Source organism: Lygodium microphyllum, chromosome 18 (assembly GCF_053477565.2).
Source record: "Lygodium microphyllum isolate KBCC chromosome 18, Lygodium_microphyllum_v1.1.10, whole genome shotgun sequence".
NCBI lineage: Eukaryota > Viridiplantae > Streptophyta > Polypodiopsida > Schizaeales > Lygodiaceae > Lygodium > Lygodium microphyllum.
This window is the reverse complement of record NC_141152.1, coordinates 107,063,719-107,135,807: the sequence shown is the minus strand read 5'-3', so window position 1 is coordinate 107,135,807 and position 72,089 is coordinate 107,063,719. Positions and strand designations below refer to the sequence as shown.

The 72,089-nt window shown below is 39.9% G+C and overlaps 2 protein-coding genes across 2 annotated transcripts; one reads left to right on the top strand and one right to left on the bottom strand.

Annotated features, from left to right (window-relative positions):
• The first annotated feature begins 10,699 nt into the window (after positions 1-10,699).
• Positions 10,700-14,143, top strand: LOC148021238 (membrane protein PM19L-like). The gene is made up of 4 exons (XM_087698113.1): positions 10,700-10,969; positions 11,749-11,923; positions 12,883-12,931; positions 13,028-14,143. Exons 1-4 carry the CDS (start codon positions 10,846-10,848, stop codon positions 13,121-13,123), a joined length of 444 nt encoding a protein of 147 aa, XP_087554239.1. The 5' UTR covers positions 10,700-10,845; the 3' UTR covers positions 13,124-14,143.
• Positions 14,144-48,977: 34,834 nt separating this feature from the next.
• Positions 48,978-71,604, bottom strand: LOC148021237 (SNARE-like superfamily protein). Its single transcript, XM_087699074.1, has 4 exons — positions 71,278-71,604; positions 49,701-49,815; positions 49,497-49,618; positions 48,978-49,358 (listed from the first exon to the last, which is right to left on the bottom strand). The coding sequence occupies exons 1-4, from the start codon at positions 71,457-71,459 to the stop codon at positions 49,307-49,309; spliced, it is 471 nt and encodes a 156-aa protein (XP_087555200.1). The 5' UTR covers positions 71,460-71,604; the 3' UTR covers positions 48,978-49,306.
• Positions 71,605-72,089: the final 485 nt, after the last annotated feature.

Sequence of the window (72,089 nt, the reverse complement as noted above, 5' to 3'; positions counted from 1 at the left end):
ACTCGCTCTGGACATTGTGTACTTCGGTCCAGTCTATGCATAAGTGATTCTTTTCAAGATTTTTGGGCTGATCACAATTGATCACGAACATGGATTATGGTAAACAACTATCTCTATTTTCTTGATAATTTATAAAATAAAATTATTCAATAGAATGAAAAATGAGTTTTTGTGTTTGTCTTATTGATGCATAATTGAATAAGATAAAAAATATATTTTTGTACTTATATGTGTATATGTATATAAAGAAAGTGAGGGGCTTGCCATGAAGTCTTGAATTACCTTGAAAGGATTTTATTTTTCTAAGTCTTGAATTACTTTTAAGATTCATTAAGTTGTTGTATACATTCATGAAGTGAATTTGAGAGGTAGGACTCATGATGCTTGTGCTATTTTTTTCAACCTATTGTTGCCTGTAAAGATTGTTGTTGCACCTAGTAGTTCTTCAAGCATTTTTATGAAGGAGAGTGTGGTGCTTAGTGAAGAAGAAGCAATAACATGTTAAGAATAGTGCAGAACCATGAGGTTTTTCCAAAGAATTGGGTATTTGTGTGATCCTTCTTAGGTGCATATGAGATTCGAACTAGTTGTTTGGTATGGAGTGGATTCCTTGTAGCTTGATGTTCTTCACAGAATAAGCACTATAAGATATCACAAAACCTTTTAAAATTTGTTGTTATACTAGTGTTATGGTTCTTTACTATAATTGATCCTTCAAAAAATGTCTCATATTTTTGTGATTATTGCTAAGCAGATTCAGACAGGTTAGAGGGTACACTGCCACCTCCTACACCAGTGATGGCTGGGGTGGAAAGAGTTCCAGTGCTGTATATGGACCTACATATCATATGATTTTTACTATGAGGAGCATGCCATATGTTGGTGTGATTGTTGTCGAGGCACATATTAGAGTCCATGATGAGAGTTCCATTCACATCAGATGTAGTACGATATTTATCATCGAGCGCCAGCACCTGAGGAGTGACATGAACCTATGGTACGTGACTGCTCTTTCTTACTTTCATTATTAGTTTTTGTAATGAGCACTGACTTATATATGTGATGTGAACTACATTATATATGTAGGGACCCTCACTTGACGAGGAGGATGACTACAGTATTGGTGGGGCACATGTCCCCCCCTTGCACACGGCATGGACAGGCCATTGGTCATAGTTGTAGTTTGAGGTTTCTCGATGACCTCTGGCCCCTAGTCTGGAGGTTGAGACGAGCGGAGATCATCCATTGCCTACTCGTTTCCATACTCTAGTACATATGTACGATCGCAGAGGATACAAAGGATGGCAAAGGGGATCACTTCCATCAGATGGAGAGGTTTTCAGCTTCTGGGGCAATCGGTACATGATTGCTCCATCCACTATCAATGGAGCAGGATGAGGCCTATTTATTGCATAGGATTTACATGTGCCCCCTCATTCAGAGGTCACTCTTATGTCTTTTCGTGGACCTATATATGGATGGGGACCATGGCATCAGCTTGCTCGCTACATTCAGAGCGTGAGTACTTATGGGCTATGTCTCAATGCAGCCTCTCTTTCTGAGAGAGGTATCACACATGCAGAGGGGCAAAGACTCTATTGATGAGAGACCTTACTCTCAAGGAAACATAGCAGGTTTGATCAATAACAACCGAGGAAGAAGCACAAGAATCAATTGCACATTTTTAGAGATTGAAAATAGTCATGAACCAAGACATATGAGTAGAGATGTACCAAGGTAGATAGTTGTGAATGCTATTACATCATTGCGTGCTGGTGATGAATTGTTAGTTAACTATGGTTGGCATAAGCCTCCATGAGCACCCTTTATAGATGAGGATTAGGAGCTCTAGTGTATATAGATAATATATTTTTTTGGAACCTTGTACTACAATTTTGGGCTTTTGTACTCAGTCTCATAATGTTGTAATATTTTTGGGAAATCTTTGAAAGCTTTGTAAATGTGCATTAAAGTGTGGTTCTAATTATTCTTAAATTTGCAGCCATTGAATTGTGTGTGCTTGCGTGTGTGTGTCTCTCTCCTTTTATGGCCAAAGCATGTCATTGATATATGTCTTCTTTGCCTTCACATATACAGCATCCAGATCATGACATTGATGATGTCATAAATCAACCTTCACATGGCACATCACGTATGCCAATAGAGTGCATGAGGATCCTACATAGGAGTGATCCTAACATGTATGCAAGACTAAAACAACAATATTCCAAGGAGTTTGATCTATGCGATGGCATCTTTGGCGATGACAACGACATGGCTGATTTTGTTGAGGATTGGTATCAAAATGATGGTGTGAATGATATTCCCAACAATGAGAAATATCTTCGAGAAGAAGCTCTAAAGCGTATCTATACAGGAAGCCAATTGACACATCTAAGTGCAAGCTTACTTATTCTCAATCTTCCAAATCGATTTGGATGGAGTAATGTATTTGCTTTGAAGGTATTGAAGTATGTGACATACTTTTTTTTAAAATCAAATTCCATTTCATTGTTGTGTGATTATGGCTTTTATTATTTCGTATGCTTGATAGCTTGTGTAATTGACTTACAAGCTACTCTCTGAGAAGTTTCTACCTTCAAGCAATGCCCTCCTTGCATCGCACGATGCATTTAAAAAGTGATAGATAGTCTTGGACTTGACTATAAATCTATACATGCATGCCCCAATGACTGTATCTTGTATAGAGGTCAATATAAGGATGATGTGACGTGCCCAAAATGTTGAACGTCTCGTTATAAAGAAGGCGAAGGTAAGGTTCCTAGAAGGATATTAAGGCATTTTCCCTTGGCTCCACGCATAAAACATATGTTTCAAAGTTTGAAACTAGCTAAGCTTATGTCTTGGGGAGTAGAGCATAAGAGCAAAGATGGAGTAATGCGAATTCCATCTGATAGTCCTGCATTTGAGCAAATTGATTTACGTGGCCAGATTTTGCAAAAGAACCACACAATATTAAGATGGGCATAGGATTGGATGGTGTGAATCCGTTCTCCATGAGATCAAGTAAATGGTCTACTTGACCAGTGGTATTTATTAACTATAATCTGCCCCCCTATCTTAGTATTAAGAAGGAGCATTTAATGCTCTCCCTCTTAATTCTGAAAAAATGTCAAGTTAAAGACCTTAATGTTTATTTGGCTCCTCTCATTGATGATCTTCAAGGTCTATGGAGAGGGATTGATGTCGTGGATATGTCCAAAAGAAATGGTTAAAGACAATTTGTTGTTCACAAAATTGTAACATGGACTATCGACGACTTTCTAGGGTATGGTTTTTGCTCAAGTACGCAATTCAACATATAAACATTGTCTCGTGTGTTTTTATGATGTTTGTCAACGGTTGTTCTTTTTTTTTGTGCAGGGATATCTACCAAGGGTTATAAAGCTTGTCCTATGTGCAGCGATTGGTTGAGATTGACATATAACAAAAGTGTCAACAAAAATATCTATCTTTTGAATTTTTGCCTGCAAATCATCATTTACGAAGCAGGGGACAAGCCAGGCATTTTAATGGAAAGGTGGAGAATGGGAGATGTCCCATGCGGATGACACCAATGGATTGGTATCAAAAGTGGATTGCTAGACCCGCTATCGATTCCGAGTCGGAAATCATAAGTAGTGATGACGTCCAGGTGCAAGCTAGAGGAAAACATTCTTTGGCGTTAAGTCCCTCGATATTGTATGCTTTAGAATATTGGAAGGATTTGAAGATTTGTCATCTTCTTGATCCTATCCATATAATCAAGAACATTGGTCATTCCTTATGGCAACACCTCGTTGGTTTGAAAGACACAATTGCAACAAGAAATGACTTAATGAACCAAAACTCGAAGCCCAATCTATGGCCACAATTTGATGAAACTATAGGAGTCGAGAAAACTTATGAGCCTGCCCCATGGGTGCTCACATAGGAAGAGATGCAAACTCTCAACCAATGAATTCAATCTATTCATATGCCTCCATGGTATGGTGCGTCTTGTCGAAACATGCTCACAGTAGATGACTGGAGCTTTGTCTGGCCTAAAAACACATGATTTGCATAAATTTTTGAAGGTAAATCTCTCTAGATCTTCGAAAGTAATTTTGAATACCTTCCTTGTTTCGTTCATTGAGCTTATCATGGATTCATATGTGCAGTATATCCTACCCCTTGTTATTGATGGATGCACTACAAGAGGCATTCGAGATATCATTTACCCTCTTGGGTCACTTACAAGGTATTCATTTGCTCGTTAATTTGCAGTACAAAAACATTCAAAAACATCTATAATATATATTTTTTCCTATACAGATGGATTACATATAAAGAAATTGACAAAGCGTCCATTCCACAAAAGAAACACGAATGCATAGAGCTTCTCTCTTTGATGGAGAAGGAGCTTCCAACGTCCTTTTTTGATATCCAGGTTCATGTTTTGATTCATGTAGTGGACGAGATAGAGATCGCCGATGTTGTGAGCACTCGATGGATGTTTTGGGTCCAGAGATTTATGGGAGTTTTAAAAAATTATGTATGCCAAAGGGTGAAACCAGAGGGTTCCATGGCCGAGGGATGGGCGCTCGAGAAATGCATGTATTACGTCTCTGAATACCTAGAGCCAACTGATGAGGAGGCTCCACATGCATGGACAATTGAGTCTTCTTCTACCATGTCAGATGGGGTATTGTCTGGTCAAGGAGTCCCTTTCCGCCTCAAGGTCCAAGACAAATTGGATATATCTACTTTCATAGGCTACAATAGTGAATGCATGCAACCGTTCGTTGATGAGTACGATGTAGAACTTGCAAGAAAATGAGTTGGAGACATAGAAAGAGGAGATCAAAATATCAAGTCATGGTAAATAAAGACGAGGATGTGCCTTCTTTCATGGATTGGATATACACCCGTATGCAACGGATGATTAGAAATCATGAGCCTATCTCAGATGAATAGAGAGAGTTTATGATTGGGTGTGAAAGACATGAAATATTTTTTAAAAAAAGTTTCGAGAACTGTGGACTAAACAAGTGGATTTTATATTAGTTACTTTTTTATGGTTTATTTGTTAATTCAGGGTCGCACGTATACAAACATGTGGGCTTATGGACAACATCTAAGGGTGAAGAATATTGACGACTTACGTCTCACTCAAGATTCTTGTGTTGTTGCCTCTTTCAAGCAAGTATCACATGCAAGTTTAAGAGACACAAATCTTATCGATAGTGAACTTGGCTACGTGGGAACCATAATAGGCATTTATGAAGTATCATATCGTATCTTCAAGCAGGTAAATAAAACACTCTCTTGAATTGTGTAATCGTGACATCTAGACTCTTAAATTTATACATAATTCTAAAGGTTTAATTCACGTGTTTTAATAGGTGGTTTTGAAGGTGGATTGGTTTCGAGCAGAGTACAAAGGTAGTAATGCCACAATGAGACAAGAGCCATCTGGATTTTGGTCCCGTCGATTCCTCCAAGTTAATACGGGATTCAAAGGAGCCATATATTTTGCTAGCTCATGTTGAACGGGCGTTCTTCTACAAGAATGTAGATGCTCATCCATCGTGGCAAACTGTGCATGTCCAGCCTAGAGGTCGACGGTTGTTTGATAGTGTTGACATAGTGGATGATGATCGGGATGAATCGATTTCACCTTCCAATCAAAATGCACCAACATTGGACAGTCATAGAGTTCTTCTTTTCGATCACGATGACCTTGTTGACATTCAGAATGACAACAATCTGCACTCTGACACTACAGAAACCGAAGAGGAGGAAACAATGGACGCTGAGCTTGCGGTGGAAATGAACATCAATACAGGTTTAACAATGGAGGAGATTGAAGAAGTCAACAAGGATAATGAAGATGAGATTCTATTGACGCTCAATCTCGAAGATGACGACGATGATTACTAGCATTAGCCAAAAAACCTACGAATCAACCAGTTTCGAGGGATGCTTATTATTTTCAACACTTGGTAATGTATCCAGCTCTTAATATTTCATTATGTGGTCATGATTTTTTTCCCCCATTGTATTCTTACTAACAAGGGAGGGTGGGCGGGGAGTCTCGTGGTGATAGCCGCATATGGCTAGTGTTGGGATTCAATTCCCCTCAGACTCTCTCATATGGGATAAGCTTAATGCCCATATCCATTTCTTTCTCTTTTTATCATGTACTACAGCCATGATTGCCCACATAGAGCACTTGATGGTGGCTAGGGAGATATGGCTGGAGTTGGGGACCAAATGTACAGGTGGATGACCGTCATGAAGAGGGTTTCGTTGGAGGTCCAGATGCGGACTTTGAGTGTGAAAAAGTCATCTTCAATGCGGGAGCATGTCAACAAGTTGAGGTAGCTCCAAATGCAAGTGCAGAATGTGGGGAAGGTGATCACTTCTGAAGACACTGCAATAACATTGATGTCCTAGTTACCGCCACTGTTCGGTGCATTTTATTCTGCCTTGATTGCTTCAGGAAATGGACGACCATGACTCCTTCGATGGATGGTGTTGCCCATTTGCAACCTATGCGTGGGTAGATTCTCATTGGAGATAGCTCTTCGGTGCCTATTGCTGGATGAGGCGACATGCCATAGGAGGCCATACCCCACCACTTCAGCATCTCTATGCTAGATAGGTCCATTCGGGACATCTTAGGATGACCACACTTCATGAATAGTTCCACATTGCACTTGAAGTGCATCAAGATTTTATCTAGTTTGTATACCATTTTGTACCTACCTACTCACTTAGTTTACCATAGCACTAGATAGTCGCTTTATTGGACTTGGAAAACTTTCTAGACATTCTATATGTAATTTTTTTTGGTCTCATAGGCCAACTTGGCCTTTTGTAGACATTAATATAACTTTCTTTCTTCTTTCTTTCTTTCTCTCTCACACACACACATTCATATCAAAGCTTCTCACCGTGCACGATCGCGTCGATGGCCCATAAGAGTAGACATCGCCCCGCAAAGCCACTTATGGATCCATGCTGTCCCATGCTCTGTCTCCAATACGCTGATGACATATTTCTTGTTATCCTTGTGTTAATCACTGCATTGAAAAACAAGACCTATTAGTAGTTTTAAATAAACACAATTTATCATTTTTATATTAATTAATACTCATGCTCACGGAATGTGGACACATGGCATATAGGAGTAGCATAGCTCTCCCATCCGACGTCAACAGGCAATGCCTGTTCCTGAGTAGTCAATGGAACCATCAATGGATGTAGTTTAATTCTAGAGGTATGCACATATTACTTGCATAAATCATGAACACACTACTCTCATGTTGTAGTATAAAATTTAAGAGGGATTCAATCTAGGCTAGGAGCTTTCTCATTCTTCATGTGAGACATAGTGAAAGAGAGTTCCTCCTTTGGAAAGGGTTTCTCTATTAGAAGAGAAAGCCCATTACTAGAGGAAAAGCCTTTGGGGTACCTAAAATTCAATCAATGAGATGGTCCCTATCAATACCATCCTAAGGGACCCTCCATAAAATAGCATATGGGTAGTCATGAACAAAAGAATTGAGTTTCATACCATCCCTTACCATTATCTCATCATGATTATTAATGGCAATAATGAGATAATTATATTTTTTATCCCTAAGTAGTTCTCCACACATTACACCCCAACCTTTATGTTGAACTTGTGTTGTTGTAATCAACTTCACAATATTTTGATGTAATCCTCAAAGTCTACAAGGTGGAAAGTAGAGTACCATCCCCAAAAAGAGAGAAAAAGAGAGTATTGAATATGAGCATGTAGATATATAGAGAAGTTCTGTCCCCAAATGAGCATTACCTCTCTTGTATTTTCTGCTAAACTTGTTTGTCTACCTATGTACAATATGACAATTAGTGATATGGTCTACCATAAATGAAGAAGTATTACTCCATGTATTTCTTCTCAAAGATAAAATAGATATTTAGCTTGAAGGGAGGAGGGGACCTAATTAAGTATATTTGTCCAAACATAATTAAAAGTGGGAGGTGTTTTGAATCTTCTACATCACCCAATACACCCAATGAGAGTTTAGAGGACAACTAGTTGCCTCTACTACAAGCATAGATTCTATCAAGTCTACCCCCCACCATGTGTGATCTTGATGATTATTATGACATGTGATAGCCACGGTGCAATTCCTAGAGAATATGAGATTATCTAGAAAACGAGCCCTCAATTTAAGATATTTCCATTATAACTTCTCTAATTCAAGCAAGCCACTTCCATTAGACCTTTCATGGCTATCCTTAGTTATATTCTAGTTTCCAATTAAGATAGTTTCTTTTTTCTGTATGGATCCTACCATCCATTTCCAAAATATAGCTTTATGACAAGAGTAGTTAGTAGCATAGATAGAGAGTACATCAAACTCCTCATTAGTATACTTCTCTTTGATAGCCAAAATGTTAGTGAACCCCCCGAGCTTATTGCTCATCTAATATGCTTATGTGATACTAACTTGATGCTAACATATAAATAAGTGTTTGGTCCTTGCTTGGAATTACTTTCTAAGCTATGTTGCTCACTTATTTATCTGCTCAAATATATGCCTATGGCTACTTGATGCTTCTCAGGCACTTTGGATGCTACATTGGTATTTAATGTATAAAGCACTTAATTGTATTTTTATTGTATACAGTTCGGAGAGCAAAGGTTGCTGTTTGTACGATCCTCGTACTCGAAATATTTATGTAAATGGAGATGCCATTTTCGCTGAAAATGCTGCTTGTTCTCATGATCAGTTCGAGATGCCAGCCACCTATGAGTCTAGTGATGTCTTTGAGGGTCTTTTGCCACTTGTATTGGGATCCGAGCCTGCTGTAAATGCAGAAAGAGATGTATTACAACAAGCTGTTATTGCTCCACGTGCCCTAGATTAGCCCCCTTGGTAGATCATGTTTTGCCTCTAGTAGTGGACTAAGTAGTTGAGTAAGAAAGGGATGCTATAAATGCAACAAAATAGTCCTGAGACGGTTGTTACTAACTAGCAAGAAGGCTATTGGCACTAAATGAGTTTTTAAACTCAAGCGCAAGGCTGGTGGTTCAATTGATAGGTACTATGCACTTGATCTTGAAAACTCTACCTTTCTCATCACTATGCTTGCAAAAGAGATTGACTTGATATATTGAGAAACCTTCCCTTTTTGCATTAAAATAGCTCCAATAGCATTTGTCCCCATTGCAAGATTCACATAAAAGCATTTCTTCAAATTTGGAGTTTGAAATTGATCCAAGTTTCCCAATACCTCTTTCACCCACGGAAACACCTCACACTCCATCCACACAAATACCCAGGTTTGAAATCAATTTCAAATGTTGATGCCTCTTCCTCATCCATTTCATCTAAAACGAAATTTAGCTTTTATTTTCTTCCTTCTCTTCCCTTTCATCTGGCAAAGCAAACAAAAAATAGACGAGAGTAACGAAGGCAATAGCCCAAAGGACATCGAAGAGTAAAACCAGAGGGGGTGATTGGTCTAATCGAGAGTAGTCTCTACACCTTTTGCTTATCATGCTTACCTAGTGGATCTTCGTCACTTAGGGTAGCTCCCTTCATCGCTCTCCCTTCGATTAATAAAAAGCACGCAATGTGAAGAGAAACCCTAGACTCCCTTCGATTAATGAAAAGTGTGCACTGTGAAGAGAAACCTCGGGTTTGCGCTTATGTCAAAATAACACTTCGTCGCTTAAGCGATGAATTGCAATTTGCCAATGTCGCTCAGGTTGTTGCTTACGGGCGTTGTTTAAGCGACAACCTTCCTCGTGTAAGCGAGGGTAGCATTTAAAAATTCAAATGCCATAGCTGAAAGGACGGTTTTATCGCTTAAGCGACGAGCTGCATCATCACTTAAGTGATGGCCGATTTTTTTACTCCCTCCCTATGCATGGTCGTGGCTAGTAGTGATAAGTGACTAGTTCCCATCTACTAGAAGCACAAGAATAAAGGGTATATGTGTGCAATTGGCACCCATAGTTTACAATGATTCCTATTTTATTGTCATGATCTTTGGATACAGGGTAAAAAGTTGTTTTTGGAGCTTCAATCATGTCATTTGCCTTTGTGTATAACCAATTAGAAGATATTTGAGTGATTAGGCAAATGCTCACATACACAAGGGTAGATCATGACACAAAAAGTTTTTGACATTTTAAAGGTGAGAGAAGGGGCTATTTTCCCTTGCTTTTCTCTATAGTGTTTAGCATTATGAACTTTTGCTTAGGAGACACCATATACCTAGCTAGGTACAGTTGGGGGAAGGGGGGTGCTGCCCCCCTATTGCCAACCAACCGCACTTGGCTAGGTATGCAGTGCCTCCCTTGCTAGGTATACCATCCCTCCCTTGCAAAACCTTATGATATTAGTTATAATTCATAATGTGGGATTAGAGTGGGAATTCGTCTAAAACTTCGTGTGCGAGGTCTGGATAGCATAGACTCGAGGTGACAATGCATTGGGTCGTAATATTTGAGGTGGCAATACACTATTGGACTACAATATTTGAGGTTTATATGATAACAAATTAGCCAAATACCTTTGGAGGGTGCGAGGCGCGACCGAAGCCTCCGCTCTACAGATCGGAAGGGGTATCAACATGCCGGGAACCCATTAACGAATCGAATCAGAAACTCTCTCTCTCTCTCTCTCTCTCTCTCTCTGTGCGTCTGTGTCTGTGTAGCAGACTGCATTGCTGATCTCGTGGACGTGTTTGTGAACTGTTTCCGTCTCCTGGCAAGACGATACGACAAGGAAGACCCCAATTTTACAAGAAGGAGAAAGCAGTGGAGAGAGAGAGAGAGAGAGAGAGAGAGAGAGAGAGATGGCCTTCAGTACCCGCTACGTCACCCTTCCTCTCGTCATCTTGAATCTGATGCTCTACATGATCGTGCTGGGCATCGCAGGATGGGCCGTCCGGATGGCCATCGACACCGATTTCTCGACAGGTGCTTGCCACGTCTTCATGAGAGAGAGACAGAGTGTGTGTGTGTATGTTTTTTTTAAAATAATTTTAAAAAAAAGGTATTCATGTCTTTTAGAGTCTAGACTCGAATGGATTTATCAATTAGTTGAATGTCGGGACTTACATCAATGCTTCTAGTCAAGGGGTGCCCAAACCCTTGAGCCGCGACTCTTACAAGTGGTCTAAGTACAATGTCCAACTTGGTGGTCGGCCAAGTGGAGCAATATTCACTTTTATACAAGGTGCCGCACTGCTGCTCAGAGAACGGAACCCATGACCTTGGGTTTATGACACCATTTCACTACCACTTGAGCTAGCAGTTCTTGGCAACATTTATGTCTTTTAGGCACCTGTCTCACCACAATTTTTAGTTACAATCTAATTTGGGTGTCACACACACACACACACACACACACACAATGTAGAGTTTTGGGTGTCACGCATACTATTTGTGTGTGTAAAATGCCATTGTACCATTTAGGATTCACCTTGTTTTATTCCATTCGAGTTTACGCAATTTCTTTCCTTCCCTTTTTTCTACATGTGTCAACATTCAAAATTCTTGCAAAGTGCTCAAGCAATTTAACAAGTGTTTGCCACCAAATAGCCTATGTAATCCTTCTCAATTATTGTGGACATATGCATAACAAGTGATTCCGCATTTTGAAAATCCATGACTAAAATTACAATTGATTAGACATTGCTAACAAAGTGTTATTTTGTGCTCTATAGGCCTAACTTTTCCTTATTGTAACTTTGAAGTGTCAAACAGTGGTGCAAGCTTCTACTTCATTATATTTTCCCTAATAGCTGGAGCAGCAGGCATGGGTGCCATGATCAGTGGCCTTCACCATTTGCATGCTTGGTCCTTGGAAAGTTTTAGTGCAAGTTTTGCAATAGCAGTTGTTGCTCTAGTTCTATCACTTGAAGCCCTTGGGTTTGTTTCATTTACCCTTCAAATGTCAAATCTTATAAATCAACTCTCTATGGTTATCTTAACTCATGAAATCAAGATTTTGCATGGTGGATAGTCAAGCTTATTGCTAGTATAGCCATTTTCAATGAACCTCTTTTTATGAGCACATTCCACTTTTTGAATAGTAAACAAAATGTTAGCTAATATTTACTTGTCATGATCTCTATAGTTTTGGGGCCCTCTAAAATATGATGTATCACCTATGTGCACACTCAAAATAGGAGGCATTATTGGAAAGCTTGTGATGACTATAGAGTTTAGTAAACTTGAATATATTTTGTTAGACATTCCACAATGTTACTTGTCTGTATGTTAGAACTCAATCTCATCTACCATGGGTAAATGCTTAGACTCTATATTTGTGACATTTGAGCACCTCTAATATCTTGGAGTTCATTTGTTCGATACTCATGCTCACTTTTAAGGGCAAAAAGATTGACATGTTCGAGGTCCCTTAGAGGAGCAAGAGAGAAAGGAACCTTAGGTAGTGAAACATACATATCTAACAAAGAAAGTAACAAGGCCTTGAGAGTTTTCCAGCCTCTAGTAATGTATGCCTTTTATATCTCAGTTTCCCAAAAAGAGATGTACTTTTTTTTAGCAACTTCAAACTTCTTTGATAGAACCTTGTAAGATTACGTTATGCTGGAACCCTACAATATCACATTTTTTTACTTTTGCTTAGGGCATGGTCATTGTTGGTGTTGTATATATTATATATTACTATGTGAATGGATATATTTCGCAAACAAGGATTTGTATCTTGCCTTGGACCTTATTGTTATCTCTAAGATTATCTGATAAAAATCCAATATATATAATGTATATATTTAAAAATGTATAATATCCAAATATTTGTTGTGTAATGAGGTTATGAAAATGCTTGTGTATGATATCCTAACATGACTATACTTATGCAGTCTTGCATCCAAAGAGATTAACAGTGGCTTATTTAGGAGTGACACGATGGTATACTCATTCGACCAACAAATGCTCTATGATCTAGCATGAATCTTGTTAGGTTCTCATTCCTCTCTGGAGCTAACCATGTCAACTTGCTTGCAGAAAACTTTGGAAGCTATTGTCATCATTGTTGGTAGCACACAATTGTTCTATGTTATCTCTCTTCAAGTAGGGCGAGTACTTGGAGAATATGCATAAGATGGGAAAATAATTTCTATGGATAACTTTTTCCCAACAAATCATTGTATGTTATCCATCTTCAAGTAGGGTAAATAGGTATGAAATTCTAGTTAATTTGCAATCCCCACCTCACATTGTGAAAAAAAAAACAATAACAAAATTCTCCCATGTATTCATTAACTACATTCACATTATTAGGTAGAAAATGCACTTGAGCTGACTAGCAAGTTGTGTATGCTCTTTAGAAAGGCCTATTAAAAACACAAATAGTTACCAAAATCATGCTCATTTCTCTAGCTTACATAATATATTATTACTTAACTAGTTTAATTTCACTTAAGCTATTGCTCTTGTTTCCATTGAATTAGCCTTCGAAAGCCAAGTCTAAGAGGAGGATATAGATTAAGATCCTTAAATAGAGTAGTTTGTTAAAATGATAGGAACACATGATATATCCACATCATTTATCTATGGATTGTTCAACAATAAGCTTCAATATAAGCACATCTGTTGTGTTTTCAACTCAAGAATTACATTTTTAATACTCTTTTATGATGGTAAGGGGCAAGTGTCAATATATATCTAATTTTTTTTTGTTTCACAAGGAACATTTTTTGCACATAGTAGAAAAAACATTTCTTGAAATTCTTAACTTTAAAATGTTTCATGAGATATGCCAAAGTAGCAAAGATGAGGCTGCTTTAGGTGATTTTTCAACACATTGTACAATATTGAAGCAACGTTCAAGTCTTGTGTTATGAATGGATTATCATCTTCAGATTTTTGGGTACCCATTCAAACAAGAAGTTTTATCGATCACTTAGAAGAAATGAGATGTTACTTTATAGCATTAAGGGAAAAAATACGATTTGTTCAAGACTTAGTTGCAAGCATAGCCTCTCAATGTGAGATAAATTAAGGGAATTCCTTACTCCTATGCTAAGGTACACACATAATTTCTCATTACGAGATATACACAAGGAAGTCACTTTACTTAGACTTTATTGTAAATTATTGAAGTGAGAAAAGATTCTAAAAATAAATTAAGTGTAAGATTACTATGTGCTAACTTTCCTACATTGTCTAAAACTGTCATCTTATTATTTTCTAGTTAATAAATTAAGTGTAAGATTACTATGTGCTAACTTTCCTAAAAAGATTCTAAAAATAAATTAAGTGAGAAAAGATTCTAAAAATAAATTAAGTGTAAGATTACTATGTGCTAACTTTCCTACATTGTCTAAAACTGTCATCTTATTATTTTCAAGTTAATCCAACCAACAAAAAAGATCAATCAAAACTATATTTATGAAACCATCTCTGGTGAATCTAGATATCCTTTACAAGATGAAATGCCATGTGGAGACCTATTGTATGTGGAGGTGTGCCTCTTTTACAAGAAATTTTAACTTTTTGTAGCAACCTAAGATAAGCCACAACTAATCTTAATTTCTTAAATCCTAGAATTTATTACGACCTTAAAATTAAGTACTTTACTTGATGTAGCATATGAACACTTCCTCTAGGATATTTAAAATATTGTAAATTCTACAATATATTGGTGCTGATTATGTCTTAGGTATGGAGCTTCCTTTTACTCCCCAGGATCTTTAGATATTTTTTTAAATGAGTTAGCTATTTTAAGTGGTTAAAATGCATATTTTTAGTAACTTTTGATATGAGTTGGTTAGTTTTAGTGGTCAAAATTCCTAATTTTAGAGTGATTTCTAATATTTTATCAATCTTGAACTTCCAAAGCAAAAGATGTCATCATAGGCGTATAGTCTCGAGATATTAAGGATTAAATACCAAAAGATTTATATATAAACTTTATTTCATTGTTATCAATAATCACCATTAAAACCTAGACATGACTTGTAATCTCTTCACATAGTAATATATGATTATACTAAAAGAAATTGTAAACTTTTCAAGAATCAATCAAGGAAAAAGAAGACCTAGAATTCAAATAAAATATAGCCAATGGAATAGACACAGAAGCATTACTATGTGAACTTATTCAAGTTTCCCCTTTCTTTTTCCACAAAGAAAAAGAAAACTCAATTGACAAAACTTTAAAAATGATCCATAATGTAAGATACAAAGTTGAGCTTCCTCTATTAGCCACTCAAGTCAAATTAAGCTAAATAAGTATCTTTAAGCCAAATTTAGCACTCAAATAATTGTAACCTATAGTTAGTATTTTTGCAAGTCTTGAGTAAGCTTATTTTGGTAGTTGAAACCTTCCTAATGTAGACTAGGCTTTTAAGTTCCAAAATAGCAATAATCCCCCAAGTTGCAAATGTTGACTCAATTTTAAGTTTCTAAAATTATCTTGCACCATATGAATTTGCACTCCCTTTGAGGACACAAAATAAAAAAATATATATTTTCTTCTTTTTCATTTTTCTCTTTGCTTCTTCTTGTAATTGGGAATCTCTTCCCCTTTAAAAACATTATAGATTGCTCATGTGATCCCCACTTTTTAATACAAAAAGTGATATTGCCTTTGAAACTCTTTAGCACATATCCTAATTTTTGAGTTGATGTATTTAAACTTCCTATTATGGATTTTGTAATTCTTACCTACTTGAAGTTAATACTAGATGTTTTGAAAAAAGAGGTATTCGACTACATTACATCTTCTTATTATTTTTCCATGGCATTCACAAGGTGTCCTTCTCATTCCATGAACTCTTGCATCATCTATAACAAAAGTCTGGACGAAACTTGGGAGAGCTCAAAACCTTTGTTGTAAAAATGATTGGGTCACCATGGTGCCATCTTGCAAGGGCTCTCGCAAGGTTTAGAAAAACAAAATGAGAGGATGCAAAATATCATTGGAAGGGATGTATTGTTGCTTTCAAGGTTACATCTCAAACATGATTTGCTTAAGTTCAACATGTTTACATGGCTTGATATGTACTTGCCTCCAACTAAATATGTTTCTTTGTAAAAACACTATAAGTTTTGAGTTACTTGTTCTTGCTCATGCTTTCTAACTTGAGCTGCAAGTCATCCAAATGAAGAAAGAATGAAGGTCATAGTTGCTCCCAAGTGGACATTATAAGATGTTAGAGACACTCTAGAGTTTTTAACAAGACAACACAAGTTCTAGATATAAGTTTAAGTTTAGTGTTATAGTCCATTGGAAAAAGATTTGAATGCTCTTTACCTTGTAAAAGTTGTATGCATTTCACTGTTGTAATTTCTAAACAAGCAATGAAAAAATAGTTGAGAATTTATTCCTCCTCATTGGCATTGTTGTGGAGAAAAATTTAACCATAATTTTTTGCACTTTGGAATATGGCTTCATAAATAGAAAAATATTTGAATAAAATTTCTAAAAGAATTTCATTAAATGATATAAGTTACAAAATTGTCAATATGTATGTATAAAAGTACCAAATGATAATTTACACTCGGGATGAGTTATTGGTATCAATACACAAAATGGTATGATAGATTATGTAGTGAAGCAGTAATAAAGTATCAAAATATACTACTTTTCATTTCTTTTACTCTTCAATATCTCCTTTTTGGGCCTTGTTTGGAGGAAATTTGTACATGCAATACTCTAAACTAACTATAACAATCTTTATATCAAGTTATATTGACTAAGAATTTTACTACGTCTCGTTTAATAAGTTTCCCAAAGTTATGTTTCTCTAAGTCATGAAAAAGCAAGTATAACTCAAAAGTAAGCACAATATCTAGTTTCATAGTATGTACAATAATATTTAAAGTATTTTATTTTTAAATACAAAACTTATTAAGAACAATTGCATTATTTTTCTAAAATACTACATGATAAGTTTTAAATACAAAACTTATTAAGAACAATTGCATTATTTTTCTAAAATACTACATGATATGAAGGATTTGTAGAAATTTTAGAGCTCTTTTGATAGTTCAAAAAAAATATCCACATATTTTTTAATTAAAAAATGAATTCATAAAAAAATAAAAATGATAATGAAACACAATATAATAGTGTCGTATTATCAGGAACCCCCCTCCCCCAATATCACATTATGTTGTCATTGTGATATTTTTGATTTTTTTCTCTTAAAAATACATAAATATTTTTTTCAAAAATGAGAAAAGAGCTAAAAAATTTCTACAAAACCCCCAAATCATATGGTATTTATTAAGTTATTTTTGATAATTTTTACATTTTTATAAATACTCTAAATATTATTACATTTATTATCTATTCTAGGTGACCCACTTATGACCCATATTTGCATTTTTAGCCTTACAATTGTTAGAGCTTGAGCACTTGGCAAGACCTCTTGTGCAAGTAAATTTAACAGATTGTATTCATATATGAATTGAAAGCTCCCTTATGGATAACAGAACATTTACAAGAAGATGAAGATCATTTGCCCTTAAGAGATTTGGAATTTCCAAATTTTGGAAGAGAAAAAAGTGATTATGTACAACTTAAAGATATCAAAGGACATCACAAATGTATTATATAAACTTGAAGGTATTGAAAACCAAAAGGTAATATTAGATTAAGTGAAACTAAAAGTCATGTCTACATTTTACATCTACAATTTTGTTCCATCGCCATTTTGTTTGATTCGAGATAGTAGATGATCAAGGAGCGATAGTGCTTCCAAGGACAATGCTCTTGCACATTACTTGTCCACAATTGACAAAAATGATTTCCTTGTGTTCCACAGCTTCTCCAAAGAGGTAGCTTGGTCTATATAATCATTAAAAATAATGCTTATAAGCATCAAATCCATCTATGCAAAAAAAAGTAGTGTTAGTTGGTGTAACTATTACCATTGCACTACGTCTCTCTAAATGGGAAAGCTTGAAACAACTTAGTCTTTGTCAAAGCAGCCTGGTGAATGAACTCATGTGATAGGGGGTCCAAGCTAGAACATGGAAGAACACATAGTACAAACATTGTCACCTTTGATGGAAGCAAACTTGTGCCCTCGACCACACTGGCCACACTCCTGGCATTGGGCCACACAAATTGTCCATAGTGTTTTTGGAACCTTTGTCTCCCTAACAATGAGCTCTTTACCTATTTGTGATGAGGTACATTGACGAGTATTATCCTTGCTCTATGTGATTGTAACAAACTCAGGCATGTGACTATCATCATCCTGAATAATTGAGCGATGCACTTGCTCTGAACTCTTCTTGTGAATGCTACACAATCTCACCTTTGTCTCTTGTATCTCAAGGAAGCCCACACCCATTTCCTGCATTGAAACATGGGCCAAATCCACCAAATTCTTCCAAAGGTAAAAGAAACATGTTGAGCATAAAATTTGTTTTCTATGACTTGTACCCTCATGCCAATTCTAGGCCTATTCCATTTCAGGTACACATGTCTAAAGCCAGAAGGGGGCAACTCAAAGCCAATGTAACTAGTAGTTTCTTCACTTGCTTGAAGGTCTTTATGTTTTGAAATGCAGCATGCAAGCTATTGTGTATAGGTAAGTATTTGAAGAGGTCAAAGACACTTCTATATCCTATAGAAGAATAAAGATCAATCTTGCCTCTCTTCTCCAATTCCCCTTGTGAGAGCATGGGCTACCACTTAAAGTCACCATGTAGAATTGATATAAATCTTGGTCAAGAAGATATCTATCTTCCCCTCCAAGAATAGTTGAAGGTTCAAGTTTCACATAGACCTAATTTAAACCCAATGGTGTTAAAGGGAAAAAATGTGGTTTAAGGTTAAATTTCTCTCTTAGAGTCTAGAGCTTCAATGGCACCACTCTATCTTGGCAAAGCAACACTAGTTTCTAGCCATTGGAAGGTCCAAAGATTGTGGTCTCTTGAGCCATTTTCTTTCTTCCCACAACACAATCAACAAAGGGCCAAGATACCACAATACCCACAAAAGCTTACACATTTGATGTTATTTAAGACACGATTTTCCCATTCATGATTCAAAGATTTAGTTTCTTTTTGAAATGATTGCCATGATAATTGGCAGAGCATACAGTTCTTGTTCTACATTCTGTGTTATTAAAAACATGATTCATTACCAAGCCGCAAGAATCTGGCAACGAAAGCAAACATGATCCTGATCATCATTTCTTTGATCCCTATTTTATTATCCTCTGATTTTTTTTTTTTGCAGCCACAATGCTGTTGAGGATCAACAATTCATTTAATATCTGTATCTTGTGTTGTTCGAACAAAAGAAGATAGATTTTAAGGGCATTGTACTATTAAATTAGTTTCCTCTCTAACTCTCTCTCTCTCTTTGTAAAGACCTTTCTACCCAATTATGATTCATTGCAACGAGATAGAAAATCCTTATAACGACCTTGGTTACATAAAGAGAAACCGAACATGCAAATCGAGCCCATAAGGACAATGCGTATGGTTCTTGTAACTACATGCTCAAGGGGTTCCTCTCCACTTATAGTCTTATAGGTGCCACCTTGATAGACCCTCTCTCTGTCTCTCTCTCTCTCTCTCTCTCTCTCTCTCTCTCTCTCTCTCTCTCTCTCTCTCTCTCTCTCTCTCTCTCTCTGTGCAAAAAAAGAACTTTAAAAACATATTTCTTTCTTTCTCCCCCTCCTCCTCCTCCTCCTTCTCCCTCCTCTCTCGTGGTGGACTACGAACTCCTGTCATAGCATCTCCATCCTCCACCGTGTTCCTTCTATGGGCAGGGTGTTCACCCTCAAGACTATGTGCCACGGGGCAGGAGGAGTTGGGATTGACGGTTGAGGGGGGCCGTGGATCGTGGCGAGGATCTGGACCCCTACTTTTGTCCCAGGGTAAACCCTACCCCCGAAAGTAAACTCGGTCCAGAATGTAAACCCGAACCGACTAAAGTAAACCCGGGCGAGCAGCATGCGGACGATTTTGCGGGAAGGGGGGGTCACGTCCGGAGTACCACGGGCACGTGTGGAAGCCGTCATCGACGCAGGGCCCATCCACATTGGCGGCACACATGGCGATCATAGATTTGAGGGGGGGAGGGGGAGTCAGGCGGTCAAGGGCGTTCGGGTCGCCCGACTGGACTATGTGCCTTGCATGCATCGCCCTGGTTTACTTTCATGCGTTTTTTTTAAAAACGCTGCCCACCTTCACCATCGTCGTCTCAGGAACCCACCTTCGCCATTGCCATCGCCATCGCCATCGCCATCGTGCCATCGTGCCATCGTGCATCGTGCATCGTGCCAAAACTTGCATTTTTCATTGTGCCATCCGAACCTCGGACTGCTGCCCACCTTCGCCATCCGAACTTGCATGTGCCATCGGGCCATCGCTTTTGTATGACTGCGGGTCCAAAGAAGAAGGAGAAGAAGAAAACGGGCAGAAGAATCGCGGGCTGACTAGGTTGCCATCGTGTGGGCTGCTGATTGGGCTGCTGAATGGATCGGCCTGCATTGACGAGTGATTGTGCAGCCTCAGTAGTGAAGAGAGAAGAGGTGCATAGCTGAAGCCAACCCTCAACCGCCATCCTCGAGCGCATCGAAGGTATCTCATGCACGTGCTTGGTTTTTTTTGCATATGATCTAATGCACATAGTCCTGTTTGCATATGATCGATATGATGATGATGATAATCATCTAATGCATCATCATTAGATGCATACCAACTACTCATCCCATAAAACATGGTATCCCTCCTCACTTTGATGAAACACCAATGACATGTTTCTAATAGCGATTTCCTTTTTGCTTAGTCTATTATTTGATAAATATGTATTTCTTAATCTTTAATTCAAGATTTAATCTCAACTCATCATGCACATGAATATATGCAATAAAGATGCTCCTTGCTCTTGACCTCCTCCTAGTACCATAGCCTCAAGCAAAAGGTCTCTTGACTCTAGGAATGCAAGCTACTCTCTTGTCTTGATCTTTAGCTTGTGAGAGGAGAATTTTAGCTGATCGATGGCTACTCATGTCTCATGTGCCATGTATATGTCTAGCTTCCCATCTCTCTTAAGTGAACCATGTGCTATGAATCTTAGAAAATGGTCCATGTAATGTGACATCTTTGAGGCAATGGGTGATTGTTGGCATGTAATCCACATATACCATATGTATAGTTGGTAGCAATCATGTCTTAGTATTAGGTTTTTCTTAGCATCTATAGGACTATAGCCAAAACAAGGGTCCAAATAGGTGCTCTAGACATCATGGATGGTTTGAACGGTGTATCAAATAGGTGCTCTAGCCTTCCAGAGATTTGGACTATTTCATAATAACAACCCTAATGGGATTGGCACGCTACTTGAAACCAATGTGGCAATGAGGTTGGGCTTTACGTCATTGGACTAGAGCCAATTGGTTTTTTGACTCTTTTGACTAAGTTGTTGCTCTCCTTGTGTTAGATTCCTCCCTTGTTCTACCAGTTGGAAGGTTAACCCTTGTATATCATGTTTGTGTTTTAGTTGGGATAGTGATTCAATGTTGGATAGCCCTATGGTGCTCATATCATGAGTGGCTTTAGGCTCTTGCTAGGCCACTTGGGCCTTTTGCACCCACTTCTTAATGAGATGATGGATTTGCTACTACTAAATTTTTGCTTGGGATAGTTAAAGTACATATGAGTTATGCCACATTTAGGGTTCATTGACTTACTTGACTATCCTTGCATGGTTCTACTTTCTATAGGCATCTAGAGGACACATTCCCTCATTGCCCATAGTTCTAGCATTCAGTAGGGTCTTTAGGCTAAGCTAGAGCCCTTCCTCTTTCTTGCCCTAGCATCATGATGGGAGCGGGTTTGTAGTCTATGAGGACTATGTTATCTTTCTTGTTTGAGGACTTGTATGCTCTTTCTCTTCCATTTTCTCTTCCACATAGTGGACTAGCACATTGCTTGTAAGATTGATGATATTAGAGGGTGGTTGTGGGATATGTAGAGGATTGATTTTTGCCCATTGTGTAGCAATATTTTGCTCTATGGGAGCTAGCAAGGCCAACTATGGAGGTCTAGGGTAGTACAATGCCCTATTAGGCAATTGGTATGTATTTGCAATGTATCGATTTGGGTATGGTAAGTGCCACTGGATGTTTTGGAAATAGGGTTGTTGCTAATTTAGGGCTTTAGTGAGCTTGGCTATCTTTGGCACTACTTCATGAAGGTGGCAAGAAATACTTAGGTGATGCTAATCCTTAAGTCACTTCTAGTGGATGCCATGTCTTTCCCTACCCTATCTCTTTTGGTGTGGTTTCTCTCGCACTATAAGTCATCAATATGCATGGCCTCATCTAGGATTGCATTAAGTTTGTTTCCATACAAGGTGGAATTACTCGCCATGGCTAATAGATCAACTTGTCATGTATGCCCTTCACGAGGGCTTTAGCGAGGGCCTTAGGATTAGGTCACTTTGTGGTTGGAATTCGTTTGCTCTGGACCTTAGAGACATTGTCTCTCATGTTATCTAGCTCTTGATGTGATATGTTCATGAGCCATACCATGAGGTTATCCCAACTTCTTTAGATTGCATGATGAACATGTCCTTGAGGGGCCCTGAGAAGTGGGGCATCTTAGTTACATCTAGCCTCATGAACCATGTTCTTCCCTTATTTCCTAAGCATAGTCCAAAGGCTTACACCCTCTTCATGTTTGATATGAGATTGTTGGCCTCATAGATGTGCTCAAATTTCTCTATAAAGCTATAAAATTTATCCATGCTCTAAACTTCTCTATTTACTTAGCAATTAAGGGAACCTTGCTTGGTATGACACCTAGACCTACAAGCAACATGTTGGCTATCTAGGTCTTGACCTAGAGGGCATTAGTGTCACCAAGCAACTTTCTTTGCACTATATTGGCAAGAATTAGTGTGAGAGTTAGTCATTAGATGCCTTATAAGCCAAGCATTTATATCATTACATGTCCTATAATCCATGTATTTAATAGTAGCCTCATGTAAGCTATGCATTCAAAAGTAGCCTCATGATGTTATTTGTCTCTCATTGGATGTTCTCCTTCTCGTGTTGGGCTTCTAGAGTCAAGTCCGTGATCTTTTTTAAGGTCTACTGGCTCTATGCTACTAGCATCTTGTATTATTGTTTCTTCTATCATGGGGTTCATCTTATCATTAATGTAGGATATGTCTATTAGCTCACAAGTATCCTTTCCTATAGTGGCTCAAAACCTACCTCTAGTGTTTTGCTAAAGTCTTTTGGCATGTCCTTTAGTGATTGTTCCTTCTCCATCATGGAGGTCTAGTTCCCTACTGTAGTGACATGGTGGTAGACAAAGTGTCTCTAGCATATTCTCTTGTCTAATTGCACAGGTGCCTGGCCAACTTGGCCTATAACGATTTGAATTGTCATTATTTGTTGTTATTACCAATTATGTGTGAGGTTCTTTTTAAGCTTACAAGGTTCAACCTTTATTGGTCTTTGGGTTTTCATGTCCTCATGTGCAGCGGGTTCCTTTTATAGCATCATGGGTCTTCCCTTAGATGTCTATTGTGGTTGTAGGGTCTTCTAGTTCAGTCATCACAACAACTAAAATTTGGAACCTAACTATGATCTCATGCTCAAATAGGCTTTCTTCTTAATGAAAACAAGTGAACACACACACACACACACACACACACACACACACACACACACACACACACACACACACACACACACACACACACACACACACACACACACACACACACACACACACACACACACACACACACACACACACACACACACACACACACACACACACACACACACACACACACACACACACACACACACACACACACACACACACACACACACACACACACACACACACACACACACACACACACACACACACACACACACACACACACACACACACACACACACACACACACACACACACACTCCTACAATGATTACTCTCTTTCACGGCCCCTAGTTTTACACTCAAGTTTTGATTCTCTGCTCAAAACTTTTGTTTACACTGCATTTATTGTTTCGAGTGTACTCAAATATATCTCACTTGAGTGCTTTAGTCTATTTGGGTTGACTCAGACACAAGCTTAAGAATTGAGTTGAGGGATTCACTTTGAGGTCAAGTGGTGCTTAAACTCAACTATGGAGTTATTAGGTTGAGGGTTTACTCCAAGGCTTAAACAATGGGTCCAGTCTTGAGGGTTGGCTTGGGAATGGCTAAGTGTGCAGCTTGGTTCTCTCAAGTCCAAGTCTACTCAATGGATTCTAAGTTTATCAAGTGGAATCCTACATTGGTTGGTTGAGCTTAGAGCTTAAGAGGGACTTGAGAGCCTCTGCTTGATTGTTTGGTGTGAAGGGTCTTAATAGACTCAAGTTCTCTTTACTTGAGAAAGAACTTTTTGCTTAGTCAAGGGATTGAGCATAGAAGGTTCTCACTTTGGGTAACAGTATTGGTCAAGTAATAGTTTCTCTTGGGCAATTGAGTGCTCGGAGGGTGTTCTAGTCAAGTCCTACAAACTTAAAATGGTGGGTCAAGCTATGTGTGGGGTCTTGAGTCAAGAGCTCTCTTGAGTGCTCTCTGTGTGAATGGTACATAGTACAGTTGATTGATTCCCCAAGTGTAATTAGTCAGATTGGGTAACTCAATTTGATTAGTTGAGTGGATCTCAAGTCATGGTGTAAAACACTTCTAAATTGGCACGAATCTTAGGATATAGCTCAAATCTTGAGCAATCAATGGATCAATTGGTCAAGGCTTGGCTATTAAGTCCAGCTTGAGTAATCCTATCAAATCCTCAAGTAGTTGAGATTCAAGAAGATAGTCTTAAGGGGTTGGCTTTAGTCTCTTGAGAGGTCCATTGTGATCAACTAGTCGAGTCATGTTTGTAGACTTTAGCTATTGAGGGCTTGGGTGATTTTAAGTATTAGTGCCTTGACTAGTCAAGGATCAAGTGCTATAGGGAATCCTAAAGAAGCAAGCCTTGGCTTGATATCCTTGGCCTGATAGCACCGCCTCAATGTCCATCATTAGCGGAGTTTGGGTCTTGTCTACATTGGCTTGATAGCCTCGCGAAGTTGGGATCTTTCTATGTTGTGGTGTTACTTACATTGGGGTGTTGCCCACATTGGCTTCCTTTTTAATGTTGTGATGATGTAACCTACATTGGGGTGTTGTGAAGCTTGATAATTTGGTTGTTCACTTTGGATGAGTTGTGCAATGGTTTGAAATTCATTTTCTACATCATGGGCATAAGAGGTAACAATAGTCAAGTGAAGAAGGTTTAAGATCATTGAGCTTTGCTTGGATGCTAGATTTAGCCAATCACACATAGCATCAAGGTGAAACTGAGAAGGAATGTTTCTTTACATTTTTCTTGAAATTTGTGCCAAGTGGTAGGATAGTCAAAGCTATGACAAAGAATGTTTTACCAAAGTGAAGCTTTAAGTAATTATCCTTTTGGGAAAAGATTCTTTGTCAAAATGATCATCTTATTGGCTCAACCAAGCTAAAATAAAATTTTCATTCTTTTCTTAGTTAAATAAAAAACTTGATTAAGACTTATGGCTAATTTTCTAGCCCTTCTTGGCTTGTTGTGCATCAAAGATGTTTCAAAGGATGCAAGCAATGTGGGTGTTCTTGGATTGTGATACTTGATTTTGATGCTTTTGGTCTTGAAGTACTTTGATAACTTCCAATGGATTGTGTTGGAGAAGTTCGATGTGGTGTTGGAGTAAGATCTTAGGAAGGAGAGATTTCATGTTGATATTTCTAATGATGTTATCCATAATTCAAGATCTTGAAATTTTAGAATTAATTGTGAAAAATCCTTTGTAATAGGAACATACCCTCAAAAAATACTATTTTTGAAATCAATAACTAGGTTGCTAGCCAAAGTGCTCCAAAATCTTAAATATATTTTTAGTATCACTTTCTAGAGTTCCACTAGCCTCTGTATACGTATAGCTTGAAATTGATGACTTAACTAAACATAAAAATCACTAACACTTGCTTGCATTCGGAATCATCTAGAATTATCCTATGTGGGCCAATTCTATGTGTCTAACTAGATGGAGCTTCATAGGGAACCATATGGCAAAACATTTGTTATGTTTAACTTCTCCCTCAAGGCACTTCTTTGGAGATGTTTAAAGTTTTTGGATCCAACGCACAAAATTGCAAACTTCCTACAAATTAGCTCCACGTGTAACACATTAAATGAACAAGCACAAAATTCAATTCTTGATACATATACCAAGAGTGCATTATTTATCGACAATTGCAACTATTAAGATATGACATATACATAAAACACGCCAACAAGTCAATATCTAGAGTTTGACAATGAAGTATCTCAAAACAATCTTGCTTGAGCAAAGTCTCAAACTTTGACCATTTATGTTCAAAAATCCCTTCCTTTATAAAGACTTATTCCATCTAGTAAGAAATTATAAGTGGTGTTTTGATTGCAAACATGATAAACACAAGTTGCTTATTTGTAGCCTACATCCTCTTAAACATTTTCTCAACTTGCGAACAACGTCAAAGAATTACTTTATCTTTCTTCCTTATAATATTGATGATCTGCCTATAATGTGAGCCTATGCTTTGGAGCATTTGTTTCCAAGATGCCAATTGAGGTTCCACCTCCTCTTATTGCATCCTTTTTCCATCATCTAGCTTGCCAATGCTCAACAAGATGTTCGCTTTCCTATAGGAACATGAACAACTTTGAGTGTATACATGAGTCACTTGACCATTCTTACAAAAACAATACCACTAGAAAATGTTTTGAAACTTTCTTTTGCACAAATAGTAATTTCAAATTTCATCTTTCTATTGAAGGTAACTTGAAACTTGTCTTGCACTGTAAGTAATTTGAAACATGAGAATTTTGTAACCTCTTAAAGGTTGTATAAAACATTTATCAACCTTTCTTTTAAATGTGACTAAATGCAGATTTTTATTTTGGTTTTGTTCGTTGTTCAATAATGTGAGATGCACACGTAGTGGAAAGTGAATTTGATACCTTCGTACACATTGTTTATTATTTGAAAATTGAGTGTGATCCGCTTCTTTCACATTGCTTTACATTCAACATGTTCTTGGTCTCTAGTATAAATGGTAGTTTGAGCAACCTAATAGGGTATCCAATCCTCATTTGCAACATGGTTTTTCAAATGTGCATTGATTGCTTGGCAGGTTGTTTGTATGGCTCCGCGCACGAGGAGTTAGACCTCACCACGTGCGCAGTCCTCCATGGGTACTTTGACCATGTGTGAATAAGAGGGTATGTTTCCTTGTTTCTTTTGGAATATGGATTGCATGTAGCAGTTTCTCTAGATTGTTTCCATGACAAGCATTTCAATTTGTGTTCTTTTCAGGTTTCATCATCTTGCCATCGGGGGCGTAGAGATTCTCACGGGGACATTGCATCCAAGACACATGACAATGTTGACCTCTCCAGCCCCTCGGTAAGAGTATGCTTATTGAGCAGATACTATGAAAGTGCAATTTTCATTTTTTATAGAATTTTCATGGTGTAAGATAGAAGTGGCACTCACTACACATGTGTGGGTATGTAGGGTCGTGCACCCTATGTGGACATTGCTCTACCTGACGACACTATAGCCCACCAGTGCCATGTGGATATCTTGTGCCCAAAGCGCCGCATCAACATTGTGAGGAGGGCACGGATGGTTGAGCATCAGAGAGTTGAGCATGGCATTGAGTGCGACATTCCCCATAGGAAGACAGGTCACCCGATTGATACATCGCATGCCCGCACCATTGTCAGTGCGTGGCAACAGAAGATAGAGGCATGATTTGGCGATCTAGAGAGGAAGCTAGAGCTGGCCAAGAGAAAGTATGAGAGAGCCCAGTATGCTCGAGCCTAGCAGTTGTGGGACCTATTGGAGGAGACAGAGCGCACCATGACACATGAGGAGTACGTTCAGGCATTTGTGAGAAGAGCATTGGTCAAATACGATTCGAAGAGAGAGCATCGCATCCAACGCACAAAAAGGAGTATTGCCGAGGGGTATGGAGCACATGTAAGTATCTAATCTCTTTCTCTTCCATGAGTATTGTGATTTTTAAAAAAATCTTATATGGATTGTCTCACATGGATTGTCTCTTTTTTCTCGCATGAATAGTGTCTAGTCTCTTTTTTCTTGCATGAATAGTGTAATGTTTTGTTGAAACCCTGGATATAACCTCTTCTCATATATATAACCTCTTTCTCACACACAGGAGAGGGCACAGGTTGAGACTGAGGAGGTGACTCATGGTGAGGGTAATGCCATCAGTCCTCATCGTGAGTTGCAAATGGTGGAATATCACCCTGAGATAGATTTGGTGGCTTACCCGAGGATGGGTCCCCCCGCGCTATTGAGGATGTTGGATCGCAGGTTAGTGGTGAAATGTGTTGCTTATTCTTTCAAAATGGTCTAATGCTTTTTGGCATCATGTTGCATTTTATTGGTTGCATTGTGTTATGAAAATATAACACATGGCATTGCAGGGTGAGGGGAAGTGGTACACAACATGCCTCTTGTCACCGCGACCCTCCCCTATCACTGTCTCTTCCCCTCTCGAGCCGACGAGCCCCCCCCCCCCAATTGTGTCTTCACGATCGGGGGTAATACCATTGATGTGATCATGGATGGATCCCCCGCAAAGACAAGGGGGCAAAAGAGCACCACTTCAAGGTGTGTACCTAGTAGGTGTGTTGCTTATAATGGCATAAGTTTGTTGTTTTGTAATCAGTTTTGGTTTTTTTGCATTTCAGGTTGGATCGTGGTGTGTGCACTGAATTTGTAGCTTGTGTGTTGAAGCTTCGCGGGGACATTGACAATCACTTGATAGCTGCATTGGTGAGTGCAGAAGAGGCGAGTACCAGGACCATGAATTTATTTGCCATGTAAGTAAGGGTTTAGGCATACTGTAATGTTTTTTGCTTTAGGCTTTGAAAGTTTATATTACTAAATGATGTTTCCTTTCATAGTTGGATGGAGTACATGCTTCCAAGAGAGCACGTTTTCGATGTTTGCTTCGTTGATTCTCTTTGGTATCCATATCTAAACATGATTGAGGAAAAGGACGAGGATGTGGCATTACATAACTACTTTGATGGCATTGACCCTACGCAAGCAATATTTATCTTCCTGCCAGTGGTCTTGAGGTACACATTGATGCTATGCATTCTACTTTTACATGGTCTAATTGCATCCATGGATCATGTGATTGAAATACTTTCGTGTTTCTTAAGGGTTGCAATGTGCTTTTATGTTCACATGACTCAATTAGCTACGTATGAGCTTAGGGATTGCATATTGCACTTGCTTGTGCATGGCTCAGTTAGTTTCATAAGTATTTAGGGTTTGCAATGTTAAAATATGTCTCAATTGTAGAGGGCATTGGAGCCTATATGTGGTTCATAATCCAGTGTCAAAAGAGTGGATCGACTACCCAACGATCGAGGTGCCATCATGTACCTTGACTCGTTGGAATGCAGGGATGCCATGGAGTGTCTGCAAATCGTGAAGAGGTACCTTCAACCCTATACACATCAGCATAGCATACATTATTGTCATGGATGAATATTTTCTCTAATATGTCTGCGTGACAGGGCCATCACTGCCTTGTCAAAGTGATGTCTAGACCTAGAGTGTTTCAAGACATTATCTGCCATTGATGAGATGAAGCTGATCCATATAAAGGTCTTGCAACTAGAGCGTGGCATAAAACTCATTTGCATAAAGCTCACTAATATTTTCTGTTGCTTTACTTTTCGCTAACCCATCGTCTTATGGTTTCATTTGCAGGCCCCCCGTCAAACAAATGCGATTGATTGTGGGTTTTATGTGATGGCATACATGAAGGCCTTTATTGACGGTGGTGTGGTGGGGAAGCCAACGAGGAACTGGGTATGCATAACTTTAATTTTTATAGATATTTTTGTTTGGATTTATAGCTTGCCTTGCTTAGTTGCATTAGCCTTTGTTCATTGCAATTAAGGAGGACATGGTTCGATAGTACGTATGTGGCCAAGATCAGAGAGGACCTTCACAAGTGGTCTCTTGACGTGCTAGCAAAGTGATGTCTATTGTGATGGAAAATTATGCTAGGTTTGACATTGCCCACCCTGCCATTGCCTCCCCCTTGTGGCCTGGACTTGCAGTAAAAATGTGTATATGTGGAACATCCAGATAAAAATGAATTATTTGGTTTTTGATAGTAAGAAAGTTGAGGAACTCTCCAGATTGAAAGTACTTATCACTTGAATTACATCAAAATCCCTAGGATTTGCTATACATTACCATCATAACTCAAACATGCCACGTGATAGCTCACATTGAGAGGACTATTATGAGAAAATGCCATGTTTTGAAGGTATTTTTTGTGAATATCGAAGAGCGTCAAATATATATTTTAAACAATCATGGATCATTGGTCAAATATAAATTTGCAATTAATTTTAGTGTTAAGTAGTAACTAGTAATAATAGTGTATTGATTTTAGTGTGATTTGGTAGCAATAGTGTAGTTACGTTAGGTTGTAATTTGTATTAATTCAATAATTACTAGTTTTTGGTAATAATTTAGCAATAGTGATTTAATAGATTTTCAATATAAAGTATTGGAATAAGATTGGAACAAGACAATGGTTCATAAGGACTATGTTATCCTCTTGATCATATGTTATGTAAGGACCTGTACATTCCTCCTCATCATACAATTCATCCATAAAATGCATGAGTGTTGCTAGGGTAAGTATTATAGAGGCAAGAGGCTTAGGTGTGCTTGACATATTGATTTCAACCCTTAGAGTCGTTGCTCCTTGAATGGGCAGCAATGCTATTTGTTGTTGCCTTGGGTAAGGAAGACTACGGTTTTGTGGTTGTGCATTAACGCTAGCACATAGGGTGGGATAAAGAAAGAAGTTGGACAAAACACTATATCTTGCCTTTAATGTCCACAATTGGTGCATGAGTCACTTCATAAGGAGCCAATGATTCTAACTACTAGGGTGCACAATTTTGGATGTGATGTAAGCACACACATATATCAAGTGCGAACTGATAATAAACCCTTCATGATAAAGAATTATATGCAATGATATGTATGTGGATTACTTGAACTAGGGTGGGTACCATCCCAAATGTGGTAGAGCCATAATTACCACGTAATTAAAATCATGAGTGTGTCAAGCACAAAGTTGGTTCCTAAATGCAAAAATCATACTTGTTAGCATGGATTGCCAATGAAAAGGGTTCAGTGTTGTTATTAAGGAAGGGCTTAATGACCCCCAAAAATCGATTTGAGTTAAACACAAGTTAAAAAACTTAATATTGTGCTATGAAATATAAATACAAGTGTAGTTAACATGCAATGTTGATTCTTTATGGGTAAGAAAAAAAATGTAGTTAGGGTTGCAAAATCAGCAATAACAAGAACTAAAAATTACCAAAACCCAAAAGGAGTTAAAATAATTTGTTGATTCAAGTATGGGTTAATAGCATAAAAATATGGTTGAGTTTAACCAAATAACTTTACTTTTTTTTAAAACATGATTAAAATTATTGTTGGAAAACATAATGAATTAAGTTGAAGTGCTCAACATAACCCATGGTTAAGGTAATTCTAAAAACATTAATTTGTTAAATTTTTAACAAACAAAGAAGAAGCAAAAAGAAGAAGAGGGTCATGGATGGAGCTAATGAAAATAAATGATTAAATAATTAAAATGAAAGTTGTGAAAACAACCCAAAAACAAGCTAATTTAAATACAATATTTATCATGTGAGGCCCTAAAAGAACTAAGGCCATGCTTAATATTACATCATGCAGCATATTATTATAGTAAAGAATATTCAAGCAATCCAATAGTGAATCCTAAAAATTAATGTGCATTGCAACAAAGGCCAAAGTATGGCATATCATTGTTGTTGACAATATTAAACTATGCTTATGGAATGCATATATACTCAATTATTAGTAGCATTTTAAGTACTACAAAGTGCAAGCCCATAAATTAAAATTTGTCATTTTATAATGAAACATGAAATATCCCGTCTATTGCAACATGTGGATGTAAGGATAGCACCAATGAATCAAAAATATGAAAATGGAAAAGGTTGTCTATCATCCTTATCCTGAAAATGGGCCAAGCATCTTGAAGTAGGGTGGTGGGATGATCCTAAAGGTTGTCAAGGTAGCAACTATGGAGGATGCAATATTTGCCAAGCACAAGAGAAAATATGCACAAATGGATCTCACGTGAGAACTAGAGCTTGATCATGTTCATGAAGAAATAGAAGTTGAAGGTGACTTGTGATAGTGCCCATATTACCAAGGATTTTACAATCATGGTCCTAATGATCATTGCCTTTATCAAACAAAAGTCAGAAGGAAATAGCTTTGATGAGAATGATTGACAAACTTCTATATTACAAAGTTCTATGTGCAAGTAGACTTGGTATAAAAAATAAACTTTGAAAACCATAACTTGGTCAAATCAAGATAAGCATGCCAATATCATGCATAATGATGATCTTTTTTGGAGCATATCTCTACTAGAATCTTAAGCATGAGTGTTGATTTATATTTGAAGCATATATGCCACAATTGTACTGTGCTAACTTTGTTGGTAAATCAATTTATTTTCTATTGAGATAATCCAAGGCACCAAGTTCTTTTGGCCAACATCCTTGAGAATGAACATTGCTTTCAAAACCACTTTAAAATTTGTCACATGCACGCCCTTTGTTTCTTCATAACTAAACAAGCCAAGTAGCAACATTCTTATAAAGTAACTCAAGCAGCATGATGTTGGGGAAAATAATGTTGACATTCAATTATTTAAATAGAGCACATAAATTGGTTGAGCCAACATGGAAAGATTTGGTGTCTGATGCAATATGTATCAACTGGCTCCCTGGTTGTTGAAACTTTACCACAATCTATGGTAGTTATTGTATTTTACATTATGTATGCTACAAATGGGTTATTTCCTTCATAGTTAAAGGATAAAACTCCTGCATGACTTCCTTATCCACTACTTTTGCACCTTCCATGGCAATATGTGAAGCTAACATGAAATAACCAATTTAGATTCCTTAATTATTTCTACTAATGGGGATTGTAGAGTTTGCAACCTCATTTGGAACTACGCTAACATTCCTATATGCAAGTAAACAATGCTAATAAAAAGTATTATTGCACCTCAATTTTTGGGGTGATTCAACTAGGTAACTACTATGTACACATACAAATAGCTCAATTTGTTAACTAAAGAGGATGTCTAATAGTAGCTAGCATTTTCTCTTTTCAACTCAAATATTTACACTACAAATAAGGTTATGTAGCCCTAATACAAGGGTTCATATACTAGTTGAGATGATTGTCCCCCAAACTTACTCAGCTTCCATTGAGGAATGCTTCTAAATCTTAGGCGTTGATGTTTGTTCTTAGGTGCACAACACTATTAAAAATTTTAGAAAATTGAAAACCTAATCTAGGATGAAGTTGCAGGCCTTCCTTTTGAGGCCCATTAAGGGGTACCTATCAAGAACTAAGAACCCACCCGAAATCCTTACACAAGGTTTAACTATGCATCCTAAACTTGGCCACCCCCTTGCTTTGAAGCACTTTCAAGCGTGTCCACATTCAACACCCATGACATCGTATTTACTCTTACTTGTCGTTTTCATGCTTGGTAACTACAAGTAGGCAACAAGATTAGCATGCATGTTGACTAGCCCTAAACGAAACACATGCCATGCCAAAAATTATGTGTTGTTCTATTCGTTATACACGAGTCATAAAAACAAAATATGCGATGAATTTGCAATGTAAGAGAATGATCCACATATCAAAGTTTACTCAAAAGCCTATACGACATGTGTATCGAGGACTATCCAAATTCCAAAGAGAGTCTCGCACTACATCATCCTCGAGGGTGTGCTGCTCATGAGTACAATACCAACATCCTAAGTCTAGAAGCCAACACATGTGTCACCACTGACCCATTGGGAAATGAGAGAGTGAACTAGTGCTCCTCATTCTCACTGCTATATGCACAATCAGAAATAGTGCAGATGCCCCTGTAACTCTCATCATAGAGTTGCACCATCCTTCCAATCAATATAGATATCGTTGTATGTGGTACATACCGTAAGATAAGGGGAAGCAATGCATGGCAAGTTTGACATGAAAAAACAACCAAAGGGTCCACCAAGAATGTTTTGGTCTAGCAATGAGGACAATATATGCATGGTTTTGCATTGAACCTAACGCGGCCCCTTCCTCGTTGATGCTTGCGTCTCAATACACCTGTGGTGTGGGGATGATTCGGTTGCGAGGAGGATCCACATTCCTTGTTTGGTTGAGGATGGTCACTCTTGCCATGTCCCAAGCATGTCTGTGTGACATTTGCCTGGACTTGATAGATCCCACCCTTCGTAGGCATATCAATCTCATGTGGGGCAAACATGAGAAAAAGAGACTCCCTTGCACTTTGCAATTGGCGCATACAAACTTCCCTATGTGTTGAGGTATAGGACGAAACCTCAACCTCAATGCATTTGAGGATCCCTCTGAAGCCCTCAATAGAGGACACAAGATCCTCTTTCTGCACACCTCCATCGGGGCATGGCCTCTCCAATACTAGATTTTCATCACCGTAAGGACTATGTGGTGTGTCATCAAAGGCCCGTGAACTATCGATGATGGGCAAAACCTCATGAAGGTGAGGAAAATAGCTCCTCAAGATGAGCCGCGAGCCATAGAGATGTTTACAATCTGCAACCCAATCAGCACAATCACAATAGTTTGCTTGCACACTTACATTATACCATTTGTCTTGTTGTGTTGCACTTGCCATTTTGAAGAGCATGGTTCCCTCATGAATGACTTGAAGAGACAAGGGATCGACCTTGTACTGCTGGAGTATCCTCTCCCCTAATGCCAATCTAGCTGTGTGGCTCTTGCTCGACCCATAGACTTTGAAGGGCCTAGAGTCAACTACGAGAAAATAGTCCCTTTCAAGAACATAATGTATCTCAACAAAATGATAAATAACATTCCAACTCAAATCAAGCACATTACCTATCTCCTGCTTCTGTTTGAAGAACTCAAGTGCGGTTCCACCCATTCTCGATCCTGATGACGAGCTGCCAACAAGGACGTGCAATAGATCCAATATAGACCTATTGATCTTGGCATCAAGTAGAGTGTACTTGATGTACTACCATAGTCTCTCAATTAGATTGGTGGTGTCAACATTACCATGCGGAAACATGCGACCAAACTTGGGCCATCTTGTATGCCATATACAATCTTTTCCACACCATCCATTTGTAATGTATCGTACCACGTTTGGATGAGAGGAGTAGCGGTGTAGTAGCTGCTGAAACAACTCGTCAAATTGAAATTCTATTGGACATTGCATGAGAGTAGACAAGGATGCGTATACCTGATCATGCTCATCCAATGGAACCTTGATCCACGAGCACATGGGACATTAATCACTACCAAGCTCATTGAAACACACGAAAAGTAGTTTTTAAAACCAAAACAATCATAGCAATGTGTACCTGTGGGAGGAGATTCTCAACCCAAGCCTTCTTTGTATGGAACCAACAAAGAATAATATGGCATGCAACTTGGTGTCTAGTGCCATGGAGATAGTTGGCGGTCCAGCAATGAGGATCATCGAAGACAACCTTTGAGAGTGCCTCCAACTCTTGTTGAGACTTATCGATGTCACATGTGCACAACATAAACCAAATAGGAATGCCATTCCATGTTGGTTTGGTAGAAGCGCCGCATAGAGAGGAAGGCCAAACACATTGGTCTTAAACGTGCTATCAATCGCCCAGGCACTGTTCTTCAAGAACCTCTTGCTCATTTCTAGCATCCATTCATCTTGGACAACCAATATGAATGGTATATCCTTGTCCTCTTTTGCATGTGGATTATATGGTTGGCAATATAGCACCTAAAGGACCCAAGATTGCTTTATCAAATAGATGTACTAATCACTATAACATATAAATATCGAGAGAAATATGACAAGTACCTTGTTTTGGTCTTGTAGACGAATCACTTCCAAGTACGTCGTAGTCCAATCATCCTTAGAAAGTTTGCCTGCAATATACCAATAGCATTGATGCTCAAGGTAGCCCAAGTCCATCGAACAATAACTTAAAAGATGAGAACATACCTTCATTTCGCATTTGGTAAGATAGTGTTTGCACCTCTTTTGGAATCATGAAGAACATATACATTACACGATCTAATAGAGAGGCATTTTAAAAATGAAATTGCTCTTTCATCAAGCTCATCTTGGCGATGTGGCGGCATGTCCCCACGTCAAACAGATCGTCCTTGCAGCAATCAACCACACATGGATGCACTGGCAAGTGATACAAATCACTGCGAGAACCAGGTGTATGGCCCTCGTGTAGAGCATGTACTCATAGAGTAACCTTGTGGAGACCATCTTTATACTCGATTTGCACCTTGAATGGGCAACCACATTTCTTCGAGGTTCTCAATCTGCGAATTTGGGAGCCTTTGTGAGTTGCGTTGCCACCACGATGACATGCATATTCCACTATTGTCTTCCCTAAACCATGTGTTTTGGTTGAGTGAACCTTGGCTATCCTGGCTTTGTGTTGAACCATGATCTCTTGAAGTTGGCACTCCACAAGAGATATGTCTGAGGTAAGCTCCAAGATAGGTACTTTTCTGTCAAACCCATGGGGCTTTGTGGATGCCTTGCAAGTACAAGCACCGATGAGCTCTTTCACATAAGCGAGAGGGATGCCATGCTTTCTCATATCCATATACCAATTGGATTTGATGGAGTCCACTGTGGCATTAATGCCTACGTGAGCACTTGTAACCCTATTTATGTGATTTGCAAGGAAAATACTCTCTCATTCCTCTATACATGCAATGTGCAATGATGGCTCCAATTTAAGGGCTAGCACAACTTGTCAACATAGTTTCTTCCCATGCAAAGACTTTCTTTGATCCTTCTCCACTGCTTCAGGTCTATTAGCTCCCTTTTGTCATATTTCTTGAGCACCCCCAATGTGATGGCTTTTTCTCGGTTCAAATCACTTACCATCAATCCATAGCTCTCCCTGTCGAATGAGAAGAGAGTATTGTGGGCTTGAAGTCTTGTTGCCCTTATCTGGAAAAATCAAGCCAACATAAGGGCTGAATTGTGCGGCTCATGATGCACTTGCATGCAATATGCTTGTCAAAGGTTGTACAGAGTATGGGCTTGCTCCGAAGGTGCTTAAATGCCCAATAGATATACATTCGCAGGGATTTTCTCCCAATGCATTGTAAATACGATGGTTATGACAAAAGAGAGTGTTATCAATAAACAGTTTGTTGGGTATGTACGGAAAACGTATGCATTGTAAATGTGGTGATTTAATAAATGCGTGGACATGCATGGGCAAATGTGATGGTTTGGTAGAAGTATGACATAAAGGGTTCCAGAGAGTCGAAGAGTCAGAAATGGTTCATGAATGCAAGATACGGTTCGTGGATGCCTATTGCATTCTGCACACAAATTTGCTTGTAGCATTTCGCGCCGGTGCGGATTGAATTATCAACATTTTTAAGCCTCAAGATCGGCTTTTCTTTTGCCTTGATGAGTCTGAAAGGGTGAAATTGCAGAGAATGCAACATTTGACATTGTAGAGAATCATGTTAGACCTTAAGAGTTTGTATTGGAGGATCAGCACCTTCAGAAGGCTAATACTTTGAAGATTTAAGAATGGACAAAAATACAAGAATTCATATGGGGTTAATACTTTGAGATTCAAGGATGGTAAAAGACCCTAGGCAAGCAAGTTGCATTGATTGAAAGATCAGATAGATAAATCTATAACTTAGTTGTTTCAAGGTGCTACCTCTTAAATGTTATGAGGAAGACTTACCATTGCTTGGACTACTTAAGGCTTATCAGCGCTCGCTTCACAAGCCCTCATGAGTAATGGAGAGAGATGTTGTACATTGGGCCAAGTATTGTGACAATATCAATTGTATTACATGTTTGAAAGTACAATCATTGGATAGTTGAAATTATGTGATTTTTTGGGATAGTAAACTTCTCATCTTGTAAGGACAAGAAGTTCTTTGAAAAGGGTTTCACAAGGAGCTATATGATGTGGAGCTTACCATTCAATACCTAGAATAGATGCAAAACAAGTAGTGTCTTCCAATTGTCTTGGAGTTTGCACTTGCAAATTGGCTTTGAAAGAATTATGTTTGAAGTCCATGTATTTGGCTTTGAAATTATGTTTGAAGTCTATGCATTTGACACTACAATAAGGGCGCACAAGATTGGATTGGTATTCATTGCCATCTTGCATGAGTGTGTCAAGTAGGATATAGGGTGCAAACTCTATGATGTAGATTAAGAAGATTGTGTTGGTTTTTTTATATATGCTTTATGGTGTTGCTATGTCATCAATTGGCTATCCATGTAGAGGAGCTCGACCACCTCTCAAGTGAGCACATATTTCCAATTCTTTTGTGGTATAGTTTCATAGCTTTCCCTTCAAGTATAACAATGTTAATGCTACAGCCCCTCCATCAAGGCCAAACAAACACATAACTGCAAGAGAGGGAAGAACATTGCTATGTTTGATGAGATAACTGATCAAGTGAGCATGGTGGAGGCATCACTGCAACATACTAAGGTGCTTGATTTGGGCCAAGAGGTTGAGAGCGAGCATATCAAATATGAGGCACACGAGGAGGCATAGGACAATGAAGATGACGGAGCTTTGTTGGAAGCCAATTTGTAGATAGTGCCTCATGTCTTTTTAGCCGAAGGTTGGCTCATGGGATAATGAGACGAATGACACCAAGCTATACATGGATAAAGGAGAGGACATCATGAAAAGGATTTGGTTATTGTGTTTTTTTCTTTGCCTAGCCATATTGATTTGTAGGTTGATCTCGTATGCTCCTATCAAAGGGTTGTGAGATGATATTTCACGTTTGTATTAGCCTTTGTAATTGGTAATAATAATGTTTGCTCATTTCCTTGATTTGTGACCATCTTGGAGATAAATTTGCAGGCTTGAAGTTTGCATTTGCTAAGGAGGGTTATGTAACTAAAAAGGGTGCTTTCATTATCTCAATGTGCAAATGTGATAATAAAATGACAATGGTGGATGATAATATAAAGGAAAGATGGGATGAAATTTGGCATCAGATCAAAATGATGAGTTTGAGAGCGAGATTAGATCTAGGGATGAAGCATCACTTTTTGTTAGGAAATATGTTCTATGTATGGGAGGGAAATCAACCTTGATTGGACGGGTGCAATTGCAAAAAGCTTTGTGAATACGAGATCGAAGCATTGTAGGATTCTTTGCACTCTCATTGACCCCACAAGGGTTAGTGAGATTGCACTTCTATTGAGTCTCCATCAAATGAACTAGTAGGTTTTGCAATTTGTTTTTTCTTTTTACTAGTGCATTTCAATAATTAATGTAATGGTGAATTGCTTTGTGTACTATAAGCACACATGCACTTGTCACTTCTACCCTCCATGATGAGCTAGTTAATGTTGCAAACATCTGTTTTGTGAACCATGGGGAGTATGTGAATGAGCTCCCAAATAAGAACCAAAATCTTATTGCTCACCTTAGAAGTTTTCAAGAAGGTTTCTATGGTATCCATTTAGGTGATGGTACTTAGGAAAACTTATATACAATGTGAGCGATGTATTTCTCACTTCTCCAAGGGTGTGTGAATGGTATTTTAATGGTAAATTGGAATGTTAGGAAGGTTTGTCCATGCAATGTTGTGCCATGACTCATGGCTAGCTATGGTGCAATATCATGTGCAGATTGCTCAAGCTATCAATTATAAGCATGTTTGTTGAGCAATTGGCCACATTGGAGGAAAAGTTGGGGGATCTTGCCTCAAAATTGTGACTGAGTTGGAAAGGTACATGATTCATATGTTGCTCTTATGTGTAGCATGGGCATTGGTGGGTTGTTTCATTTTGATCCTTTTTCCTTTTAGATCCCTACATTTTGGACCCGAAACATAATGATGTGTGGCAAGAGCATGTGTTTGCTTTAGAGTGGGGTCTAGATAGCTTCACCACACTAGAGAAGTTTAATTTGATTACTTTGAATGATGTGCCTAGTTCCACCAAGTTGACTTGGCTTGCATTTCTTGAGGTGACAGAGGCCACAAAGAACTTGGTTGGGTTGCCACACAGGGTGCATACTTTCAGAGATCAAGTGATGTCTTTCATGGGCCATGGACTAGACTCCAAATATTTGTTTATTCATGTTGGTTTTTGCTAGCTATGGACTAGTTGTATGCTAAACATTTCATTTTCTCATGTGTCAGTTGGCTCTATCAAGAAGGTGTGTTGCAACAAATACTAGTCAAGGTTGAGAGGGGATAAACATTGAGTGCAAGAGGTTCTTGTATCCATCGAAGCTGAAGGTTTTTTCTAGGGACAAGGGAGAGGATCTCAAAGCATTAAGAAAACTAGACTTGATTCAAATGGCATCTTAGTGACTTGTCTACATATGCTCAAACTTTCTTTTTGCAAAAGGTTGAGCCATCAACAGTACGCAAGTTTCTTATAGAGCTTTATTTGGAAACATGGGTGTAGATACTTTAACTACTTGAAGGGATAGGGATACATTGATGCTCTGCATGTAAGAGCTAGCAGGGAATGGACAATCTTGGTTGAAAACGAGGGTGTTTGTATGTACCCCCCTTCCATGCACACAGTTCCAATTAGGAGTTGTAGTAGTGCCCCTAGTGAATTGATCTAGAGTCAGAACACACTCTTGAGAGGGTGGAGATCTATAAGAAGATGAAGATGGTTTAGAGGAAAGATGACACACACGTAGTGAAAGGTACACATCAATCAGCCGATCACATTACTTATACATCCCCTTGCAAAGACAAGTGTAAACTATTGTGCTAAAGGAGAAAATTTTTAAGATAGTAAAGGAAATGAGAAATTGAATGATGAAGTAAATGTTGAAGACCCTATGGATATCGAGGAGGACATGGCAACCACTACAAGGAAGAAAACACTTAAAAAGAGTAAGGCTTTCCTCGTCTTACTAGAGTTTGCACTACTTGCTCTTATGGCTAGTGTTGGGAATAGATGTATCTTTGATGTTGGGGATTACATGTCCATTGCAAGGGACTTTACAAGTGGCATGAAAATTCCCACATCCACATTGCTTCACGAGCACATGGTGCGAACGAGGCTTGTAGAGAGCCAATATGTTAAGAAGGGCAAGTTTGTCTCATGGGCTTTAGAATTTATCTTTTTGGATCTTCCATGTGGTGTCATTCTTTGTAATTGTGAGCCATATCCACATCGGATAGGCTTATGGAGGACAATGCATGGTTTGGGATTGCTTTTGCTGCCTCTGCATTGCAGATTATGGTTGGCTATTTGTCATGGCATCATTTGCATGTCCTTGTTGCAATCTAGATGTATGTATCACATTTATAATATTGAGAGGTGATCAATTACATGGTACCTTGTGTTATATTGTATTAGGTGGGTGGAGAGATACACCCATTTTTTTGATTTGGAGATATGCCATTGATTAGTGGTGGAGCATGTGCCCCTTTTGGGTGTTATGATGTTGGCGGTTCCCAAGCTAAGGTCTATTGCTAGGAGTTTATCTTCTGTGTTTATGTTTTCCTCAATGTTTGCAATACATCAATGTTTTGATACACCTTGTGTTTTTGTAGGCTATGATATCAATTCTATTCATGATACAGCACCGTGGAATGGACCCCCATATACACATGGTAGAGAGCTTTCCACTATTTTAGGTCCTCTACATGCATCTGATGGATAATGTCATCCATTAGTACTATAGGTTGACTACAACAAGAGCCAAGAGGCCTAATGGTGGAGATTAGTGAGCAAGCATGGAGAGGAGCCATACTTTTATGGCATGCTTCTTAGAGCTACTATGCCCCAAGGAGGGTGTATGCCTTGAGATGGGTTATGGCACTACACCAATTCTCAAGGCATGCATCATGACTAGTCACATATGTGGGTCCATGTATGTGGACAATGACATCATTAGCTCTTGTGTGTAGCAATTGTTGTCATGGGCCATGCAAGGGGAAAGTATGGAGGCCAACTTCTTTGGGCTCAGCGATTAGGTGGATGAGAGAGCGAGCGCAAACCCCTATGATTAGTGAGCATCTACTATTTTTCATGCAAAAGAAATTTCTAAAATATCTTTTGTGATTGCTACATAGCTCAATTTATGAGTAATTGTCCATGGTACACATAATGATGTTGCATGTTTTGACTATAAACCCTAAACCATTGTAGTTTTGTTTAAAATAGAGCATGATGATACAAGCTATTGTAGTTTTAAACATCATTCACTATATTTGTTTTGTGTGAGCTCAATTTCATGATTAGGATATATGTTTTTTGCTTGAACCTAGTTTTCTATGGTAATTGAACATATGTGACAAGTTTTTGACACCCACTAAAAGTGTTGATTCCGTGTTTTCTTGTTGTGTTGCTAGAAGTGTGTTATCCCATCTACAAGGAGGCAATGGTGACAAGAATGGCCAAAGATCCATACTTCGATGTTGACTCCTCTAAGCCACAACAAAGGAGTTGTCTTTTTGTGGATGATGAGTGCAAATCCATATGAGCTAGATATAGGCATTATTGAAATTGTTGCTTTCTCTCTATCATAGATAACGGAGGCCATTCTCCTTGATGTTCCTATGGCATTTTCCATAAGTGACATTTGCATGAAAATATTTTCAGTTGTTTCTTTGGATTAACCATTATTTGTAAAATAGATCCATTTATTCATAATTACTTTAGGGACAATTTTATTAAGTAAATATCAAGCATTAATGCGCATGGTAATTTCAAATAAATGCATGCATTAACTTTGGTGGTCAAACACAATCTCTCATGACCAAAAAAGGTCCACAATGAAGATAGATTCTAATATCCACCCTCTTGTTGGTCGTAAGTTCCATCTTAAAGAAAAGCAAAGCATCAAACCAAGGGTGTCGAAATGGGCTGGCCAAGGGTCTCCCATGAGTAGACATGATTCATATTTCCTTTTGTGCTACCCAAGTTATTGTTTTTAAAAAAAGAGATAAAAGAATAACAAGATTAGAATATTATCATTCATGTATTGTGCATCAAAGGTGTCAATATAGAGGTTTAGAAGAGCTACATGATGAGGGTAAGCTAGCATGGAATTGCATAAGTGTGACATCTCAATGGTAGTTGATGCACATCAGAATAAGAGACGACCACCCTTGACTAGGTAAAAGGGAGGTATGCTTGCACAATGCAAGGGTTTTTGCCTTTGAGGGAAGCTACTCTCATAGGCTTTTATACTTCCAAGGGTCCTATTTTACAAACATGCAATGCCAATGCATGGGAGATGCAAGGAAAGTAATAATGTTTCACAATAAATGGGATGCATGATGTTGCAATGCCCTTTAAGTAGTGCCCTCAAAGAGGAACCATTGACTTGCCCAAGTGCATTTTTACAAGTATGATCATCAACTTGCAAACAAAAATGATGAAAAGACATGAGTAAATAAATACAAGGATCAAATTTCTAAAGGCACCAAGTAACATCTTGATGTTAGAGGGGAGGGTGGACCAAAATCAAATGATGTTTAAGGTGCTCAAGTATTAGTTGGTTGATGGCTTCATCAAAATGCCATCATGATTCTCAAATGAAGGCACGAAATCAAGGTGAATGTTTCCTTGCTCCACCTACTCTATGGTGAAATAGTAGCATAGTTCAACATGCTTGGTATTGTTGTTGAAGATGGGGTTTCAAGAAAGTGTGATGGCCTCTAGCTATCATAATATAACATGGTAGGAGTCTCACACAAATATTGGCACTATGCTAATGAACTCCTCAATTAGGTGGCATCATTGATATAATCATATAATGTTCATATTCATCCTTGGATGAAGATGCAATTATATCTCATGTTTTTTACTTGAATAAGAGATGGAGCAAATCCCAAGGAGAAGATGTAATAGCCTTGGAAGTGTAGAGTATCTATGTCTCTAGCCTAAATGAAATCATTGTAGCCATGTAGGCTTAATCCATGATGAAAAATAAGCCATAAAAGTAGGATGAATATACCTTAATATATGCATACATGAATGCCAATGAGATTGGTTTGGTGCATTATTGGATATGAGAGATGGAGGTAGGCTATGTGTATAAGCACAACAATTTTCTAACCACTTAATGGTAGTCATGATTGTCAAAGGGAGAAGCACTTAAGTCCTTATGTAGCTTCATAGTGGGATCCACTTCAGAAGCCATGGCAATTGAAGAGCATACTTTTACTACGAAACAAAAATACCCTCACTATGCATTGCCACTGCCATGCCCAAAAGATAAAAGAGAAGATTGAGATTGGTCATCTCAAAAGTGGAGCAATGCTATGCTTTGAAGTATGCAAATCACAAATGAGTTTGAGCCTATGAGCAAAAGATAATTGATGTATAGAAGGATATAACAAACCCCCTTTGAAGTAGTTCATATGTATAAGATTAAGTCATAAGGGGAAGAATGGAATCCGTGTATAAAAGGACATGGTAGACCCCCTCTAAAGTAGTTCAGATGTATAAGTTCAAGTCATAAGGGGAAGAATGCAATCCATGTGTCTTAAGAAAGTTGTCCATTCCACGGAACCATGAATGTGAAGCTTTGTTAAGCCCTTAAAGGGATTTAAACAAAAGGGCCCAAAATGGAGAAACTCAATGGCTCAAGGCCAAATAGACCTCCTCATCCAAGAAACCATTCATGAAGGCACTCTTGACATCCATTTAATAGATTGGCCATCTATGATTAACATATTTGTTTTGGGTACAACTACAAAATTTTGGAAATAAACGAGGTCCAAAATGCAAAGTACTTGCTATAATGCATTAAAAAATCATCCTTCAAGATTTGTGAGGTATTTTACTGGCAAAAGTCACCTATATATCAACATAAAGAGGCTTATTAAATGGACAACTTCTTAACTTCCATATGTACTTTGGTCAAAAGCATGCTTTTCATATGTAAGCTAACATTGGATCCATGTGTGTCTTAGACATATGTATATGCATATTCTATGTGTGCATTTATGCCTTAGCTAGTGTGATAACCTTAGTTGATAAATAACCACTAAGTGAGCCTTGTATTTATCCAAGGTCCCATATATTTTTAGCTTTGTAAGAAAATTTTGCTTCGTACCAACGACTTTCTTTTGAATTTACTAATCCACCAATCTCCAAGTTCCATTACACTCAATGCTTTCAAGCTCCTTTTCCATGGAAATAAGCTACTTGGGATGCTTGAGGGTCTCCTAACAATTCTGCAACTTTAGAGTGCCCTACAGTTGTTTGTAAACACAAATGCAAATGAGGCAGTAGATGCGAGCCTAGTAGAGCATCTACAACCCTTCGAGGTGGAATTTCATGGAAGGATAACAAATAATGCATGGTTTGCTCCTACTAGTAGTGAGGTAATGCATTTGTAGGAGGAGGCCACAAGGTAGATGACTATGCATGAAGGAAGGATCTTGAAGTAGATTTGGCTCAATAGGCATATGAGAGGAAGCATCATTAGATGTCAAATTGAGTGTGTGCACAATATCCCTCTCATAAAAAACCACATCCCTCCTAACCAAGACTTGTTTTGCAAGAGGATAGTACAAATGGTAAGCATTGGCTTTGAAGAATAGCCCACACAGATAAGTAGCTCAAATTGGCACATGAGCTTTCCTATATCGTAGTCATGATGGTGTGTACCTGAATTGTGATAGATAGAAGCCATTAGGCTATATCTCACCTTGAGTTATCACTTGATTGGTTTTCCCATCTAAGATCTTAACCATGGCCTTAATGATGAAAACAAACCTCCAAAGAGCCAAATCTATTAGATGGATAATATATTTACCCCTAACTAAGGAATATAGTAAATATTCTCTATCCTAGCAAGACTTGGCACCCTAGTCAATATCAAACTTAATTATACCAGTATCTCAGATGGGACAAGGAGTTATTCTTGCAATAGACATGCTCATATAATAAAGATGTCTTGAAGGGGAATCTATGATCCACTTGGCCTAATGGCCACATGAAAGGGTGGGGTGGGCCTCTATGGAGGAGGACTCATTTAGGAGTCATCTCATAAATATGGACCAAGCCCGTATTCTCATGTGCATCTATATCTATTATATTCTAGAAGGACAAGGTGGGCTTATGGAGCAAAGTTCACTAATGGTCCAATGGATGAATCCAACTTCCCCTCTGAAGTTGCGAACACAAACTATGATGGTTTCCTAGTGATATTATGAACCTAGGGTTTTCATGGTCCTTACCACCCATCCAAATGCAAATGAGTTGGAAGTTGGCCATCACTTTGCCTCCACTGGGGGTCTTTATCACAACAAGTGGGGTGGAGATCTAAGTTGGGGGGAGGGGGTTTGGATTGGGTGCCCTTGGACTTAGATCAACATTAAAATGCCCACTCTCTAACAATGTTGGCAATACATATTTTTCTTTGGGTACAGTTTGCCAACCTAGTTTTAGTCCTCAATGGGCATTACTTGCTTTGTCGCTAGTCTTTTTACATTAGCTCTTGCATTTCCCTTGCTTCCTCTTCTACGGAGTAGAAATGAGGGATCTCACTAAAGATGGCAAAGAGGCTTTCTTATGAACTTGATCAAACAATCATACAAAATGCAATAATTAACCTTATTTATAAAATGTAGGTAGCTAAGGCTGTGAAATAATTCGTTGCATAAAATAGCAATACTTTGGAGGTAACACATTTAGAAACAAAGCGACTTAGTCATCATTGGACTTTGGAGGTTGATGGCAGCCAATTGGGCAAACAATTGCCAATATTTATAAATTTTGACCCTAAAGTCATCTTGGTCAAAGATTTTGAACTCTTGGAGCTCATGATCAAGGTTTATGCATTGAGTCCTTTCATGAGCCACATAGCAGTAGTCAAATGGTCCCATTGATAAGATAAGGCCCCATAAATCTAAAGTCCAAAGAATGTTGTATATGTTTAGACCAAGTCATGAAGTTCAGCCTCTTGAAGCAAGTCTTATCACAAAATGTATTTTTTGCCATGGTAGGAGAATGGAATGATGAGTCAAGTGTTGGGCGTTAGGGCGACCAAGGTGCTTGGTATGGTGACTCATGGCAATTTGACCAATTAAAGGTGGTAAACCCTAATAGGTAGATTTAGGCATGTATGCAAATTGTGTGGCGGCGGCCAAGGTGCTTGGTATGGTGACTCATGGCAATTCAACCAATTAAAGGTGGTAAACCCTGATAGGTAGATTTAGGCATGTATGCAAATTGTGTAGCCATCTAAGTGATGATAGCGGTGTGATATGTGTGGGATGGATAGGGCATTGCATATAATTCCCCATAGGTGCTTGCTTTGGAGGATGAACTCCCACTTCCGATGCACCTCCATTACCCAATCAAATGATAGGTAAGGAACCTGTGGCATATGCCTAAAGGATAAATGCCTCTTGGTGTGGGGTATTGTGGAGAGAGAGAGAGAGAGAGAGAGAGAGAGAGAGATGTGTGTGTGTGTGTGTGTGTGTGTGTGTGCGTGCGTGCGTGCGTGCGCGCGCACGCACGTGTGTGTGTGTGTGCACACGCACAACAGTTGTAACTTGTGGAATGGATGGGATTCGTAAATAATTAGATGCATTAAAAGTAAAATCTTCAAAATAAGCATGTGAATTAGAAGTATTAGGCCAATCTTCTTTCGATGGACCCACCACTTCTTACATTATCATACTTGTATGGGCTTAGATCTTCATGATCACATACACCCCCTACCTTGTAGTCTTGCAAAGTAAATAAAAAGAATGTGGTAGCCCATTATATGTCTCATCTCATCCCTATATCAAAGGGATTGAGCAAACCTAATTATCAAAGGTAGCAAAGGTTGTTATGAGATATTCAAACATGTTATGAGCATCCAAAACTTGCCACAAGGCTCCCTCATTTGTGCTCTAGTGGAGAAAAAGATAAATGTCCATTTTATCCTTATTCATGGTAAAAAGAACAAGGGAAGCAAATTGAATCCAACCTCAACAAAGATACATGGTACACAATATTGGAAAGGCCAACTTATATTCACACTAGTGTATGTACACTATGGGAATAATATAGGACATGCTTTCTTGAGCACACAACATAAATTTTCTACAATGAAATGGAGTCGTAATCATCTTTTCATGGGTCACAACATAGTATTGTAACCTTATGTACAAAGACACTCATAGAATGATATTTATAAATGGTTTGTTTAAGTTAACATTGGCATGGAATTACCACAAGGTTTGCATCTTTGAAACTTTCCACTTCATTTTTATCGAGACCTTTCAAGTTTAAGGGGGGTGATTGAAAGTTCACCTTAATTTTTGCCCACTCTCACCTTCACAATTTCTTTTGTCATTTTCAAGGACCCTCACATGCATTAACACAATCAACCCATTTGTACCTATATTGACTCTCTATAAATTTCTATACACCCTTATTGCAGTGTTGCACCGTGCAATAGCAATAATATTGTAGCATCACCTCACAATATTTTGTTTCTCATTGAATATATTGACCATTGGTCATTCCAGCGAGTTTTACTCTCTTATCAACTCTTTCATGATCTCAAAGCATAGATGCCTAGAATCTGACACACTGCATAAACAATATCATGATCTCAAAGCATAGATGCCTAGAATCTGACACACTGCATAAACAATATCATAAATCTAGGCAATGGAAAGCCATAAAGCACTTGTTTAAAACAATAAATAGTTCTGACTTCTACTGATCTTCCTTTCCTGCAGCTCGTAAGTGTATAGACAGTTTTTTTTTTCTATACATCTACTTGTTGCAAATCTCCAACCCATTTCTTTCAGATCACTTGTTGCTGGATACATATTTCCAAAATCGATTTTTCCCTTGTGCCAAAAAGTACCAGGGCCAAGTACAGAGCCAAATGATATGGATACAGCATACATTTCAGGCAAGCTTGAATGGCACACATTAAACGAGTACTAACATTCCAGATGGCTGTAAACTGATTCCTTCAGTCATTTAATGGAGAAAAGCAATGATTGTCCATCATTGTTGAGGGGTATGGCCTTCAAAAACCAGGACAAAACTTCCAGAACCCTCTTATAAAAACAAGTCTTGTGCTGTGAAAAACATCCTTTTTTACTGCAATGTCTTCACATATTGGTCAAGGGCAGCATTAAAAAGCTCACACCTGGCAATAATCAAAACAATAGTTCATCAACTGCTGTGTCAGATATAACCCATAATAATGCTGACATGCAGACATGAAAAGTGAAGATGAGCTGTCATTGGTTCATGAAAAAGTTTTCCAGGATAAAGGCCAACTGACCTGAATGGCTGACCAGGTACATAGAGAGGGTTCTTTATGACATACTCAACATAAATATTACTGTAAATATGCCTTAAAGCTTCACGAAGATCACCAATTCTGGGATCTGTAACCAGCACTATCTGTAGCAGAATGATTGCATCATACCTCTCTGTTTCATAAACTAAAAGTATATACATGCATGCTCCAATTCAAGTTTGATACCTTGATTCCTGATGGTGTTTCTAGAAGACTCAACTTGTATGTGTTTGTAGCAAACGCATGAAATGAGCATCCTTGACCAGGAAGTTGTGGTACTCCCAGATTTCCTTTCTCATTACTGTGACACAAGCCATTCAAAGAAAGTGTTGTGTAAGAAAATAGGAAGAGCTTGAATAAGATTCTATTAGTCTAGTACACTGCCCTAAGCTTATAATCGAATTACTCTTCTTTAGGTAAATACAACAGTTCTATAAGTCAACAGAAGCCCTCATTGTGAGGGAACTTCCAACTTTAAGATCCAAACCAGAGGATACAAAAATTTACCTAGGAGTTAATCAATATTTCTCACTCTATGATATCATGAAGGGATTGCCTCAGTGGTCCTTCAAAAGCACAGGGCTCACTAACATTGGCCTTTTATAAGACACTAAAATCACATGCACACAGAAATATCAGGCAGTCTTCGTTTATTTATCACACAAGCTGTCTGAATCACCTCACAAAAGCTCACTGAGAGTAATGGAAATGTATACATGGGTGCTATAGGTAAGCATGTTACCCTCATTTCACCTGTTCTTCATAACATGAAAAGAGAAGTAATTCATGTTGTGTAAAAAGTTCACTACGCTATTCATGGTGCTACCCATTTTAAATTATCATAGCTACCTCCAACATTTGCAGATATTCTTCCGATAGAGATTTATTTATCTCCAATGCCTGGCACATCTTCTTTTTATCTGTTTTGAAAACAGTGGGACCAGAGCATTATGTTATGCCCATAGTTACCAGCATATTTGTGACATCAAGTTTCTATTGCAACATATGGAAGCACATACTCTTTGTGCAGGGTGATTTCATACGTTTAGTACGACACGTTCAGCATGTGAATATGTACGGTATCAAACGAAAATTTTAAGAGTAAAATACACTGTTTCGTATATTCATTAAAAGAATACATATAAAATTATGTATAAAATAAGCCTACACACATCTAAAATGTGCAACTTAAAGATAGATCATGGAAAGTACAAAGTTTCATGAATTAGAGTTCAGAAAACAATTGCAAGAATATATAAGAGTTGAAACTAGAGTCGTGTAACATATTCTCTTGAATACTCCAAAAAGAACAAAAGGGCATTTGCCATGGCACACATGCTATTACTCTGCTCATAAAAGGACTCCAAATGACAAGATACGAAATGACTCCTGACTCATGAGGATGGCTCAGCATTAGGCTCAGATACATTGGAAGGTGGAGAGCCGCCCTCACCAAAAGAGGCCTCAGACAGCTCACCAAAGCACCATCACTGGTGACATTCCCATCATCATCATACTCACGCTCTCTAATTGAAGAAGCCCAAGTATTGTGGAGAAGAATGAGGAGAGGGAGAGGAAGAACGATTTGGGAAAGGAAGAGGGAGAGGGTGTGATAAGTATGGATGAAACTTGAAATTAAGAGAGAGGGAGAGGGGGAGAAAGGGAGGAAGAGGGAGAGGGAGAGGGAGAGAGATGGGGAGAGAAGAGGAAGAGAAGGTGAGGGAAAGGCAAAGGAGGAGGGAGAGGGGGAGGGAGAGGGAGAAAAAGATTAGGATGATGAAGCTTGAATGGAGGCTTGAGCTCAACAAAAGGAGATCGAAGAAGATAGAGATGTTGGGAATAAAGGGTCCTCGTGCCTTTTATATGTGCTCGGGTATGAACACACCCTTAGCACACTTGTACTTTCATATATATATATATCTATCTAAAAACCTAAAGAGGTACACTCGTCATTGTACCCACAAGTCGTGCTCACTCTACTCTACTCTGCACACACACACACACACACACACACTGAGTCTGTGCTGCTATCAAGCACTGTATGTCTCGATCCTCGCACCACTGAGTTCAACAAACTGGTATCAGAGCACAGGTGTTAAATACTCCATTAGTTGTGCAGGAGTCAGACGGCAAAGTCGGAGTTACAGGTTGGGCTATAGGCATCACGGGCGATAGGACTGACAAAGTCTAAGTCGACGGACTGTTGGACAGCATGCGACAGGTTGTGGATAGGCGACAGTCGCTGCAGGCATCACGCCAATCGGATGGAGCAGGTGACGGCAATTGACGAGACGATGGGACTAGCGGGCGACGTCACTGCTGCGCTGACGAACGGGACAGGAGCCACACGACGGGTTGAAGACGCCAGCGCAACCACACTTGACCTGACAGGTCAACATCAGATGAGACCAATGTGGTAGCTGACACGCGGCGGACTGACGGGCAACGAGCGTTGACGATAGATACGGACAGGCGCCAAACATGACGTTTTTTTTTTCTCGTCATTTTTCTGTCAAATTCTTGGAATTTTTCCTTCTCCCCTTTCCAAGCATTCGCATGCATAAGCACAATTTCCATTGTTTGTGCAATCTTGGCCAGGAAATTTGGAGCTTTTCCCAGATTTAGAGATTGTGATGCAGGACAAGACAACTTATCTCAAAAATTGCAAGAATCTGTGAATTTTACCTCCGACGTTTGGGGTTTTTCATGTATATGCAAAATTGGACTGAAATTTACCCAATTTCTCGACATTGATGCACATTGGACCCCGTGCAATTTGGGGCTTTTGTTGTTTGGGAAAAATTTGTGCACCATTTGGTCATTTTATGTACATGCGCGTTTAATTCCATGCAATTTGGACACCTAGCACTTGGAAAAATTTGGGGGTTTTACTGAAATTGCTCTATTTTGGCAAAATGGGCATGTCCTATGCATATCAGAGAAAGTGCAATTGTATGGTTGATGCTTTGAGCACAAAAATTTTGGGGCTTTTGACCGTGCATGTCAAATTTTATGCCCATGGGTACATGTACAACAAATATTACAGCTAAAATTTGGAACTTCTCATGTAATGTGATGTATTTGCCCTTGGAACAGCTGTAATCAATTGTGGAGAGCTGTAGCACATGGTTTGGTGCTTCTGAAAATTTACTTACAGATCTGAAATTTCTGCTTCCACGTGGTCATTTATTGCTGGTTGGTACTTGTTTGTACCTTGGTCACTTGTGTGACAATTTGGGCCTGCATTTGCTGAATTTTTTGGTCACATTTGGGCTGAAAATCATGGCTCGCAGCAGTGGCAGCAATAATTTCATGCACATTAAGAAGCTAGAGAGCACATAACTTTGCAGTTTGGCAAAAATAGTGCTACAATATCCTGTTGCAGAAGAAGCAAGCAAAACCGATTAAGACCAAAGGTGCAAAGCCAGCACACATGGAACAGGAAGATTGGGATGAGTTAAATGAGCTTGCACGCTCAACCATCGAGCTATCGATTTCTGATGCCTTGCTGTTTAACATTGAAGGTTTGGATTCTGCATATGCTATTTGGACTCGACTAGAAGAACTGTATGCACAAAAGAGTGTCGCAAGCAAAGTGTATTGGCTGAAAAAGCTTATGGATTTGCGTATGAAAGGGGGTACAACAACGTCTACTCACTTGAGTGAGTTTAACTCCATTTTCAGTCAGCTGGTTGCCTTGAAGTTCTTGATTGATGAAGAATTTAAGGCTACATTCTTGCTTTGCACTCTGCCAGAGAGTTGGGATACATTCAGGACTGCTATGAGCAATTCTAATGCGATTCTTTTGTATGCTGATGTAGAGAGTGCTCTACTCATGGAAGAAATGAATCGGCAAAACAAAGCATCTATTAAGTCTTCCAATGCTTTACATACTAGGGGGCAGATCATAGCAAAAAGGCAAATCTGATAGCAAGGGACATAGTAAATCACGTGGCAAGGATGTTGAATGCCATCATTGTGGCGAAACGTGACTGCTACAAATGGAAGAAAGAGAAAGGAAAGGGTAAGAAGACAGATGATAGCAAGAAAAAAAGAGAGCCAACCTAAGAAGAGCAGTGTCAAAATTGAAGAGGTGAATGTAGTCACTCATGACAGTGACAGTGGGAGTGACGTACTCTTGGTTTCTTCACACTTTAGTATGCATGTTTTACTTGCAAATACGGATGATGACATGCATACTTGGATTCTCGATTCAGGTGCTTCCTTTCATGCCACCCCTCATCGTGAGTGGTTCTCTGACTATACACGGGGTCGACATGGTGTTGTCCATCTTGGGGACAACTATGCATGTGACATTGCAGGTATTGGCAATGTGCAGCTGCACTTTCAACATGGCTCTGTCTTCACACTTCAACATGTACGGCATGTACCTCAGCTCAAGAAGAGCTTGATTAGCATACAGGGCAGCTAGATGATGATTTCATACCACCTTTGGTGATGGGAAATGGAAGATCTGTAAGGGATCTAGAGTGATTGCCAGATGCTGTAAAAGTGATACCTTGTATCCTCTCTATGTATCTAGTGTGAGTGATCATGTTGTTGCTGTGATCGAGCAGCCAAGTGTTTCTTTGTGGCATGGCCGGCTGGGACACAAGTCAAATCGGAATGAAAGTTATTTCTTGTTTGGGTTACTTGCCTTGTCTTCATTATGCTGATTTTGAGCATTATGATCATTGTGTTTATGGTAAACATGCATAGACGTCTCATAAGAAGTGTCTTTCGCTGAAATCTTATCCTCTAGAGTTAGTACATTTTGACGTATGTCAGATGCCAGGGTTATCTTTAGGGGGAAAGAAATATTTTGTTACCTTTGTCGATGATGCTACACGGAAGGTATGGGTTTACCCTATTCGTAGCAAGGATGAAGTGCTTGACAAGTTAAAAAAATTCTTGGCATTGGCTGAAAATCAGACTGATAAGACACTTAAGTATCTTCGCTCTGACAATGGTAGGGAATATGTGTCCAAGGCCTTTCAGGCATTTTGTGACAGCAAAGGGATAAAGAGGGAGCTCAGTGCCCCTCATAGTCCACCCCAAAATGGAGTTGCAGAGCGTATGAATCGGACCATACAGGATAAGGTCCGTACGATGCTGTCTCATGCTGCATTACCCCATGGTTTTTGGGCAAAGGCTGTTATGACAGCCGTACACTTAATTAATCAGTCACCAAACAGGTCTTTGGGGAGGGCAATTCCCCAAGAAGTATGGTCACGCAAGTCACCTTCGTATGCACACTTGAAAGTGTTTGGCTGCGAAGCATTTGTGCACATTCGTAAAGAAAAACGCAACAAACTTGAGCCAAAGTCCTGTAAATGCATTTTCCTAGGATATGGTGACGAGGGTGAAATGGGGTATAGACTATGGGATCCCGAGAAAAGGAACGTAGTACGCAGTAATGATGTTATCTCCCGGGAAGATTGCATGCATAAACAGCCCGAAAATACTGAGGAGATACATAGGGTTGTATTCCGGAGAGAAATACCTTTTGGACAGCAAAATGTGCCCGCTGTACAGCAGCAAATACCTGCTGCAAATGAACCTACAAATGCAAAAAATTATGCTGGAAATGATCAGCCAGTTATTGCCCATGATAATGAGCCACTACATGTGCAGGAACAACCAGGACAGCAGGCTGTTAATGCTGATTTGCAGGCTGAAATGCTAGGACAGCATGCTGAAAATGCTCAACAGCCAGCAAACAATGATCATTGAGTTAGGAGATCATCTAGGGCTACTAGAAAACCTGATAGATTTATTCCAGGTGCAAACAATGTGGCTGATTATGTCATGTTGACAGCTTGTGATGAACCGTCTTACTTCAAGGAAGCAATGGACAGACAGGACAACAAGAAATGGTATAAAGCCTTGTTGTCAGAGATGGAATCTCTTGAAAAAAATGGCACTTGGGACTTGGTGCAGTTGCTTTCAGCCCACCACTATCTTCTCCCCATTTGATCTACTCACATTTTCCTTCCAAAATCTTGGTTTACACTTCACTTCCGCTCACATTACCCTAGGGATTGGATCTTCTATCTCAACTCCTAGCACTTTCTCATTCCCCATCCCACCATCTATCTGCCCTCCATTCACTTCACCTCTTGGTGCATTGTTAGGGGGAATGCCACCCCAAATATCTGACCGACATATTAAATGGGCAGCTTTCATTCAAAGTTTTCATCCCCTTATACAATATTAACCAGGAAAAGAGAATGTTGTAGCCGACGCTTTAAGTACAAGACCAACAATTCATAATATTTCTGTCATATCATTTGATTCCCTTAACCCTATGAAATATACTTATCATCAGGATCTTACTTTTCATGCTGATTGGAATAAATTAGTTGCAAATAATTGGATTCCTATTGATTCACTGTCTTACAATAATGGATCCATGTAGTTTTTGTTCTAAAAAACAAGGGATGCTGTCCTGTAAGGGTATGTTGTAGGAAATCAGCCATAACTTTGTGTAAGAAACTACGAATGGGACAAGTGAGGTGTTGTTATGGAGCCCATGAGATGTACTTTCAGCTCATGTGGGTGAGGGGGGGCTGAAAATAGGTCAGGACCAAAACTGTTGCAAAATAGAGGGCTCTCTAGAAGTTACTAATGTGCTATCCAAGAGCAAATGGGTTTACAAGATAAAGGTCACTTCTGGTTCCTCACCAAAGTACAAAGCAAGATTGGTTGCGAAGGGGTACAAGCAGGAACATGGAGTTGACTTTGATGAGATCTTCTCTCTTGCAATCAAGATGACTACATTAAGAACCATTTTGGGCTTGGTTGCAGCTGAAGATATGGAGCTAATACAAATGGATGTAAAGACTGCATTTTTACAAGGTGATCTGCATGAAGACATATATATGCAACAGCCTGAAGGGTTTGTGGCAAAAGGGAAAGAGAAGATGGTATGTAAATTCAAAAGGAGCTTGCATGGGCTGAAACAAGCACCAAGAGAATGGTATCATAAGTTTGATACATTTATGCAGTCTCAAGGTTTCCATAGAAGTCAAATGGATCACTGTTTGTACACCAAGAAGGTAACAAATGACAGCCTGATTATCTTGGTTTTGTATGTTGATGACATACTGATTGCTGGCAGGGATACTCATGCCTTGGACTCACTGAAGCAAAGTCTTCATGGCAGCTTTGACATAAAGAATCTTGGTGATGCAAATAACATTCTTGGCATGCAAATACTTAAAAGATAGTTCAAAAGGATTACTCTATCTATCTCAACAAGAGCATACCTCCAAGGTTTTGCATCGTTTCAATATGGAGGGGGGGAAAATTTTTGGGGTTCCATTGCCTCCATATGTGAAACTCAGTGCAGAGGACAGCCCTACATCTGATGATGAGACGGCTGAAATGGCCAAGATACCATATGCTTCAACTGTTGGCAGTTTGATGTATGCTATGATTGCTACACGTCCTGACATTGCCTTTGCAGTGGGAGTGGTTAGCAGATACATGGCAAACCCTAGTAAAAAGCATCGGGAAGTAGTGAAAGGTATTATGAGATACCTCAAAGGCACAAAGAAGTTATGCATCTACTTTGGAAAGCAGAAGGTATATGTTTTTGGCTTTATGGATGCAGACTATGCTAGTCATGCGGATTGCAGAAAGTCCACTTCTGGATATGTGTTTACCTTCACGGGAGGAGCAGTCTCTTAGATCTCCAGGCTACAAAAGTGTGTTGCATTGTCTACTACAAAGGCAAAGTATGTGGCTGTCACTAAGGCATGCAAAGCGGATTTATGGCTTTCACGTCTAGTGGGAAAGCTTGGCATTACAGAGTTACCTGTTCTCCATTGTGATAGTCAGAGTGATATCATGCTAGCACGGAATCCTGTCTTTCATGCAAAGACGAAGCATATACAAGTGAAGTACCACTTCATTAGAGATATACTTGACAGCAAGAGCATTGAGCTTGTCAAAGTGCATACAGATGATAATCCTGCAAACCTTCTCACGAAGGGTCTTCCAGCAGAGCGGTTTGCTCATTGCCAACAGGATAAGAGTTGGATAGATATATGTATTTCAGCTTTGTGCATACCTAGACTTAGCTAATTCTTTTCTCCTCTTAAGGCACATTGCCTTTAGGTGGAAGGTTGTTGGGAATAAAGGGCCCTCGTGCCTTTTATATGTGCTTGGGTGTGAACACACACTTAGAACACTTGTACTTTCATATATATATATATATATATATCTATCTAAAAACCTAAAGGGGTACACTTATCACTGTACCCACAAGTTGTGCTCACTCTACTCTCTACTCTGCACTCTCTGTCTCTCTGCTACTAGCAAGCACTGCGTGTCTCAATCCTCGTGCCACTGAGCTCAACAAGAGACTAATTTGTGTGATGTGATTATAAGGGCTAAGGTGAGCGGGAAGAAATGAGGGAGAAGTGTGAAAGAGTAGATGAGGTTTGAAAGAAGAGACAACTTACAGTACAGTACTATACAATACGAAACGTAGTGTATGTGAACGGAATGCAACCCTATCTTTGTGAATATATTCCTGAAGCAATATGACAATGTCACTTGTCAAGATTCTATCAAAGCATGATGCAAATGCATCTAATCAGACCCTACATGAGAATTGCTGCTGCCTTGCCCAGATGCAAAACAACTATACAAGGGAATAGTACTGCGGCTGGCACCGGGAACTCCTCATGCAAGGATGCTACTATGTAGTCCTTGCTCCCCTCCGGTATGTTCCTCCAATGATCCAGGACGTTGTGCCGAAAAACTTGTTGGCACAACTCCCTCATGCGAGCCATCACCCTCCTCCCCTCATCATTCATGATGATGGCTCCTGACCTACTATCCACTAGGTATCCATAACCCCTAGGAGTCTGCCTAAGATGGGCCCTCTCCCATCTCCGTCCACGCTCCTGGGCATATCCAGGAGACCCATGTACATCCGGTGTACCGATGGGGGTATCCTCTCTCGGAGTGCCACTCAAAGGGGTGCCACCAAAGGGGGTGCCACCAAAAGGAGTGCCACCAAAAGGCGTGCCATCTGCCGACGGCTGCGCAAAAGCCGGAGTAACTGGAGTAGACGTCTCCACAGGTGTGACAAATCCTGGGCTGCTTCCTCTCCTCTTCTTTGGCATTCAATTCCTCCATCATTTGCTCGATGTTGGCAGTTTTCGACTCCAATTTTCCATGTTACATCATCAAGAGGAGCTTATACTCTCTTTGCATTTGCACTAATTCCTGATTCTCATCCTCCAACCGCTGCTTGTAGCTCTCCTTCATGTCCTCCTTGGCCTTTAATTCCTGTTTGAGATCAAAGATCTCTTGTTGCTGCATGGCTATTGTGCGGGTCTTTTCAAGCTGAAAAGCAGCCATCGACTCCTTTTCCGCCACCAACTCAATCGTAACCATCTTCTTACATTCTCGCTAAAAAGTCAAAGATCTAGGATTTGGGGGTACACTTTGTGCCAATCACACCTCACAACTGATCGACAAAATAGTGGCACTTGTGCCTAAGCCTAAGGATAGGTAAGCTCATTAGTTGTTCAATGATGGTGACATGGAACTTGACTGGTTGCAAGAGAGGACTAGCCAAACCTTCTGTACAGAAATTTGATGCAAAAAGATTGAGGTGTAATTAGTGGTGATTCCTTTTGGATTAACCGATGCACCAGCCACCTTCAATCGAATGGTGGAGCGCATCTTTGGAGATCATTGAAAATATATGATGTTCTTGTGTTTAACAAGAATAAAGAGGACATTGTTAGCACTTGGAGATCGTTCTCCAACTACTTGGACAAAATGAAACTTGTGATAAATGGTAAAAAGAGAATGTTTCAAGCATAAAATAAATTATCTTAGGCATGCCATCTCTTGGACGAGATTCAAATGGATCTTGAAAAGATCAAGGTAAATCAAGAATGGCTTGATCTTCATAATGGACATAAGGTGCATTTTTCTTAGATCATGCTCCTATTGTCACCACTTCATTAACGTTTTCCACATATAGCTTCTTCTCTTCATGATCTTAACACTTACAAAGAAGACAAGCTCCTTCCAATGGAGGAAGAGAGAGAAGACAACCTTTCATGAAGCTAAAACTTGTTGACATTTCTTGTATTCATAATGTTCATCTCCTAGTTGTGAGCTCCATCAAAGTCCAACGGAGACAAAGAAGCTCTAACAACCATCAATGCATTTGCATTTCAGTTTCAACTTTTGTCAATCTGTTTGTAGTTGCATTCATACCTATCAGGCTGAGTGCATTTCGGTTTTGACATATGGCAGGCTGAATGAAAAAACTTATGACAAATGACAAACCAACAACATTTATTGGATACTAGCTAGTATTTCTTCCATTAATGATTATGGATAGTTGGTTGACCAATTTATCCAGTTTCCAACTTATAACTGCGAGAGTGCGCAACGAAAGAGAAACATGAACACACACACACAGAGAGAGAGAGAGAGAGAGAGAGAGAGAGGAAGCAAACGATGAAGAAAGAATACTGCACTGACTGAAGAAGAATGTTGATAGAATGGAGATGAACTTATTAGTCCCCCTATAAGCAACCCAAAGCATCAATAAGGGCACTAGATCAAGTTGATGACGATGGTAGCACCAAGCACGTAGTATCAGATTGTGCACCTGCAAACAGAAGACTAAAGACTAAAGAGTATGTGTGTCTACCAAGTGGGGGGTGTGGCTATGAATAGCTAGAAGACCAAAAAAACTAGTCGACCTACTGTCAAAAGATGATGTACCAACGAGACAATAGGGTTTGCAGGGAGGAACATGGAGTGAACTCGGCAAACATGGAGAAGAGAAGAGAAGAGAGAAGAAACTCTGATGAATGGAATGATGAAGTTCCGAATCATGGAGTGAATGTGATACAAGGAAACAAGGGTGCCGTAGCACAAGGAAGGTGATGATGACAGTCATGAACCACGAACTGCAATGTCCTCCTGAAGGGGTGTGAGGGTAGTGGATAGGCTGGAGAGAAGAGGTGACAGACTAAATGAATCAGCCGTAAGGAATGAATGAAAGAGTGGCCTATAAATAAGCACAATCAGTCTAGGATGACGTCCCTTTTTGGGGCTGCAAACCCTAAACGCAAAACGCAGAAATGCAAAAACGCAAACTGTGGGTGAAGGGTGAAGGGTTTCTCAACACCCCCTCTCATACCCAAAAAGGGGAACAAGAGAAGAATGAGGTGGAGATGCAATGCTACATGCTAAAGAATGCTCATGCAGCAGGTGCCACTTGGACAGTGTCCCTCGTGGGAACATTGTTCACCTGCCCAAGCGCCCTAGTACAAAGATGATGAAAACATGCAATGCATAGGAGGAATGTCAGACTTTGCGTGGTGCCGAGAACCATAAGGATATGTTCGTACTCGATCTCGGGAGGTGGCTCTACGCTGACCAAGGGACGAAGGCAAGAAGAAGAGGAGGAAGAAGATGTAGAGGATCCTGAAGATCCAAGATTTCCACCGAAAAGGGAACCTGCAGTAAAGACCAATAGACAGAGTGAACTGGAGAACCCGAAACACAACCTCCGGAGAGAAGCCACTAGCTCTGTGCATCCATGTTGGAAGGAATACGAAGGCCTCGTCACCAAGTCGTGACTGAACCTCCGAGGTCCTAATCTAGGTGATACTTGAAGATCCTAGGTATCAGTAGAAGAGATGATTGGTCGAAGACAGCCACCCCAAAAAAGTAAAGGATGGGTGAAGAACTTCATGTGGAGTAGGTTTCCCCTCTGAGGTGGGAGGTGGAAGGGCCCCCGCTGAAGTCGAAGAAGAAGTAGATGCCCCCTTTGAGGGCAAAGAAATAACATCCCCCTTTGAAGTAGATAGGGAATCCAAAAGCTAATGGATCACGGACTCCGAAATGTCTGATGACGAAGAAAGTGCCGCCGTCGGGCCGAAGAAGGTATCTGGGGTGCCGAAGAGCTCCCAGAGGTAGCCTCTCGAACCTGAGTAGTCGAGGGTGGGGAAGGGTGGGGCTCAGAATGAGCAAGAGATGGGCAACAGTCGCTGTCTCTTAGTGGAGCAGATTGGGTAGCCGAAGAAGAGGAAGAAATCGAGCAGCCACTGTCTCTCGAAGAAGCGGACTACTGAGGAGACGGTATCAAACAAGCATTGTCGCTCGATGGAGTGGACTGCAGAACCGCAGATCGTGGAAGCCACTGTACCTGAAAATAAGTGGGAGAAGACCGCCGCTGGCATTGCGACAATCTCCAGGGGGTCGTAACGCTAATCGATCCTCCATGTGCTCGAAAGGACTTAGTGCACATTGGATGCGTCTTAGTGCCTTGAGCATAGTACTCTGATAGCCGATGCAGAACGATCTCTGTGGCCCAGAAAGGAGAGGTGGCACAAGGAGTGCCTGGTGGAAGACGCATATACTCCGGAGGGGTGGGGAGCAAAGGTCGAAGTCGACAGTCTTCGGTGGGATGACCGTTCGTGCCGCAGTAGGAACACCCAATAGACTAATCATCTATTGGTAAAGAAGCCATGGATACCAGTGTGCCTTGCTGAAGAAGGAAGAGGTCAGCCACCATGAACCACGAACCACAATGTCCGCCTCAAGGGGTGTGAGGGCAATGTGAAGCACGAACCGCAATGTCTGCCTCAACGGATGGGAGGCAGTGGAAGGGCTGAAAGTGAGCTGCCAGTGGAAGGAGGATGTGACCAGTAGTAAGAGGTTGCAACCAGTAGAAAAACGTAGGTGAGAGAGAGACTAAAAACGCAGGCAACAGGTGAGAGAAAGACTAAAAACGCAGGTAGGACAGCCTGCAGGAGAGAGAAAGACTGAAAACGCAGGAAAAAACAGCAGCAGCAGTCATTATGTTGAAATCAGCTCCAAACAGTGTGTGATAGGCTGGAAACAGGCGCCAGACTGTTGTAGACAGCAATGGCCAGCTTGGACCGCGATGTCCTCCGTGTTTGGGGTGTGGGCAACAAGCTGAAATACCTGAAATCTGCAAAAACGAGATTGTTTTCTGAACGGAGAGTGATCAGTAACAGTCGTTCTGCTATAGACAGCTGCAAACTGCGGATGGAAGGTTGAAAACAGGCGCCAGACTATAGATAACAGCAAGGGACAGCCAAGACTGCGATGTCCTCTGCGAAAGGGGTGTGGGCAGCAAGCTGAAAACACCTGAAACCTGCAAAAAAGAGATTTTGATGCAGCCGAAGAAGAAGGGAAGTGGATGCCGAACCCGCCACTGGTCTTTGCCTTCACTAGAGTGGAGGATCTTTGCTGCTAGGTGAGCAAATCTAGCTCTAATACCATGTCAAAAGATGACGTACTAGCGAGACAGTAGGGTTTGCGGGGAGGAACATGGAGTGAACTCGGCAAACATGGAGAAGAGAAGAGAAGAGAGAAGAAACTCTGATGAATGGAATGATGAAGTTCCGAATCATAGAGTGAATGTGATACAAGGGAACAAGGGTGTCGTAGCACAAGGAAGATAATGATGACAACCATGAACCATAAACCACGAACCGCAATGTCCTCCTGAAGGGGTGTGAGGGTAGTGGAGAGGCTAGAGAGAAGAGGTGACGGACTGAATGAATCAGCCGTAAGGAATGAATGAAAGAGTGGCCTATAAATAGGCACAGTCAGTCTAGGATGGCGCCCCTTTTTGGGGCTGCAACCCTAAACGCAAAACGCAGAAATGCAAAAACGCAAACTGTGGGTGAAGGGTTTCTCAACACCTGCACCTATAGAGGCCATAAATGTTGGCCAACCAGCAATAAATGTTGGTCACTCCGAAAAATAACAAGAAAAAAAATAGGGGAGGCCCCAGAAAAATCCAAAATGACAATGACAATGTCTAGTAGGTGTAGATAGATTATGGAAAGCAAAAACTAGCTTAGGAATTCATACAAGAAGCCGAGAACTGAAAAAAATGCACCTAAACTGTCAAAGCTCCTATGCCACCGTCAAAATCTAACAGGAGCTCACAACTAAGAGATGACAAACTAATATAACTAACATAGGCAAGATAACACCCCCTCTCAAACCCTAGGAGTGTCTGAAGGCCCAATAACCTCATGTGATGAAGCATAGAAGCCTTGGGTAAAGGCTTCATGAAGAGATCTATTGTGTTGTCCGTAGTGGGACAATAGGCCACTGCTAACTCAAAATCCACAATCCGCTCTTGAACATACTGATATTGAACTTTGATATGCTTCGTGCAAGCATGAAACACACCGTTTTTTGCCACAGCTACAACACTCTGGTTGTCCACACGTAGCTCTGTAGGTCTAGGTTGAAGAAAGCCAATCTCTGTCAACATGTGGCAATGCCAAACCACCTCCATAGCTGTAGAACATAATGCATGATACTCTTCCTCTGTAGAAGAAAGGGCCACAATAGGTTGTTGCTTGCTACTCCACAAGATAGCTTTCCATCCAAGGGAGAAGGTGTAACCTATAGTAGACCATCTCGTATCCACATCACTTGCCCAGTCAAGATCACTCCAACCAAAGAGAGTAACTTTCTCTCGATACGTAATTCCGTAGGATTGAGTCCCTTGTAAATAACGAAGAACATGCAGAACCAACTCCCAAGTTTGATTACACTCAATAGAATCGAGCTTCTCCTGCATGGCATGGCACCAAATATCCTATGCAAGATGCTCCTCCTCTGGCGACTGAGCATCCCTACAAGACTCTTGACAGCCCTTCATTGTAGTGTTGTAGCCCACCAAAATAAGCTTCCTAGACTTCAAGTCAAGCTTCATCTTCCTATTCTTCTTGTCTGCATGGACAATTGCATCATATCCAAAGATGTAGAAGTGAGACACAAAGGGCTTTCGACAAAAGAAAGTCTCATAAGGAGTCATGTCCTATAACGCAGAAGTTGGGGGGCGGTTGCAAATATGAACCGCAGTAGCCACCGCCTCACCCCAAATATATGAGGAAGACCCCGATGCTCCAACATCGATCAAGCTATCTCTAGCATGGTCTGATTCACATGCTCCACCACACCATTCTCCAAAGGTGTGTTCAGATGGGTACACTCCACCTACATGCCATGATCCTTGCAAAATTGAGAAAAAAGATTAGAAATAAACTCTCCACCATGATCTACTCGTAATCACAAACTTTGGAAATAGTCTATCTCCACAAATACCTTCTACTCGCAAAAATGAGAGTACGCCTTGCTCTTGTAGTCCAAAAAATAAGGCCACACATAACGACTAAAGTCATCTATAATCAACATTAAATACTCCGCCTTTCCAAGGGAGGCCATGCCCATAGGTTCGCAAAGGTCAGTGTAAACCAACTCAAGTGGGATAGAAGCCCTCCAAATAGCAATATGTGGATGTGGCTGCCTAAACTGCTTGCCCCTTAAACAGCTACAGCACAAAGTGTGAATAGGAGGGAATCAATAAGTCCCTCCACCGTTTTCTTCCGAGAAGCCCATCGAATAGCATCAAAGTTGAGACTGTTGAGCTAAAGTATGCATTACTTACTGATTAGCCTCTTAAACAACCCCAAAACACACTAAAAAATACTATTTTAGAGTAAAATCCTAAAACAGGGAGCTGTTCAACAGAGTTCAATGGAAACCCTAATTTTTGGGGCACCCTTCCACATCTATAAATAGACAAGCTGCCCCCATTCAGATTTATTCTGTCTGTGCAGGTTTCTCACTCCACGTGCAGATTTCAGCCGTCAGCTTCCTCCCACGTGGCTATCCAGCCCTCGAGACTGTTGCCACTCCATCCGTGTTTGCTCCTACTACTGGCGCCTTCATCCGTGCTGACATCAACTACTGGCGACATCATCATCTGCTGCGATCTAATCATCCAATCATCGCCAGCCACATCAGACATTGTTTCAACCTACTGTTTACAGCAAATTGTGCGCAATTTCCAGCCTCCGATCGCGGTGGTACACTACTGCGTTTACCAATTTCCAGCCTCCAAGCTGCTGCGTTTTGGTGACCAGCCTGTTGCCATTCACTATTCAGCACTCCTACACTCCGACTAGTGGTCACAAACTTGGGATCCGTCTCCGGTGGATGTCACACTCCGACATTGCTATGCCCTTGAGCACACTGTACACTCTTACATTCATTTATAGCATTCATTCACTTCAGAGTTGTGTTCTCTCTCTCCCTTCTTCTGTTTGTGTTTGAGTTTCTGTATTTGAGTTTTTGAGTTTTGTGTTCAGGGTTTGAGTTTTGCCCTTTGTGTCTGTGTCTGTCTCTTTGTGTTTCTGTCATGGTCGTCCACTCTATGTGTCCTCAGTGCAAACCCTAGCAGTTTTCTTCACAAAGATGACCATAACATGCACCTCAAAGCAGCCTAAGCTCGTATAGGAAGACCTTGTAGCTAAGGCTGTGAGCATGTAAAGCTCACTCTCTTCAGATCATGTCCAAAGAACGGCACCTAAAGACTCATTCTCCACTGTCACTGCATCCTATATAAAGACCATGCAGGTACAAGTCGTGCAAGACCATGAACAGACAAGAGGTTAAAACCTAAATCCGATACATAGGGAACTTTGGCCGAAGAAGACTGTCTGTCTAGCAATAAAGGAATAGTCCCCACTCCTTAAATGGGAACGGTAGAGTTGTTGCCAATGGTGACTATGCCCCCTTTGGCACTTGGGTCCTGAAGCCAATCTTGTCTATATAGGTGATGTGAAAAGAGGACCCACAGTCAACGAGCCAAGGCTTCTCTTGGGCGGAAGAAGCCTTGGCTTCTCTTGGGCGGAAGAAGCCAATCTTGTCTATATAGGTGATGTGAAAAGAGGACCCACAGTCAACGAGCCAAGGCTTCTCTTGGGCGGAAGAAGCAAGAGTTATATCCTTCTCGGCAAATACATCCACAAAGACAAACTCTATCATCGCAAAGGCAGCCTTCATATCCTTTGAATCCTTCCTAGCTTCCACTTTTTATTCCCAATAGGCTCACTATCCCATAGCTGCAGCCTACTCATTCCATAATGTGTTACTCTACTGGCCATCATCACCCCCCCTATGTTAAGCTAAAACGTGCTTTGCAACTGATTAGCATATTTAAACAGCCCCAAAACACGATTAATTAATGAAAAATGCAAAATTGGTGCACAGTTCAATAGAGTTTCAATAATCCCCCAAAACCCTAATTTATGGGGCACCTTCAACATCTATAAATAGATAAGCTGCCCACCATTCAATCTCATTCTTTTAGTGCAGATTTCAGCCATCAGTTTTCACCCACGTGGCAATCTACCCTTCGTGTCCTGTCATTCCTCCATCAGCCCTTGCAGTGCCTAGTGCCTTCCTCCCTAGCTGTCACCCACTGTCTAGCGCCCTTCTCCTTGCCGCATTTGGAATCTTCTGCAATCGCAAGCACTTGGTCTGCCTCCTCAAGCTTGCATTTGGACACTCCTCCACCAGGTGACAATTGGCAGTGATCTCCGCACCTTTTGGCAACCTTCTATTGCTTGCGTTTGACCTTCACCCTACCCGGCAATAGTTGGTGACCTTCATCCTCCTAGCGGCTCTCTTAGTACTGCATTTGCAGCTTCCTGCTACCACCATCATCATCAAGCATCATCCTCTACAGTCACCTTAGCTCCCAAACACTCTAATGATCAGCCTTTGGTGTTTCTCACACTCCACACTCTGACTAAAGACTTGGGATCTGTCTCGAGTGAACATCACTCTCTAACACCACATTGCTCTAGCCTTGGGCATTCTATACACTCTTACATTCATTTGCAACATTCATTCACTGCAGAGTTTCTTCTCTATGTTTTTGTCTCTGTGTTTGAGTTTTGAGTTTTTGCGTTTCGTGTTTTGTGCTTTGCACTTAGGGTTTGAGTTTTGCTTCTCTCTAATTGAGTCTTTGTGTTTCAGTCTTGGTCGTACAAGTGCGAACCCTAGCATATCTTCACATGGTATCAGAGTCGGTGCTCTTCTAAAGAGTATCCTACAGTGATTGAGGAGACTAGTCTTTGAACGAGACTCACACACAACTCAATTTTGACTCATAATGTCTCAGGCACCTTCTTCTAAGGATCCTAGAATACCCTATTAGGTTTCTTAATCATTGGAGGCTCTGAGAAGGAATTATGGTCTTGAGGAGGAGGTAGGAGGAGGTAGACACACCTTCATCTTTACTGTCTTCTTTTTCTCGTTTTGGCTACCTTATAGATGAAGATTTTGAGTACTTGCACATCACGTACAATTTGGTTCACACTCCTCCAATGAGTCCTACTACTCGGTCTGGACTGATTGGTAAGACTAGCCACCTCTCTAATCTTGGAGGAACCACGACTTTCAGCGCATCTTGTGATCCATCTCCTTTATCTCCAATCGGCCTTATGTCAAGTTTGTATAACCCTTTTGAGTTGTATGAGCCAAAACCCTCTCTTGTTTCTTCTTTGGTTGTGCAAGATCCAAATGATTTTCAGTATGTTAACTTTAATAGAGGAACCACGACTTTCAGCGCATCTTGCGATCCATCTCCTTTATCTCAAACAGGCCTTATGTCAAGTTTGTATGACCCTTTTGAGTCCTATGAGCCAAAACCCTCTCTTGTTTTTTCTTTTGTTGTGCAGGATCCAAATGATTTTCAGTATGTTAACTTTAATAGAGGAGGCTCTCAAAGCAAGTATTCTTTATCAAGTATATATTTACCATCTATCTCATTTAAGCAAGTAAACCATACTTCTGAACTCCCTCCCATCCCGCCACTATCTTCTCCACATTCTTATCTACTCACATCTTCATTCCAAAATCCCACTTCCACTCAAAGCGCACTAGAGATTGGATCTTCCATCTCTGCTCCTAACACTTTCTCTTTCTCCATCCCACCATCTACCTACCCTCCATTCACTCCACCTCTTAAAGTATTGTTAGGGAAAATCCCACCCTTTAACATTGTACCTTCCACCTACCCCCACTTTACCACATCCTTCCATTTTGGTACGGCTGTGATGGGAATCCCCCTCACTATCCCCTAACACTCACAATCCCCCACACGACCTTTCAAATGCAAGGATATCGATTCCTTTGCTTATCGACTATCATCACACCTCCCTTGAGTCACTCCTACACAAGGATTTCCATCCTTTACTTCTTGTGCCCCTATCCCTCCACCTTGTGCTCCACAAGCAATTACTAAGCCCATACCCAGTCCGCCCTTGCCCACATTTGGATTTGCTATACACATTGCTCGTATGCATGGTGGATACTCTGGGATTCCTTCCCAAGTGTACTCCGCTCCCCCACCCTATCCCCCCTATTCACCCTACCCCCATTGCACAACTTCTTCATCTCCTAGTACTACTACTCCTTTTGTTGTTGATCTAAAATGCGCTTTACAGCTAATTAGCATTTTTAAATAGCCCCAAAACATGCTTAATTAATGAAAAATGCAAATTTGGTAAGCAGTTCGAGAGAGTTTTAGTGGTCTCCCAAAATCCTAATTTTTTGGGGCCACCCTTTAACATCTAGACGCTACCCACCATTTAGCCTCGTCTTTTTTGTGCAGGTTTCTCACTCTACCATGCAGATTTCAACTATCAACCACCTACCATCTACTGTCCAACCATCACCAACTACAGCCCATCACTATCCAAGGTCTGTTTTCCACTATCACCTTGCTATTTGGAGGTCTCCAACTACTACGTTATCATAGCACCTGATCAACCTACGTTTTCAGCATCTAGTCCAAATAGTAGGCTACTGCCATCTCTCCCACCAAGCGACTGTTGTAGTACCTGCGTTTTTGTTGTCCAGCAAGCCGTCTACATCAGCAAATACCTCTCCTATTGTCACCTCTATTCCTTGGCACTCCGATGATCAACATTTGGTATTTCACGCACTTCGACACTTCGACTAGTGGGTACTGCACTTAGGATCTATCTCCAATGGACATCACTCTTTGATATTGCATTGCTCTACCCTTGGGCATTCTGTACACTCTTATATTCATTTACAGCATTCATTCACTTCAAAGTTTCTTCTCTCTATATTTAAGTTTTGAGTTTTTGCATTTTGCGTTTAGGATTTGAGTTTTGATACCATCTCTACTCACATCTTCTGGGTCACTATTACTTAATCAGCCACCACCCCTAAAATTAACTTTCCACCAAAAGAAAAAAAAAGTTTCAATGTGATTCCATCTGCCTTTGTAGGACTTGATAGACTACTAAGCAACCGACGTGCACCTTTGTCCGATACCCTATCCTCTCTAGAATGACTACTTAGACTCCCTTGGTAAGATAACCATCACCTCTGCAGTCTTGGCAGGCCACTAAGCAACCGACATGCAATATTGAGCCTGAGAGGGGGTGTTGAGCTAAAAGACGCTTTACAACTGATTAGCATCTTTAAATAGTCCCAAAGCACACTTCATTAATGAAAAACGTAAATTAAATGCATGGTTTGAGAAAGTTTTAGTGATCCCCCAAAACCCTAATTTTTGTGGCACCCTTTAACATCTATAAATAGACAAGCTATTCACCATTCAACCTTATTCTTTTAGTTTCAAATTTCAGCCATCAGCCTTCGCCCACATGGCGGTCAACTCTTTCGCAGCTACTGCCATTCCTCCATCAACCCTTGTAGTGCTCGGCACCTTTCTCCCTAGCTATCGCCCACTATGTAGTGCCCTTCTCCCTATTGCATTTGGACTCTTCTGCCATCGCCAGCACTCAATCTGCCTCCTCCAACTTGCATTCAGACACTCCTCCACCAAGGGACAGTTGATAGTGATCTCCCACACCTTTCAACGACCTTCTGTTGCTTGCATTTGACCTTCACCCTACCTGGAAGCAGCTGGTGACCTTCTTCATCCTCCTAGTGGCTCTTCTACTAATGCATTTGTAGCTTTCTGTTACCGCCCTCATCATCAAGCATCATCCTCTACAATCGCCTCAACTCCCAAACACTCTGGTGATCAACATTTAGTGTTTCCCACACTCTGCACTTTGACTAGTGGTCACAACACTTGAGATCCGTCTCTCGTGGATGTCATTCTCCGGCACTGCATTGCTCTACCCTTGGGCATTCTGAATACTCTCACATTCATTTACAGCATTCATTCACTTCGGAGTTTCTTCTCTCTGTGTTTGTCTCTATGTTTGAGTTTTGAGTTTTTGTGTTTTGTGTTTTGCATTTTGCCCTGTTCAGCTCAATACACGAAGCCTTGCTTGCAGGTTGTCAATCATAGTTCTGACAAGCCGAAAGACTCATTTACAATGATGGCACTTGGGAGATGCCCAAGGTGATATATAAAAGTGGCATCTGTGGCAACACTATCATCTACCACTGCTTCAGCAATTAAAGTGGTGCAAGGTCCCAGCTGATAGAATAACTTCACAGGTTGAATTCTTCACTCAACATGCCAAATCCTGATTGTCATTGATTTCTTTGGACCAAATCCATCGAAATGGTACACTGTAACAGGATGTTACAGCTAGAATCTACATAGGAATAATCCTGTTGCTACGGATCCGATATGTTGATCATCTTTTGATTTTCCAAAACCAAAGACATTAAAGTGGTATACTGTCGCACCATCACAAAATCTAGCTGTCAAAGAAGATTCATCTTGTGTGCGGATTCTCGGTGCCTTAGAATGCCCCTGTTTCCTACAAGAAAGTAATCCTATCCGTATAAATTATTTGACTTGACATGCCAAATCCTGATTGTAGTTTATTTCTTCTTGAGACGACGCAGAATTTGGAGCAGAATTCTTTCCTTTTGCTTTCCGGAAATCAATACTAAGAATGTAAGGGCAAACCTGGTAGGATCCATCTTGACAGTGAAAGATCGGAGGGAGAAGAGAAGACCAAACATGAGCTTTTGATCCTGCTGAGGGCTGAGCGTGGTGAGAGGCCGATACCAGACATGGTAGTGGAGGCAGGCTCCGTTTCGGTTGAAGATGTAGAGGCACCTCATACGAGGAGGTGCGATGGAAGCCATCTTCTCCCCCAAAATGAATCAATCAATCACTCTGTGTCTTTGCATCTCAGTCTTCTCCATCAGCCTTCATGTGGATGAATGGTGCAAGAAATTTGTTCTTCATGCCTGTACGCAGCCATGGTGTTTTAGATGGAAATTACCAATATGTTTTATACGTTATTGGTTTTCAAAAACAGAAAATATTTTTAATAGATAATAATAATTCCCAAGCTTGCACCACTCTTGGCAGCTGCAGTCTTGGCATCTTAAAAGTCTCTTCTGTATTTCTACTCTAAAATCATACCCAATAAAAGATAATTAAAATTTATTCTTAACGTACACTATTTTTTACTTTTAGATGCTTTTAAATAAAATTAAAATTATTTTTATATAAAAATAAATAAATAAAGTTGTTCTTAAGATGCACATGTAAAATGTTTATGTTTCAATGGACTACTTTTATTATTAGAAGCTTTGGGGGAGGGGGCCACATGTCCGCTCTAGGTCCTCTCTGCAAATGCATTTCTAGCGCCCATGTGTTAGTCAGCGTGCCCACCCAGAATGTGTTCTTTCCTCCCGTGCTTGTCATGTAGGCATAGCCCATGTCACAAGGAGTCTATATAAGAAGAAGTTGATGCTTGTCCTCTATTC

What these genes read in the sequence shown, in the direction of transcription:
- LOC148021237 (XM_087699074.1), bottom strand. Translation starts at nt 71,459, where the DNA reads ATGGCTTCCATCGCACCTCCTCGTATGAGGTGCCTCTACATCTTCAAC. An exon ending in GTCAAGATGGATCCTACCAG is followed by an intron (nt 49,816 to 71,277) that starts GTTTGCCCTTAC and finishes CTTGTGTCACAG; the next exon opens with TAATGAGAAAGGAAATCTGG. An exon ending in AAACACCATCAGGAATCAAG is followed by an intron (nt 49,619 to 49,700) that starts GTATCAAACTTG and finishes ATTCTGCTACAG; the next exon opens with ATAGTGCTGGTTACAGATCC.
- LOC148021238 (XM_087698113.1), top strand. Translation starts at nt 10,846, where the DNA reads ATGGCCTTCAGTACCCGCTACGTCACCCTTCCTCTCGTCATCTTGAAT. An exon ending in CGACACCGATTTCTCGACAG is followed by an intron (nt 10,970 to 11,748) that starts GTGCTTGCCACG and finishes GTAACTTTGAAG; the next exon opens with TGTCAAACAGTGGTGCAAGC. An exon ending in TATTTAGGAGTGACACGATG is followed by an intron (nt 12,932 to 13,027) that starts GTATACTCATTC and finishes ACTTGCTTGCAG; the next exon opens with AAAACTTTGGAAGCTATTGT.